Raw genomic sequence first — 72,089 nt, forward strand, 5'->3', positions numbered from 1 at the left:
TTTTTATTTCTTTGTTCGCATAATCTATGTTTCTCTCTCTCTTTCTATAGCTTTCTCTCTCTTATTGAACCAGTGGTGAGATATGGCTAATTTCTGGGGCCGTTCATGATCTCTGATAGGCCGCACAAATAACGGCCAGCTTCGCTGTGAAAACTCACAGGGTACCTTAAGCACACGAAGGCGAAAGCCATCTTCTTTTTCTTCTCTGTCGATGTCCTTGCTCGCCACCCTCCGAAAGCTTTCTGCACCTAAAGTGGTTTTCCACTGCCTCCAGGATCGGAGGAACCTCACCTGGTCTTGCACTGCCTCCGTGATCGTTCGCCCTTTCACTAAGCTACCATGTCATGTGATGACTTCAACATGTCTCATCCAATGTCTGACCAGACGAACTTTCGTCCAACTTTTGACTACATCATGTGCCGTTGCGTCACGTGAAGTCACGATGACGGCACACATGTTGGCGATATGTGACGTCATGACGTCATGATTCTTTATTGCGATAGGAACTGTATGGACCCCCTCGGCTGAATTTTGCCGTAGCCGTCCGTCGACGCCGTCAGGGCCCGTATATATATATATATATATATATATATATATATATATATATATATATATATATATATAGGCAGGCATCGTGGTGGAGTGGCCGTAGCGTTGCAAGTAGTCAAGTAGATCCTCCGTGAGAAGTCACAACGTTGTTTATTTCGACGTTTCAGCCAGAGTCTGGCCTTCATCAGGAATGAGGGTACAGTTTGTTGGTGCTCAGCTTTATACAATCTTAGAGGAGTGAGGGTACGCGGAATAATAATAATAATAAAGAAAAAAAAGAGAAAAAAAAGTGAGAACATGAGGTAGACCCCCCCCCCCCCTTTCTCCGGCCGCCCCCTTCAACCCCTCCGACGATCACTTTTAAGATGTCCGCGGCCTGCATATCCTTCCCTCCATTAACGTATTGTTCCCGACCAGGCAGCGCCTCGTGGCTCCGGCGGTGCGGTGTGGGGTAAAAAGGACCTTTTTTATGAAGTTAAAGGCTTAACTACTCAGTGCCCCGTGGACGTCTCGTCCCCGGTGCGGTGTGGGGACAAAAAGGAGCTTTTTTAAGAAGTTAAGCCTTTAACTACTCAGTGCCACGTTGACGTCTCGACCCCGTAAGGGGGGCCGCCGCGTATTGCCGGAAAGGCTAGCAAGCGGGCGCAATGTCAATTTTGGCCCGCTCCTGGATTCCGCAGTCGGGGGCTCCTGATTGTGCACAAGGGCGCTGTCAGACATGTCATGCTTGACAGAATTGATTGGTTAGTAAGGTGGAAACAGCAACAGATGACAGCTGTACTTAGAAATTAGTTACACTTGGAAGTATTTTCAGCTGTCCAGTGACCGTCGCAGCTGCAGTGCCGTGAACTCTTCAGTTATTATTGTCATTACTGCCGTTATTGTTTTCTAATGCTTTAATTGCTGCAAGTGTACCCGGATTCTCATTTATTCCTCTTTCGAGGGTGTTAAATCGGTGGATGAGGTATGACTCTCGTTGTTCACGTTCTCGGTTTGATTTAAATCCCGTTTCTAAGAGTGTTACTGATAGTTTGTCGAATGCATGGTCGGGAAGGTTGAGATGTTTTGATAGAGGTAGACTTGGGGCTGATTTCGCATGGGCTCTGTGATTATTGAAACGAATCCTAAATGGTGTTTCTGTTTGTCCGATGAGAAACTGGTCGCTATGACCAACACCATTCTCCGCCATAATAACACTTTATCGAACGATGAAATCACCCTGTTAACAGAATTCGAACAGAAGAAATACCAAGCCATCATGACCACTAAAATTCATAAACTCAAAAGAGACCATGTCCCCAACCCCGCGTTTCCTGAGATAATCCCATACCACTACAACACCACCACCCAGGAAACCACTAACGGTACAAACGAGCACCCATCTATGAACACACCCTGTGACACTGTGATTGTAAACCTATCGGATACGAATTTGTCACCTGACGAAGAAAAACTGCTATCCAAAGGACTAAGCTTCTGCCCAACCACGAAACGTTTTGACGAATTTCACTTGCTCCGAGACCTCGACAACTTCGCTAGAAGTTTGAGGTTGCGCGAATATTTCTTGGACAGGCCTTCTAACCACGAAAACATTCACCGTCGTAGAACAAATGATTGGACACCGAACAGTAACCGAGACAAGTGTCTGGACCTTTATATCACCGCAGTACAGAAAGATATAGTAAATGAATACCACAGACAGAAAGGAAAGCGAGAAAACTTGACAAAATCTGAAAAAATGAGTATGAGAAATCTGGCATCTAGGACAGACATAACAATAAAACCCGCTGACAAAGGAGGAGCAATTGTGGTCCTTAATACAACCGACTACTTACAAGAAGCATACCGCCAACTAGACGACTCAAAATTTTACGAACGCCTCCCAGGGGATCCGACAGACGAATACAAACGTATCGTATCAACAGAACTAAAGAAACTGTTGGACGCAGAAAGGATAACCAACACTGACCACAAACTAATGCGAGCGTCATACCCTCGTCCAGGTCGCTTCTACATCCTCCCAAAAATTCATAAGCCCGGTAACCCCGGTCGACCAATCATATCAGGCATAGGTACAATAACTGAACCCATATCAGGGTACGTGGACAAATTAATAAGCCACATTCCATGCACTCTCGCGTCGTACGTAAAGGACACCACACATTTTCTTCGAGACATTGCAGGTCTGTGTGTGCCGAAAAACTCGTACTTGGTTACTCTTGATGTGTCCTCATTGTATACAAATATTCCTCACGATGACGGCATATCTGCATTACAAAACATGTACACAGACCATAGACAACCTGGCACCCCAGATTTCTCTGCAATCGCAACTTTGACGAGGATGGTCCTAGAATTAAATTCATTTGAATTTAACCAAGAGTATTTTCGACAAATTAGCGGGACCGCTATGGGCACCAAAATGGCACCCAATTATGCCAACATATTTATGGGAAAGCTAGAATCCGAATTTCTTGCACAAAGTTCCTTGAAACCACTGTTATACAGAAGATACATAGACGACATCTTTCTTATTTGGACCCACAGCGAGGATGAACTTCTCAACTTTATCGACACTTACAACGCTGTACATCCAAACATACACTTCACACACACCTACTCGCAAGAAACCGTAAATTTTCTTGACGTTACCGTAACGATAGAACAAGACAAACTTTCTACAACCCTATACCGCAAACCAACGGATCGACAACAATACCTCTATTACCAGAGCTATCACCCGCGCCACTGTAAAAACAGTATTCCATACAGCCAGGCTCACCGGTTTAAGCGAATCTGCTCAAAAGACGCTGATTTTGACACGAACTCACAGAGGCTAAAACTTATGCTCGATAAACAAAAATACCCCTCACATGTAATTGAGGACGCCGTTCAAAAAGCCAGAAAACTGAAGCGTGATGACTTACTTATGAAGCGGCCACCGCAACAAGACCCGCAACGGACAAACCTCTGCTTAACTTACAGCACGAACTTTCCCAATGTAAACCAAATCCTTAAACGACATTACAACATTCTGGAACAAAGTGAACGTCTGAAACGCGCATTTCCATTCGCCCCTGGCGTCGTTTACCGACGACCACGCAACCTCAAAGACACACTTGTGCACTCTCAGATCAATACTTCACCCCCTAATAATTCATGCCGACCTTGTTTAAAGCCACGATGTCTTGTATGTAAAGCGATGCGAGAAACAGACAAGGCAACCAGCACACACTCCAAGTTTTCGATTAACATACGAGGAAACCTAACATGCGATTCATCTAATGTGGTATACCTACTCGAATGCAATGTGTGCAGTATGCAGTACATCGGACAAACAGAAACACCATTTAGGATTCGTTTCAATAATCACAGAGCCCATGCGAAATCAGCCCCAAGTCTACCTCTATCAAAACATCTCAACCTTCCCGACCATGCATTCGACAAACTATCAGTAACACTCTTAGAAACGGGATTTAAATCAAACCGAGAACGTGAACAACGAGAGTCATACCTCATCCACCGATTTAACACCCTCGAAAGAGGAATAAATGAGAATCCGGGTACACTTGCAGCAATTAAAGCATTAGAAAACAATAACGGCAGTAATGACAATAATAACTGAAGAGTTCACGGCACTGCAGCTGCGACGGTCACTGGACAGCTGAAAATACTTCCAAGTGTAACTAATTTCTAAGTACAGCTATCATCTGTTGCTGTTTCCACCTTACTAACCAATCAATTCTGTCAAGCATGACATGTCTGACAGCGCCCTTGTGCACAATCAGGAGCCCCCGACTGCGGAATCCAGGAGCGGGCCAAAATTGACATTGCGCCCGCTTGCTAGCCTTTCCGGCAATACGCGGCGGCCCCCCTTACGGGGTCGAGACGTCAACGTGGCACTGAGTAGTTAAAGGCTTAACTTCTTAAAAAAGCTCCTTTTTGTCCCCACACCGCACCGGGGACGAGACGTCCACGGGGCACTGAGTAGTTAAGCCTTTAACTTCATAAAAAAGGTCCTTTTTACCCCACACCGCACCGCCGGAGCCACGAGGCGCTGCCTGGTCGGGAACAATACGTTAATGGAGGGAAGGATATGCAGGCCGCGGACATCTTAAAAGTGATCGTCGGAGGGGTGGAAGGGGGCGGCCGGAGAAAGGGGGGGGGTCTACCTCATGTTCTCACTTTTTTTTCTCTTTTTTTTCTTTATTATTATTATTATTCCGCGTACCCTCACTCCTCTAAGATTGTGTAAAGCTGAGCACCAACAAACTGTACCCTCATTCCTGATGAAGGCCAGACTCTGGCTGAAACGTCGAAATAAACAACGTTGTGACTTCTCACGGAGGATCTACTTGACTACTATATATATATATATATATAGTATATATATATATATATATATATATATATATATATATATATATATATATATATATATATATATATATATAAGCCACAAAGAAAAACAATTCAGAAAAAACTTTTCCTAAGCGAGGAATCGAATGGGCGACCTCTCGCTTCGCAGCGCGCAGCGTTAGACGGCTAGGCCACGAGAAATACGTCTTCCAGCATCCTAACGGCGAGCTATTTGAATACACCAGTCACTTCAGCATGCTTTCTTGGTCGCCATCGATATGGCGCCAAGTGCGTGCGGGGCGCGCTTTAAAGGGACCCTGAAACGGTTTTGACGATTTTTTACGAACACATTGGACCGGTAGAGCAAGTCGTAAAGATCATTTACGATTTAGGCTATGTGCGTAAACTGTGTAATTTAATACAAGGCTTTAAAGCTGCGAATCACCACCGATCACAGCGGCTCAGCTGTGATCCCCGCCCACATCCAGTGCGTGTTGCACAGGAAGCGCGACGTCACGCAGGCGGCTGATCTGATTGTATGTACATGTCCAGTCCACGTCACTGAACCTCCTGTGGGCAACGAGCGTCGTCTGCCTATGTTACAACCTGCTCTGTGTTGACGTGAGCTGAGCGACAGTGTTTACCTCGAGGTTTCTTTTCTTGGACAAAATGAATTGCCCTAGCCGTGTTGTGTACCACATATCTAGCAATTGGTGACTTGTAGCTGTCACATCGTGCAATGTTTGTGAGGTATCTGGCGCGCGGAATCCCTTCAGCTCGTCGCTTCAATGAGCGTCGCGCTCTCGCTATCCGTTCAACGCCACGATCCACATGTCTGCGGCTGTAACTTCAGCCCTCAAGACACAACCCCATTGCCAGGGTTTACGCTTATCGGTGATCGTTCTCGAACTCCTATTGTTTGTCCGCATGCTTTTGCACGTTGTCGCCGTACAGAAGAATCAAATAAGATCGAGCAAATATTAACCACTCCACGAGCGGCGTGCTGCCGGGCACACTGGGCCTCCGAGATTGTGCGCAACCTGTCGGCGCACAATATCGGAGGCCATGACTGGGCGAAGCTCAAACCGTCGAGTGCACCTATGACAGCGCTGCGATCGTCGGCGATGCCAGCGCGTCTGTCAGTTAAGGGTGCAAGGCAGGGAGAGGGGGAGGGTATATATATATAATTGTCCTTAGTGGCCTTGGTAAACGGTGCGTCGCTTAATTTCTCGTGCGAATGATTGAGGGATGCTCGTGCCTAAACGCTGACAAAACTGCAAAAACCGTTTCAGGGTCCCTTTAAAGGTTGTCCCTCGGTCCTGACAACGCCGACGCTCTAAGTCCTACCTTCGCGCTCATCTCGAGGAATGAGGGGTGGGGGGGTGTCTTCTGCATTCCCCGCGATGTCCGCGCTGAAGTCACGGAGCGTGAAAGGTCACTTCGTCGCTACAGCGACCGCGTTTGCGAAAAGGAACGCGTTGTTCAAAATTGAAATAAGTAACAACTATGACAGTTAGTTCGCGCTCGTCCTGTGTGTACCTGTGCGTTCGTTTCGTGCGTCCTCCTTTATGTTTGAGCAGCGCTCTTCAAGTGTCGAGCTGTGATGCATGATAGTTCGCACTCGTCCTGTGTGCTTTCTTTTCGTGCGTCCTTTGGGCTTGAGGAACGCGCTGGCAATTTCGAGGTGCTTTTCATTCTTCGCGTTACATTCCAATTTGTTGCTATCGCATTCATTGCTTCGCCGTTGCGGCGAAACTTACTTTTTAAATGCGAAGCATTTCTTAGCGAAGCTCAGACACTTTGGCCGTTTCTATCTATCTATCTGTCTATCTGTCTATCTATCTATCTATCTATCTATCTATCTATCTATCTATCTATCTATCTATCTATCTATCTATCTATCTATCTATCTATCTATCTATCTATCTAGCCGCCTACATCTGGGCGCACTCCTTGTCGTCTCCATAACTTGTAATATACCAAAATTGGCATAGCAGGGGATCAGTGTATGACAAACACGATTCACTAGTCATGACATGAATAAAGCAAAACAGCTGTCTCGTACGTCATGAAACCCTTTCTCTCAGTCACGTGTGGCACATACCCTTATACCAGAGCTCATGTTATGCGGGTATGTGCCACAGGTGATACAGAGTCTCAACCAACACAGTAACTGCTAACACACACATTGACCCGCAAGGAAAGTGATAATAATATTAGTTGTTGAGATTTTATGTCCCAAAACCACGATATGATTATGAGAGACGCCGTAGCGAAGGGCTCCGGAAATTTCGACCATCGGGTATTCTTCAACGTGTACCGAGATTGCACAGTACACGGGCGTCTAGCATTTTCTTTCCATCGAAATGCGACCGCCGTGACCGGGATCGAACCCGCGACCTTCGTATCAGCAGTCGAGTACTAAACCACCGCGTCGGACGCACGGAAAGTGAGAACTAACAGACAGCAATGCCAAGGAAAGTGTAGGGGGTGTTATTTGTAGTAATTAGAATATAAATGTGAAGAAAGTAAAGTGGACGAAAAGATAACCTGCCGCCGGCAGCGACCGAACCTGCTACCTTCGAATAACGCGTCCGATGCTCTACCACTGAGCTACGGCGGCGGTCATCTCCCCGTCGACTTTATAGGGTATATATGTGGATTGAAACTTAGGAGTGTCAGTCAGCGCCAGTCGCAGCCATGGCGGTGAGCGTGGAACACTCTTTTTTTCTGCCTTTTTGGCATCACGTTATCTTTTCGTCCACTTTACTTTCTTCACATTTATATTCTAATTACTACAGATAACACCCCCTATACTTTCCTTGGCATTGCTCTCTGTTAGTTCTCATTAATATTGTGTCTAACAAAGAAAAAACGAGCCTTTAAAACTTCTCTTTCCTGCAAGGAAAGTGAGGAAGAGGAAGACAGAACACCCATGGAAGATCCTGAACTACCATCCACTCATCCACGTGGTCCGCAACGTAGACTACGTGGATTACGCATTAACCGGGGTGAATGCTTCCTACAATAAACCTGCCGAGAGAACCAGGCCTCTCATCATTACCGGTGACATTAATATTGACTTATCAAGACTCAACAACGCTTGGTCCTTATACTGCGTGAAAGACGGCTTGGATGTGGACAGGGCATCAGAGACCTCGCTGCCACGTTCACCACAGGAGGCATCAATGATCCTTTCATCGTAACAGGCATCCCGGATTTCGACCAGCTGCACTATACCTCACACTTAGACTCCTCATAGCCGCAATCACGAATGGATCCGATTAACAAGTCCGGTCCAGCTGCTGGTGCTCACTCTGATCACGGTGATGATGACCTTGTTCAAGAACTGTCAAGAACCCCTTCTACACACACACACGGGTTCGTCAAACGTGCGTGCGTTCTCCGTGATAACGGACAAGTATAAGCATAACAATTGTAACTGTGACTGTAACGTACGTGCAGTGCGCCTGCGCGTGCCACTCGGCTGTGTATATATCTAGGGAAACTTTCCTGAATGAAGCTTAGTTGCGAGTAACGCCTGTCCTGTGCATCTATTTTCCGTCTTTGTCCTGTTCGTATTCGCGTTATCCAGTATTGAAGAATATAAGCCCAACATATCAGCTTACCATGTCTGGTGTTGGTAAGACCCATGTTGCTGTTGGCATCGTTATGCAACTGTAAAGAACTGGTTATATAGTAGATATGCGACTCACCATATGAGTGTGCGATACCACTTCCACATTTCTCTAGCGTCATTCCGTAACGTTTCGCTCAATGTGAAAAATTCCTCTACAGTCACCGTCCGCGTTTGCTTCGCATAACGTCGATTCCCACGGTACGTGGGATCTGCCCAATTTTTTTTCATCACCCGTGTGGACGCTTGCGACGTGGCACGCCGGTCAATTTGCCCATTTGAGGAGACATCCAAGGCTTTCGCCTTAAAAAAAGAACGATCGATCGTCTACTCCACATAATGGGGACCGTGGGGTAGACACTATAAAAGCCTGTGACGAAGAAGATTTAACGTGAGCAGGTGATGAGGTTAATGTGGTAAATGTTAGTTCGGTTTTCTAGTTTTAACCCGGTTGCTTAGCGGCTACGTTGCCAAGCGAGAGGAAGTGTCTTTTGATTCCCAGCCATGGTAAACACCTGAGCAGACACCTGGATAAATATATTTAGATACGAAATAAAGAACTATTTGTTGTCCAAATTATTCGCGAGTAGCCCTCATTGCTGTGCCTTTAGACGATACCGTGGTTCTGGCACGGTATCTGGCACGTCAGAGCCCCTCCAGACGGCACCCCGCACGCTGCTCCAGACCACGTCCTCGCATGGATCTCAAGCTTCCGCCATTTCGGGTGGACTCGCCCGAGGTGTGGATCGCCCAAGTCGAGGCCCAGTTCTCCCTGACGCACATCACACAAGACCGGACACGCTACGATTACATCGTCGCACACCTGGACGCCCGCTACGCCAACGAGGTCCGGGATATTGGCAATCCACCAACGGCCAACCTTTACGAACACTTGAAGACTGAACTCATCCGCCGCCTGTCACTCTCGGAAGACCTGAACATACGACCACTTCAGTCCCCAGAGCTTGCTGAGCGCAAACCTTCGCAGCTCCTGCGCCACATGCGTGCGCTCGCGGGCAACATGCAAGTCCAGAATTGTTTCCTGCGAGCGCTTTGGCTCCAACCACTCTGGGAATTCTGCAGGCTCAGGTTAGGCTACCTCTCGACGAACTTGCGGAGATTGCTGATCGCGTCATCGAGGCCTCCTTTGCCGCAGTTGTCGTCCGCCATCCAGGCTGTCGCCGCACCACTGAACACCCTAGAGCTTGCACGCCGTATCGACGACATCGATCGACAGCTCACCTCCATTCAACAACGCCTGGGCGAGCGTCTTCCGATGCACCAGCGCCGCCACTAGCAAAGCCGCGACCGTAACACCACTTCGTCGCGGCAACCCGATATCAACGGCCCGTGTTACTACCACCGACGCTTCGGGGACACAGCCCGGCAATGTTGAACACCCTGTTCCGCTCGGCATGCGGAAAACGCCAACGGCAGCTCGTAGAGACGGCCGCAAGCTGCCAACCCGGAGGCCGTCGCATCTTCGTCACCGACCAAATCGTGAAGCAGCGGTTCCTTGTCGAAAGGGGTTCCGACATTTGCTGCTACCCGCGATCCCATCTTCAAGGTCCTCGTCCGCCTACGTCTTTCGAGCTCAGCGCAGCAAACCACTTCACAATAAAGACGTACGACTCGCTCCGCCTGCACACAGATACCCGTCAATCCGGATGACGTCCCGAAAACGGCAGTCATCACTCCCTTTGGCTTGTTCGAGTTTCCCTTTATAAGCTTCGGCCTGAGGAACGTTGGACAAACTTTTCAGCGCTTCATCGACGAAGTTGTCCGCGGTCTCGACTTCTGGTTTGTTTACCTTGATGACATACTGGTAATTTCCCGCGATGCCAAAGAGCACCACAGGCACCTTCGTCTGCTGTTCCAACGCCTCGATGACTACGGTCTACTCGTCAATACTCAAAAAGTACGCTAGGCGCTTGGTCATCCGCTTCTTCGGCCACGAAGTTTGATCTGTGGGAACTCGGCCCTTGCCCCAACGCATCTCGGATCTGCAAGATTACCCTCAACCCACCACCGCTAAAGATATTTGCTGTTTCATCGGCATCCTGAACTTTTACAGGTGTTTCTTGCCACACGCAGGCGACTACTAGGCTCCCCTCCATGATTCTTTGGCTGGCCTACGAGGAATCCAACCCGTCACGTGGACAGCGACGTTTGCGAAAACTTTCGAAGAACGCAAAGCCGCCTTCTGCACCACCACCCTTCTCACCCATCCCGTGCCAGACGCTCCCTTGGGACTCTTCACGGACGCATCTAGCGTCGCCATCGGCGCCGCCCTGATGCAACGCATGGACAACACCTGGCATCCCTTGGCGTTCTTCTCCAAGAAACTCGCATCTCGGAAAACGACCCCTTCAGTGAAACCACGACCACCGTTGTTTCGTCAGTGGCAGCTTGGTCCATCAACGCGCGTCGGCGACCACGTTGTTAGCGGGGAAGACAACGTGGTCGCCGACGAAAGACACGTGTAGCAGCCATCAGCTCTGCACAGATAACAGCGGACGCCCTCGCCGAGGCGCAGACTATCGACGCCGAACTGCAGGAACTTCTCAAGGGCAGGTACTCACTACACCTACAACAAGTCCCCATTCCAGGGTCGACAACCAGAATCTGATGCGACATGTCGACAGGACGAAGCACGCCCTATGTGTCCCTGTCCCATCGCCGTGGTCTTTACAACCATCTTCACAACTTCAGCCATCCCGGCATACGCGCCTCTACACGCCTCGTGGCTCACTGCTACGTCTGGCCCTCCATGCAGCGGGATTGTCGCACCTGTGCTCGCTCCTGCATTCAATGTCAACGCGCTAAACTCACCAGGCACGTCACGTCACCACTCGGAACATTCCCTCAGCCCTCCGGTCGGTTTCAGCACGTCCACATCGACATCATAGGACCCTTTAGCCCGGCTGGACCCTATCGCTAATGCCTCACCGCCATCGATCGGTACACTCGATGGCCCGAGCCATGACCCCTCGAGGGAATCACCGCTGAAGACGTCTCCTCGGCCTTCTTCACCGGCTGGATTGCTCGTTTCGGCGCCCGCCGCCGCGTAACCACCGACCAAGGATGGCAGTTCGGGTCGCACCTTTTCAGGCTCCTCGGGCTGACCATCGGTTTTGAACGCTTGAGGACCACCAGTTACAAACCCTGCGCCAACGTAATGGTCGAGCGTTTCCACCGACAGTTCAAAGCAGCCATTATGTGCCACCCGGACTCAACCTGGCTCGAGGCTATCCCAGCCGTCATCCTCGGTCTTCGAGCCACCTTCAAGCCGGACATCCACGCTACACCAGCAGAGCTCGTCAACGGGAAGCCACTCCGTCTCCCAGGTGAATTTCTCGCTGCACTGCCATCCAGCACTACGACGTCACATCCCATTGACTTCGTCGCCCGGCTCCGACGCACCATCGCCGCCTTACGCCCGTCACCTGCAGCGCACCACTGCAAGCCTACACATTTCGTGTTCAAGGATCTAGCATCGTGCATGCACGCCTTCCGGCGCGACGACACCGTCCGCAGGCCTTTCCAGCCACCCTACGGCGGACCCTACCTAGTCGTTCATCGCGACAACAAAAACTTCACCCTGCGCCTGAACGGGAACGATGTCAGCGTCTCGATTGACCGGCTCACGCCCGCATACATCGCTTCGGACGCACCGGGCAGTGCCACTCCATCCACAGGCATCTATGCACAGCCGCCGACGTCGCAGCCCGCTCCGGCCATGACACGCTCTGGACGTCTGGTACGCCTCCCAGATTTCTACAGACCCTGGGGGCTCTACACTCCGGGGGGGGGGGGGGGTGATGTGGCGACACACTGCGCACAAACCGGCGCAGGCTCCGCCTAGTCACTAGCTAGCGCGGCGTGACACGGCCGCATGCTACACCACGCCTGAGTTGAGGGACAGCGCCACCGCAGCGTCACCGGAGGCTTACGTCACCGACGGTGGCTGTAAAACCAAGCTGCCAAGCTCCGAAGTTATCATTCCTTCGTTAACCGACTGAACGCACCGTCGGTATGCTCGCCCCGCTGCTGCTACGCTAATACACAGTCGTTATGTTTTATGTCGGGATGCGTCCTTCCATCGACACGGCATCCCACAAAGCTGTGGGACTGTACCCCGAGTCTTCACCGAGTCTTTCGCCCGGAACCACCTGAATTCGTAACAGCCATACGACCAAACAAAGGCGTCGGCTCGTGACTCCTGCCATAGCCCACGTCGGCAGCAGTGGCCAGAGTATGAATGAATGAATGAATGAATGAATGAATGTTTATTCCAGTGAAATACAGGAAATGCGTCTCGAGCGAGAAGCTACAAGGGTTTCTTGAGAAGTGCACGAGGCCCAATAGAGCAAAAAAGACATAACAAAAATTGGCCGCGTATCTGCGTGCTTCGCTGCAAATGTCGAGTAAAGACGATAGAAGAGGCGCTGTGTGAGATATGGACACCATCTGGCAATACGTCGGGAAACATGAGTGCTGTGTTGCGTGCTGGTAGTCCCGGCGCAGCAGCAGGCGAAGACCGGCGGTGACCAACGCGACCGGCGGGGACGCCAGCCAGCCCGAAAACGCGGTTTGGCGCGAAGCGCTGAAGCAGAGAAACGTCCGCACTCAACGAGTACTCTCCACACACTCTTTTATTTACACGTCGCCTGGGTAAAACAGGAACGCCAGAGCGGCGCCCACAACCGGCAGCCTGAAGGCCGCCCACAACGCTGCTTTTTCATTTTTTAAATATTTTTTTTCACCTTCTTGGCCTTCTAAAAACTAAAGTTTTTCAACACCAACCCATGGCATTCGTACAGTGCAACAGAACCGAAACCGAAACACAACAATGAGCTCGTGCGAAGGGCACGGAGGAAGGCAAATTTCAGCGCAGTCGCATTTTCATCTTTGTTGAAACAGCGCTCACTAGACGACGATGAAGTAAAAGAAGGCACAGGACAGGCGCTGCCTGTCCTGTGCCTTCTTTTACTTCGTCGTCGTCTAGTGAGCGCTGTTTCAACAAAGATGAACGCATACCAACTCGCTCAAGCTTCCATTCTTATGCATTTTCAGCGCAGCTTAAGAAACTAGGGTCCTTAAAATTACGTATGTATGCATTTTCTATTAAAGGAACACGCCACCTAATACTTACCTAGTGATGTTGCACCTCAGATATGCATGATATTTACTTTTTGATCGACAACGTTCACAAATATGAACAGCCGTACCAGTTCAAGACGGCTGGCCCTTGGGCAAGTGGTTCAACTATGGCCGAGTGGCTGAATCGAGGGACATGCCGACAAACAGAAAGACAGACAAAAAGACAGACAGACCAAAATTTCTGCGTTTAAGTTCCCCAAGAAAGACTATCGTCTTTAAAATATTTCGGCAGATCCCACACCATGTGGCAATCGGTTTCATGCGAAGTAGTCAGCGAGTAGTTCTATGCTGCATTTTTTTTGGCTTTGACCCAAGCGTCGCGCTGTGTGTCGACGTGCTATCCTAAGTGTAGTGGTGGTGTACACATCGTGGGCTTACCAGGCACGTCGACAACACTGGCGTTTGAAGGGTAACTTATGGCCTTACGTAACGTCAGCACTCAAGTTACAGCACATACAGGTGCCCCAAAACTACAACGGAGCACGCGAGCTGTGGCCAAACGGGGCGAAACTGCATGCCAGCATGCTCTACCAGAAGATGCGCTCCAGATAGCGAGAGTGCGTCGTCATATCAGGCTTACGCATCCCGATATTCTGATACTCGCGTTATCGCCGGTTCGAGCGAGCCACGCTATTACCATCACTGATCGCCAGGAGCAAAAGTGGTGGCATTCTTGGCGATGCAGAAAGCGCATGCCTCCTGGGATTCCATCACGACGCGGGAAAAGAAATGTATAAAGCATTGAAGCTCCCCCGACGAGCAGTGATGGTAGCAGCGCGGCTTCGCCTCAGCCGACGATAATGCGAGCATCAGAATATCGGGAAGGGTCAGCCGGTCATGCCGACGCACTCTCGCTATCTGCAGCTCGTCTTCTGATAGAGCGCGCTGGCATGCACTTTCTCCTAAAGGCCCTGGATATTTTTGGGAAAGTACCGTCTTTCTTTTAACCGAGCCGCCACGCCGAGCACCCTCCTCTCCCGGCTTCCACCTTCCCGCTTCACGGGCCGTCATCCGGAAACGCGCGCGAACCTCTTTCTTTTTAGGGGCGAAGCTCCTTATGCCGTGAGTCTGTCCATCCTCCGTTTTAGATTTGTTTGTTTGTAGTAGCCACCTCTAGTTCGTGAGAAGCGCGCGTTCTGGTATGCAGTAGGAGAAGAAGACGACGTTGACGAGTGAGACTCTCGTGCGTATTCGCCTGTGTGGCATTCTTTCTTCGTTACTGCGCGCGTTCTGGTATGCAGTAGAAGAAGACGACGTTGATGATTGACACTCTCGTGCGTGTTCGCCTGTGTGGCGTTCTTTCTTCTTTACTAAGTCTCGTGTTTTCAACGACACCCGAAGACAACATTTCAGAAGTAACGCGCCATGAGGCTCCCTCTTGGCACGCTTTCTCTTTAGCTCGGAGTCGCTAGATGGAAGACAAGGCTGCTGAACGGAGGGCACGGAAGGCGGCGGCAGCGCGCGCTCGCAGACAGAATCCTGAGGTGAGAGCCCGCCTGGCCGAGCTGCACGTCGACGCCGCGAAGATTTCCCCGTTCGAGCCCGCGAAGCCGAAGCTGCTCGAAAAGCTGCACGGCTACGGCGAGAAGACTCGGCCGTTCGAGCCCACGAGGCCGAAGCTGCTCGACGAGCTGCACGGCTGCGGCGCGAAGACCCCGCCGTTCGAGCCCGCGAAGCCGAAGCTGCACGGCTGCGGCGCGAATCGGATCTTCAAAATGTGAAGGACCGTGAAGCGGCGAGAAAGCGCGCGTACCGGCAGGCAGAGCCCGAGGCTGTGCGAGCACCTGAAGTGGCTGCAAAACGCATCAGGCGGGCTCTGCCCGAAGGCGCCGACGCGCGCTTCCAGCGGGACTTCCTTGATAACAGTTTCCGCCATAGTTGCGGTGTGTGCGACAGATTGCGGTTCTCAAACAATCTAGTGACAATATCTTCCATCAAGAAGGACCACGCTGGCGCCAATGAAATCGCCGTGCTGCGGCGCGAGTTCGCTTCGCCCCACTTATCATCATTCACCACGTGGATATGCTGGGATTTTTTTCTTATGTTTTCATGTTTCGCCGAACCCGGCTATCGCCACTATCGTATCAAGAATTCCATGTCACACTTACAACGAACGTTGCGCGCGTTCTCAGCGTGACATAGCATTAGACACTTTTAGTTGGGCGTACGTAACGAGCCCACGTACGCGGCACGATACGTTGCCTACGCTGCATGCGAAGCGCTCAACGACACTTTTAGTTCCCCGTATTGCCGTACCGAGATACGTTTGGTTCAACCGGACGTATGTTATTAGAAATAAAACAGCTTTTGGGTGCTTTTTAGCGCCCTCGCGTAGTAGCGGCCGTCATAATGGCCACTAGCATCGAAGCCAAGGCGAATCTTTTTTTTGGATCCATGGTCTACGTCGGTTTGTTCAGTTACGCGAGCTTTTGCATGTGCGTGCGCTGTTACCGTGTGTTTGGTCACGTTGTGTGCGTTTAGACAGACTGTGTTGACCATTGCTACTGTGCCCTTTTACTGTGGCCTTACCGTGCTGAGTTCTGCTGCGTGTGCGTGCGCTATTCGTGTGGTGTGGTGTTTTGCGCAGTTGCCGTGAAAGCAGCGCTTTTGCTCAGCTCGGCGCGCGCGCCTAAGGATGCCTCCGACGGGCGTGTTATCAAGTGCGCGCTTGTTGTCGGTCCTGAGTTGGGCGGAAATTGAGGACCTCATGTTGTCGCATAAAGAGCGGCGGCTGCTAAGGCATCAGTTTACGGTGGAGGAGCTTCGAGACGAAATGAGGCGAAGCAGGGAGGCTGAATTGGTCAGGTACCGTTCCCAATGTGGGCTCCTTGACATCGACGACATGGACTCTACAACGTTCAAACTCATGTTCCGGTTCCAGAAACATGACTTCAACGATCTCTGTAGTGCTCTGCTGGTGCCGCGGGAGATCACCACAGCACAAAACGTGAGGTTGTGTGGCCGAGAGGCTCTGTGCGTGTTGCTGCGGAGGCTGGCGTATCCCAACAGGTGGTGTGACTTAGAGGGGATTTTCGGGCGTCACTCATCAGTCATGTCAAGTGCTACTTCGCGTCTCATGGACCACATCCTGAGCACCTTCGGACATCTGCTGACAGACGTGAACAACCACGAATGGATATCGCCTGCCTCACTGAAGGAATTCGCCGGCGTAAGTCAGCGCTAATATACTACACATCTTCCTGACTGAACTATAATTAGTTTTTGTTTCTATTAAGCAAGACTGCTGCTAGTCTTTTTTTGTTTTCTGAAGGCAGGCGTTGCGTGATGCCGTGTTCTTGACTGGGCAGGGAGAGTCACTGAACACAAATGTGGCTCGAACTCCCGATAATTTAGTGGGTATAGGAAGGTAAAACAGGTATTCTGGTGAAACCATGTTGTCCCCTTCACCATTTAACGCAACTTCTGGTCATGGACGGCAAATAACGTACGTATTGATAATTAGGAGGCGTGCCAGATGTTATTGCTTTACGTGGCCTTCCAGTTATCACCATTAGGCTACAGCAAAATTTAATATTCAATTCGTTGTAGCGCTTAAACTGCTACAAATCTTCCAGTTTTGTTGCATTTGTAACTTAGAATAGGTGGCCAAGTGTGGGGTGAATTTTTGTTTTAAGAGCGATAATCACTGGAGGTTATTGGTATACAATATAAAGCACATCATTTTAGGCACATGATAGCATTATAAAGAAAGTTGTTATTCTTGATAAATAATTTTTATTGAAAGTGGGTCCTACGTCAACATTCCTAGCTCATGTTCGACTCATTACATTTCTTGTGCTTTTTTTAGGGGCATGGAAAATCATGCTTCGGCCCACGCAATGAACTAAAAGAAATAAAAATGATGAATACTACAAACATAGTCAATAAATAGCCAGAACAGTATGAACTAGCATTAGGGGCTCCTTCGTATAGCAGACAGCCATATTAAATGTTGCAGCGCGATTTTGCTTATTGAGGTGCAATACACACCTGCTAATGCGACAAAGCATGCAAAGTTTTAATGAGAAACATTTATATTAGCAAAAGACTTGTGACTGTTCGCGTGCAAAAAATACCACAAATGTAAGTTCTGAAAAAATAAATAAAAAAGTCTTCAAACAGGTGCAGTCCTTTCACCAGACCATCAGGAGCCCTAAAATTATTAATATTTTTCGCCAGTTTTATCGCGAACCTTACTACTGTGTGCTTTTGCTCAAGCGGCAACTGTGAATTTTTTTAGCATGCTTAGCAACATCACTCTATTGATGGGGTGCTTTTGCGCTGTAGTGCTGATTATTTGTGAGGTAAGCTTTGCATTCTAAAGACCTAGCTTGATCTGATTTTGTTTAAAATATCAAATCTGCTTCAGATGTCATCATTCAAATGACAGACTATGCCAACAAAAGAAAATTTGGTGGCTTACAGGCTCACATACATGTCCTTGAATGTGAACAATACATGTACCACGTTACAGGTTCACCTGGAGAGGACTTAATTACTTTATGATTAAAGATGACGTGTTGACAATGCTTTTAGAGCATTCTTACATCTTCACAGCTCACATGGTCTATAAATAACCAACAAAACACTATATATAAAGCTAATGTTATGATGCAGACAAGACTGGCGCTTTCAGTTTCGGTTTCATAGGTGATAGGTGGTCTAACATTTTTGCTTGTATGTTTTGAAAAAAAAGGAACTGCCTAGCCACAAGCTTTCGAATAACTTATCCAATAACAAGGCCATAAACCAAAAATGACACTTTGAAAACATTTGCTTTTTTTCACTTGCCGTCATACCTAAACACGCCATGCACAGTTATCCCGGTCTTGCTAATTCGTTCTACTGTAGTGTTAGTGCTATCATAAATAATTCATGCCCCCCCCCCCCACACTGCTTTGCATTAGAGGGAAGGCTTTATCTCCAAGTGTTATCCTGTGCTGTTTTCCAATGTGCAAAGATCATTTCATAGACATCTTAATCTCGCATGCATATGAATATGATTTCAAAAATGCATGCCTCATCATTCTTTGCTGCAGGCTGTTGAATACAAGGGTTCTCCCCTGCCCAATTGCTGGGCCTTCATCGACGGCACTGCCCGTCCAATTTGCCGTCCAAAAAGAAACCAGAAGCTTTAATATTCCGGCCACAAGAGAATGCACATGGTGAAATACCAATCGCTTATGTGCCCCAATGGCATTGTGTGCCAGCTTGATGGGCACTACCCAGGGAGCTGGCATGATGCAAGTGAGTTTTTCCGTTCACCCACAACACACACTTCACTGTCGAAGCAACTGTTATTGTACGATAAGACGAAGTGCAGAGGTATTCTACCACCTCTTTGTTACGGTGCGAACCCGTACCAATGGCAGGTTTGTCATTCATCAAATAGAAATTCTCATGTATGTGCATGATGATACAATATGCATTGCCACACAGTTATTTCTGTGACGCAGGGGCAATGTCTGGAGTCATATGTGCAACTGCATAGCACCTTAGCCGCATGTCGCTCCTATGCACTGTTCATTAACATGCAGTGACCATTGGGCAACAATTTGTCAGCCTTACCACTAGAGTATTGTCCTTGACCTGTGTTTCAAAACACGACGTCATTAGCCTGTGTATCTCATTTGTTTAGTTGCTAATTCTTCTCTTGTCATGTCGAGAGTACCCAAGGAAACGTAAACAATTATTTGTGTTTGTCTGCTCAGTGTGGCATTTGAGAAAGAATGTTTTTTAGAAAGTCAGGATATTTATGAACTCGGTCTACTTGCAGCACAGAATGCTTTGTTACATTTTATTATTAAATGTAGCACTTTGATCCGCATTATTTCTTCGAGATAGTGGGCAGCAATTACCAAGAAACAATGTTCACGCATGAAAGTGATGCATTCCAGTTTCTAGCTCATACACGTGGCAAAAGCAAGAAAATACCATGGCATACCAACACACACAAAGCTACATGACTTTATCAAAGCCATAATCATTGAATTTGCTGTAATTATGCAAGTGCAGTGTGCACTGGATATTGACACAGGGCACAAAGTTTCATGTTAAAGACGTTTATGTAAAACCAGGCGATGAAGTAATTTTATTTACATTCACATATCGATGACAAAGAAAGGCAGCAGCATCTAGGAACACTGACAGGATGTCCACTGTTTAGGGAAAGAGCATATGCAATTTTTGTTAGAAACAGTTACATGTACTGAACATTTTTTACATGCAGACGTCCCAAAAATTAACACTTGAAAATCGCAAGAAGTACATGTGTTTTCTTATTCTTATTTCCCTCTTTATGCAGGAATATTCCGGGAAACCGTGGTGTATACAAAGTTGGAGAGGCTCACTGCAAATGAGGACTTCGTGGTGTACGGGGACCCTGCGTACCCACTTCGCCCACTTCTAATGAAGCCATATGGTGGCTCACATCTGTCGCCTGCTCAGCAGGCGTTCAACTGCGGCATGAGTGCTGTCCGTGAGGCCGTATAGTGGGGATTCGGTAAAGTCCTTGCAGAATTTGCATTCTTAGACTTTAAAAAAAACCAGAAGCTTCTGTGGCAGCAAGTGGCTGCAATGTATAAAGTTGCCACCATACTGTCAAACTATCACACAACTATTTATGGCAGTCAAGTGTCCAGCTATTTCAGCCTCCAACCACCTAAACTGCAAGAATATTTGAAGCCAATGTGTCCATGATTACCTGTCATGTGTTTTTTGCATGCCTTACAGTAAGTGAAATTTACTAAAAAGCAAAACGATTTTTCATGGACTATAGTTAAGTACGATTTCACCCTCCTGAAAACAACTGTTACAGCAACACGACGCTTCGTAAGCGAGAAAACGCATGAAAAGAAAATGCTGGTGGCGACGCCACCTTGATATTCCTGCACCAAACACTGTGACTGAAGAAATTTCGAAGGTGTCTCCTGGGTCCTTCGTAGCTTCCAATTGGTAAAAATGGAGTACATTGTAATCTGTGGGTGCCATATTCTCAACACAAGCTTTAAAAAAATTTCATCGATCCAACGCCACAAAAATACCAAAAATATATTATGGAATTTCTTACGACATGCGTTGAGGTTCTGGCGCAAAATTTAAAAATGAAACCTCAATTTTGATGTTTTTCGCTGACAATGAACTTATGATAGTGAAACATGTGGCATTTAAGTTCTTAGAGTGCAAGTTGTCAATCTAGTCAATCAAGTCATTGTTCCTCTTTTGTGTCCCTTTAATAACACAGCTCCATGTACTTGTCTGGATATCACGAAAACTCCAGGTAAATCGCCACATATTAAAGGGATTGCCAAGACACGTTACATTCACTCACTCCTGTACGTGTTATTGTTTCCCTGTCCTACCTTAGCGTACTATTCCAAGTGCTGTCGGATCACTTCTTCATGCTCGCGTCTTCAGTTCACATTCGGCAGCAAGTGCCCTCATCGTTGGTCATATGTGCTTTTGTTCTGATGCGTATTTTTTTATCCATTTGTTGACTGAAACGACAGATTGTGTAGTGTTGTAATGTGATGTCCCCACTCCTGCCATGGCTCCCAACAGGCAGCCGGTAGCATCAGATAAAAAAAAGTTGGCAGGAATCGCTCAAATAACAACACACAGTGTCCCACTGGTACCGCAAGCCATGTCCTAGGTTTAACTTAATTTCTTGATTACTCTAATGCTGCTGTGTAGAATAGCAACAATCCAGGCATTCTCATCAAACATTTACCTTTCACTCTACATTTTCATTAGCTAGTGGTGACCCTTTAAAGTAATTTCACTTAGGAGTGGTGAAAGTCATGTATTAGGGCCCCACAGGGCAAATGCCGTGACCCAAAATCTCATTAGCATTCATTGAAGGGACCCTGGAACCATGTAACTTCGTGTTCTGCCTGCTGAGTGCTCTCATGCTTAAGAATCTCATTTTCTTTCATGACCTGTCGTATGTTAAAAGATTTCACATTGCTATGTTGTTCATTGCATAGGTATAGCCAGTAAGAACTATCATGCAATGTCTTGCACAGAGTGACAGGGCAGCTCGCTCAAGTGCTGTTGTTTTCTTGATTACATGGAAAGTGTAATCACTTTACTTTGCCTACATTACACCAAGTTGTGATTGTGTATTGCACGTTTGTATAAGCTAACGCAGTTTTTTGCGACGCTTGGATGTGTATCGAATGTAAACATTCGACATATGTCTGTTTGGTTGGGTATGTAAACTGGGTAACAATTTAAACTCCAACCAAAAAGCGCGTGAAGATGCGTAAACCGGACGTTTCGAAAGCAACTAGGTTCCTTCCTCAGGGAGGACTGGGGCTACGTTGCAGCGGCGTCTTATTCATTATCATTCTATTGTTGCCAATAATGATTGAAAATGTGTATTTTAGGTGCATGACTAGTCGAAGTTTCTGCATTGGGGTTGGTGTGCTTGAAACAAAGCGTGCTGTCATGTTGAGAATTTCACTTTCCTGGCCTACAGACATCCCCGCAATAAATTGATCCACTCTGAAACAAGGTAGTGTTTTTACGGAGATGGATCACGCAATGTGGCACTACAGCGTTATATTGTTTGTGTTATGGTGAAGCTTCAGTAAGTTGTGACTGTGTGAGAAGGCAGTGCAATATATCGTCACTATGTGATGAAGACAGGACTTTTCCACTTCTTTAATGAGGCATGACCTGTAATCCAACTGTGGAGTCTCCGAGAAAAGTTAGTCAACTTACATTTTTACAGTAACTTCTGTCTGGAAGTGTTATCTTGCCTCTAAAGCATCACTCTTCAAAGATAGCCTGACACACTTGTGATAAAGCACTAGTGCCAATTTTAGCAAGTACAATTCATTTAAGTGGAGTTTCATTTCTTGAAACTGCCTTAGGCGAAATAAATTTTCTGCGGGTGGCCTTGCCTATTGTGATTGAGTGCATGAACTGTGGTTGTTTGTTATAACATATGCAATGTGTCGTTTACAGTGTACTTCTTATTGTTGTTTTATATGCTATTTGCTCCTGTTTTCTCACTTGTGATTGATGTACCCCTGATTAGAACATAGAAATGGTTCACAGTACGTATAAATAATTTTTACCACATTCCATCTGTTTGATTGCAGCTTACAAAGTTACGATCTGCCACAATGCACAGCACACTACAAGTAAATACGTATCAAGTGCAACATTAAAATCATAATAAGATCTAAGAGACACCCGTGCCAAGAAAAGTATAGGGGATGTTTATAGAAGTGATTGTAGTGTAAGTGTTAAAAAAATGGACAAAAAGATAACTTTTCCATGGGCAGGGAACGAACCTGTGACCTTCGAATAACGCATTCGATGCTCCACCAACTGAGCTACCATGGCGCCTATCCCAGTGTCCACATTTTGGGGTATATATGAGCATTTAAGGGTGGGAATGTCAGTCAGTGCTGCCAGTAGCGATGACGGCAAGTGTGGAACTCTTTTTCTGCCTGTTTAGTGTCACGCACTACGTCATGGCAAACGTTTCTTTTTGCGCACTTTTCTTTCTTCACATTTACAGTACAATTACTTCTAATAACATCCCCTACACTTTTCTTGGCATGATTGCTTGTTAGATCTCATTATGAATTTCATTTGACACACGATGCATATTTACTCAACTTGCACTACGCTATGTATTGTTACATATCATAATGTGTCGAACAAAGAAAAACGAGCCCTTGATAAACACTTCTTTTCTGAACTCCCATGAACAGTTGTTTATATGATGCCAAAATAGTACACTGAAATGATAGTATTCAATATGGAAGCCAAGACTTCCTCTGCATACATGGCGACGCCACATACATCGGCGAAACAGACAGGAAGCGGTCAACGAGGTTCAAAGAGCACAAAGGGGACGTCGCCAAAGCCACCCATGCCACGCATTCCAAGAGCGAAATCGTCGAACACTGCTGGACGACGGGGCATGCCTTCGACTTCAGTAATGCGACGACGCTGGCTCGGGAACAAAGGTGGGGCAAGAGAAAGCTTCTCGAGTCGTGGTTCATCCGCCGTGACAGGTCGGCGTGCAACAGCAACCGTGGCCCCCTACCGGATGTGTACAGAGACATACGAGACTAGAAAGAGACTGGGTTACCTTCGCTCATTCGGTGCCAGTTCATACTGAAGATGCCACCCGCATAGGTGGCGAAACGTCTGTGTAGTTTTTGTTATATTTTGTTGTGTTAAGTCGGAGTATCTATATTAATCATGAACTCTCCCGGCTTTTGGAACATTTTTGCATACATGGCAGGGCTGGGCAGAGATACCCGAAAAAGTATTCCGGAATACAGATATCGAAATACACGGTTTGGAAGTCTAAAGTACAGATACTGAGATACATTTGTAATTGACGTAACAGCATATATCAGAGATACTTTTGCAAAAAGACGAAAAAACCCGCATTTCCCCGAAGGGGAGTATGAGGAAGTGCGAAGCACGGGGTGATGCTATGAGGGGGCGCGCGACTAAACTGCAGAGCCGAGCGAAGGAGACGGCAGCGAGAGCACGCGCCAGCCGACCCACGGAGGTCTGGCCGTTTTTAAGTGCAAAGCACTTTTACTGATGATGATGATCTGTCTTCCGAACTCGTTCCAAAGAACCCGCAACGCGTTCAACTTGTTGGCGGCGTTGCGCACGCCCGAGATGGGGCTCAGGTTCTTGTCGAACCACAGTTGATCGCACACCACGCAGCTATATCCAAAGCTGCGGTCCAGGAAGTCTCGCTTGAAGCGCGCGTCCGGCCGATCGAATTCGAGGGCCCGCGCTCGCTCAGGCATCGCGCGTCCCCGCGCCAGATCGGCTTCGGGGTGCTCGGCTCGCTTCGCACGCTTTCGTTCGGCGTCTCGCCGCCGGCCTTCATCACCACAGGCAATGCGCGGGGCGCGCGCAGCCACGGAGCGGAGGGCGGAGCGCGCGCAGTCACGTGTGGCGTGACGTCGCTGCGCCGTTGCTACAGACGCTCCTCTCCGCTCCTCGCGCCGTTGCTATGGGACGGCGGATTCAGGGCCGCTTATAAAGTGCATTCGCACTTAAAAAAGTATTCCGGAACACAGACACAGCAATACAGATTGAAATACTTTTCTCTATGTCGGGTATTGTCATACTCCGTGCAGACATTCGTTGTGAGCAGCATAATATTTAAAATGTGCAGCGCATTGAAACATGCAATTAAATTTATTCATTATTTCAGCACAGACTTTTCAGACTCTGAGCGCCGTTGAGGCAGTACAAAGGAGGCTTACACGGCACATAATTGGTAATAACGACATATTTACACATATCAGTTGCAATAAAAAACTATGCTTTATGAGAGCAAGAGTCACGCGCATTTCACACCGAAATCGGGATACTTGGCGGCAACAGCATTAGCTATGCTAGAAGTAGCATAGTTCAAGCGAAGCGCTGGAACCATAAACAAACGAATTGAGAAAAGGTATGCTTTTATTCACAGCGTTCACCATGTGTTTGTGACTAAAAAAAAATAAAAAAAAATAATAAGGCTCCTGAATTCCTTGCTGCCGCTGTAATGATGGCGCTTCATTCAACGACCTTCTACTTAGTAGACTAGCAGTTCAGGCTAGTGGTTTTCCAGTTTTGCTAAAGTGGCCTAGCATGAAGCAGAAGGAACACATAAACAGTGAAGAGGAGCACTTACTTTCAGTTGAAGGTTTAGTGTTTTCTTGAAACATAGAAAAAGCAGAAAGAAGAGCGAACAAAACAAGGAATGCGAAAAAAAAACACAAAAGAGACCTCCTTCCAGTTGCCGTGTAGCCACGCTGGCGTATTCCAGAAATGCTTTGGAGAAAGAAGCTGGAAGACGCCGCCTGCTGTGGTGTTGTTGGCTGAGTATTGAGTGGTTTTAGCTTTTGTGTCCCTAGTCGAGTATCTGCTTTTGATTTTATCTCAATCTTCGGTGCCGATGTCGACCAATTCTCCTGGTCAGGCGCGATCCGCCTGGTCAGCGTCACTGCCGTCTAATGACTTACCGCTAGACTTGTTTTTCCGCAGTGGTGTCAGCAGCATTCCTGTTGCACTGGTGCCCACAAATGGAGGTTTCATCAGGCTCACTAACCCCCAGGCTGTCCAGAAGGAGCTTAAAGCCACGTCAAACCATTTTCAGACCATCACCGACGTGCGCCAATTCGGGCGTGGAGGCATAGTGTGTAGGTCACCAGACCAGACCTGTGTGCAGGATCTGCTTAAGTGCAGCTCGTTTGCTTCAACCCCGGTGAGTGCTTTTATTCCGCCTCACCTTGCGTGTACTAAGGGCCTCGTACGGGGTGTCGACTCCAAGTTAAGTCCAGCCGAGACACTAGACAGGCTTTCTGGAGCAGGTGTCATTTCCGTTTACAGATGTAATCGCATTATTAACAACGAGAGGATCCCAACTGAATCTGTCATTGCGACATTTGTGGGCACAACATGCCCGTCCGAAATAAAGTTATGGCCTCTCATCTTTCGCGTAGAGCCCCTCGCTTCTCGTCCAATTCAGTGTAAAAACTGCTGGAGGTTCGGCCACAGTGCGGGAGGATGCAAATCAAACCTTCGTTGCCGTGCCTGCGGAGAGAGCCATTCTTCAAGCGACTGCTCCGCAACATCAGAAAAGTGTTGTCTCTGCGGAGGGAGTCACTCTGCAGACTACTCCGACTGCTCTGCTCGTGCTCAGGAAGTACAGATACTAGAAATTATTGACCGCCGCCGCTGTTCGCGAAGGGAAGCTGTTGATATGGTTAATGACAGGGCCTTCGGATATTCTGGTGTTGCAGCACGACACACTTCAAATCTAGATTCTAATCTATCGCAGGCAATTGAATCTGCTGTGGAGAAGGCAATGACTAAGGCTATGGATAAACTAATATCCAACCTATCCGAATGTTTCATGCAAATGATTTCAAATCAGATGACGCCAGGAATCCAGGTTACTACAGCGCCTGAGTCAACTGTCACCATTGACACCGCTGAACTACATAGGCTAGTGCTGGACAAAATTTCTGCATCTGCAGATAAGGCTAAGCAGTCTGTAGCACGAGTGCAATCAGACCGTTCTACGCCTCAGCCAAGCACAAGTGATGCCACAGACATGGAACTTGATGCTCGAGCTCATAAACGTGCAAGATCCCCTATTTCTGCTGCTCTCAAGTCAAAAACTAAAAAGACTGAATCGTTGCTTACGAATAAAGACAACGGCAAGGAAGCGGCAAGCGCCTCTGCGGTGCGCTCACCACCATTGGTCAGTTAAGGGTACTTCACTGGAACTGCCGATCTATATTCTCAGCCTCAACCGACTTAAATTACCTTTGTAATCAACTTAACCCTGATATTGCAATTCTCCAAGAAACCTGGCTTACACCGAATAAAAATTTCTATCTCGCTGGTTTTCGTTCTTTTCGATTAGATCGCCAAACACGTGGCGGTAGTTTAATGATTCTGGTATCAAGTAAAATATGTCATAGGGCGCAAATTTCTTTCAGAATGTTGGACTCTGATTGTGAAATTATAGCATTAGATTTGTGTCTTCCAGGCTACCACCCTTTTTCGATCGTAAATTGTTATTTCCCCACCGGTGTACAAAGTACGAGCCACCTCGACAGCGTTTTGACAGCCTGTAGAAAGGAAATTGTACTAACAGGAGAATTCAATTCACATCATTTGTCTTGGGGGCTTAAAACAGATTTGTGTGGGAGGCGACTGTGGGAGTGGACCATTGACAAAAATCTTTCGTGTATGAATAAAGGGCAGGTAACATTTGTTCGAGGTCAGACTCGCTCAGTGTTAGATTTAACGTTCTGCACAAAAGCGATCAATATTTTATCATGGTCCGTGGTTGACTCGGCAACTAACAGCGATCACCTTCCTGTAGTTTTTGATATTACTTGCCCAATAATAACTTTAGATCAGCCAGCACGCATATATGTCAATCACAAGAAATTTCAAAGCTGTCTGCGTTCTGCTCTTTTAAAACTTCAGAATGCCAGTGGTCAGGAAATTGCGTCTAAGATCGGCTCAATACTAGACGGATCTCGGAAAAACTCCGAGTTCGTTATCCCATCGAGTAAACGATCCTCTTCTCGTTGGTGGACTGATGAATGTACGCGCGATTATAGAAGACGAAAAGCTGCCTGGAAAAAGCTCCTACATAATCAATGCCCAACAAATTGGAAAGACTATCAGTTTCTCGCTGGCGTATTTAAGCGCACTGTTAACCGCGCAAAAGAAGAATATGACATTAGACATTATGATTACCTTTCCAAGTCAAAAAATAAGCGTGCTTTGTTTGCGTACCTTCGAACAAGAAAAGTACTGCCAACGCCTTTAACATTGGAATCTTGCATCTTGACGCCGCAAGAAATGAGCACTTCACTGGAAGAGATAGCCAAAGGTTTAGAACGTCGCTTTACCACTAATCTATCGGCTATTCGCAACATGTCGGTATCTTCGCATGATTTTCTGGCAATTTCTTTATATGAATTGACTCAGACTGTATTATGTCTACCGAACACTGCTCCTGGACCAGATGGAATTACGAATTCAATGCTAAAAGTTTTACTTCAGGAATCGCCTAACGTTCTTTTAGAACTTGTGAATTATTCCTTAAAGAATGCATGGATACCCTTGGAGTGGAAAATTGCTAAAATTATATTGCTGCTTAAGAAACAAGATGGAGGGTATATTTTGGATAACATAAGGCCAATCGCCTTGACGTCAAATCTAGTGAAATTAATTGAGAGAATTATACATACTCGAATCAATGATTTTATTGACGAGAGATCTATTCTAAGTCCCTGTCAAATCGGGTTCAGGGCTGGGTGTTCAATTTGGAATGCCCATGTTGATTTAGAAAGTCGTATACACTTAGCACGACTGCGTAATAAATATGCGGCTTTAGTTACTTTAGACATCGCTAAAGGATATGATACTGTAGAACATGGTATTTTATTGGATCGATTGGAATATCTAAATTTTCCGGCATATATAGTAGCGTGGATTCGGAAATTCCTTGTGGACAGAAAATTTTATTGTTTTAAAAGCGGTTTTTCATCGACTACCCATACACAAACGAGAGGAGTACCGCAAGGCTCAGTGCTTTCCCCGGTGCTATTTAATATACTAATGAGCACCATTCCACGACACGAGGAAATAACAACTTATGTGTATGCTGACGACATCGCGTTCTTTGCAACGGCAGATAATATCCAGACATTATATGAACGGATGCAGACTTACCTTAATACCCTGGAGATCTGGCTCGATCACAATCACTTTTTGCTTAATCCGAGTAAATGTCCCTTCTTGTTTTTCCACTGCAATGCCCTGTGCACATCTCACTGAGTTACCATTATGAGGACATACCACAGGTGGAGTCTATTAAGTACCTTGGGGTAATTTATGATCAATCCCTTAACTGGCGACCCCACATCGAATATACAGCTGGAAAAGGTGCGCGTGCTGTTGGCATGTTGCGTAGGCTAAGCAACTACCGCACAGGTTTGAGAAGAGACACACTATTAATGATCTATCGCATGTACGTTCGCCCTATCTTGGAATTTGGCTGCGTACTATTCTCTGGTGCCCCAGCCTATAAGATACGGCCTTTAATTCTTTTGGAAAGGGAAGCGCTGCGCTTATGCCTGGGCCTTCCTAAAACTGTTTCTAACAACGTTCTGTATCTAGAATCGAGGGTTCCTTCTCTTTCGTGCCGGTTTCGCCTTCTGACTGTTCAGACATTCTTAAGAATTTACGAGTCACCACTACGACAATCAGAAACAGCTTTTATTTCCAATCCAGAATTATTTTTTGGGGCTAGATGGCCGCGATTTCACACACCCCAAATTATATTTGCACAACGTTTACTGGACCCTTTGAACGTACATATCTGCGTTATAACCCCGCCTCGTGATAATTCGTACCCTGTGGATATCCAATTTGATGATATTTTTCCTAATAATGCAAAACTACTCCCCCATCATACTTTAGACGGTTTATTACAAGAACATCTGCAGAGCATTAGCACTAACATTATTATTGCTACAGATGCATCACAGTGCGACGAAAAGTCAGGTGTTGGTATATTTAGCCCGAATTTGGACTGGTCTTATTCCCTTCGACTACCCAACTTCATACCCGTTTTTGTGGCTGAATTTCTGGCAGTAGTGCTCGCATTGCGCAAGTTAAACTCGACAATTACATCTGCCGTTATAATCACAGATTCCCTATCCCTTTGTGCTGCACTTTCTGCTGGGGTTGACTCCCACGTAATAAAGGCGTTTCGTGCACTGGTACCCGTGCATTTGAGAAACGTTCGCTTAGTTTGGGTTCCTGGACATAAAGGGTTGCTCCTAAATGAAATTGCCGATTCCTTAGCGAAGTCGTCGATTAATGGACCGATTTTACCTTCTTTTCCAACATCCGCTTATGTGACGGCTGCGCGATTTCGCAGGCGTAGCATTATGGAAGTTTCTGCAGACACAGCACTCACAAGTTCCACAGAATATCGGCACTTATTATATCCCTGGCGGAGGTCATTTTGTCAAACCCGTAAACTGGAAGAGTCAATTACGAGGCTACGATGTCGTGTACCGAGGCTAAATTTCTACCGACACAGGTCTGCTCAGGCACCTTCTCCACTGTGCGCTTTCTGTGGTGAGCTAGAAACAATTGATCATTTCTTTCTGACCTGCAGGCGATATACTACAGCACGAAAAACCCATTTGGAAAGACCTTTACGTGCTATAGGATTGAATTTATCTGTGCCGGTGCTTTTGTCTTTTGGAGCCTCTATTTCTGGGTTCTCCAATGCGAAGGTTTGCGTGGCTGTGAGGGATTACCTCAGTGAAATCAATCGGTTAACTAGCTAATCTATATTACTATTCTTCTGTGTCAACACATGTATATATTTAAAAAAAAATTCGGGCATTGATTTATTTTATTTCGTTATTGTTATTTCTTTATTTATTTTTCATATTTGATCAAGTGTCAAAATTTCCTATCAAATTTATAATTTTTCTATTCTGTAACCTCCCCTCTAAAGAATTATAACATTTATAAAACCACTCAAGTCTTGGCCAATCCCCCACAGTGGGTGTGAGCCAAAGTTGCAGGTGAACAAGAACAAGAAGCACACGGCACCACACACCGAATTCTTTGGGTGGTTTGTGGCTTCTGCGACAAGCTCCAGTTTCTCAAATGGGCACTGCGAAAAAGAAAAGAGGGAAAAAAAAGAGCAAAAAAAATTCTGCTCGTTGAATTGGCATGGCGGAAGACATTTTAAAAACGACGCTGTTGGTCGGCACCCATTGTGCAGTATACAATGCTCCTCACAATCGAAATATCACTGCTGGAATTCAAAATGGCAGTATAACATTGTTGGCAAGCTCAAGCAGGGGATCATTCAAACACATTCCAGCTCTGCCTCAAGGTGCACAATGGGATGCGGGTAGCAAAGCGACTAGCTTGCTTTCAAGAAGGTAGGAGTCAGTTTCGCTTTCAGCAGAAAATGTAGAAATGGTGGGTGCATATCTCGCCGCAGACTGCCAAAGTCACAGCAGAATTTTTTTTTTTCCATTGTAAACACGTCTCAGCTCATTCCCCCCCCCAAAAATTAACGAGATACTCGTATCCACTTCCATTGTAAACACACACGTCTCAGCTCATTTCCCCCCAAAAAATTAACGAGATACTCGTGTCCTGGATAGTATCGCGATACGGCCGATACATCGTAAAGGTATTTCACTACTGAGATACAAATACATTTTTCAAAAGTATCTCGACACAGCAATACACATACTCAAAAGTATCTCTGAAATACTATCGCAATACTCTTTTATCGCGATGCTGCCCAGCCCTGATACATGGTGACTTTGCATGAATATTCAATTTTGAAGTGCACAATAAATTATTACTTATAACACAAACAATAAATACAATATTTGGAATTTCGGACCTGTGCTTACAGGTATGCACCATGACTTCCTTATGCCACTTCTAACATCTACTGTACATTATTCCTTGGCAGTAGGCCATGCAGAATGCTTAAGAACGCTTCCTGCTGCGCAGCAAGAAGACGACGTTCTTCAGCCCGTTCTCGCCTTTCTTCTTGTTTTTCTTCGGCCCGCATGCGCCTTTCTTCTTTTCTCTCTTCTGCCCGTGCTCTGCGGTCCTCTTCCCTTTCACGGGCCATCATAATTGCTAGCTCTTTCTCCCAAGCTAGCCATTTTTCTTCTAAAGCAACTTTGCTTTCCTCCAAAGCAAGCCTGCGTGATTGCATCAGCATTTCTTTTTCTTTCATGATCAGCTCGTGCTTCATTCTTTTCAGCAAAAATGCATGGTCAGCCAGTTCTTGCTGTCTTTTTCCTGCATGGTGGTAGTCATCAAAAAATAAATCAGGCAAGTTTTTCAGGGCACTTCTCATAATTTTTGCTCCATCGTGTTGCCCTTTCAAAGTTATATCTACATTATGTCCTTTGCCTTACGATGTGCATTTCTAATGCCGAGGTGATTCCTAGCTTTACTATCACATGTTATGTTTTGGCAGTGTTGTGTTGAAATTAATTAGAACGAATCAATCACTTGCAAGTGCTGGTGACACCCTGAGCGTTCTAATGACACACTTTTGTGAAACACAACCTCCTTAAGTACACCGATGCAACTCCATGTCAGACAAAACATGCTGTCGAACCCCTTTGGGCTCCACCGAACCTGCTTTCTCATTCATTTTACTTTGGCTGTCGTTACTTTTTGCTGCATTTCAAACACAAACCACATATCAGTACGTGTGGAAGTGGGCCTAGAATATCAGCCATGCTTGTTCATACTTCATAATTTGAATAAGAGAGAGCTCAGCTAGTCACCACGTATTTATGCTAACAAGACAGGGTGTGCCAACACAGGTACAAGAGAAAAGACACCAGAAACGTCGTTAGATGTTTTGACTTCTCTATTGTTTCTGTGTTTGCATACCTTGTCCTAGCATTAATATCTGTGCACATTACACTCTCCACCACCTTTTTCTTGAGTGCATGTCACACGCATAGCCAGGAATATTTTTCGGGGGAAGCCCACTTATTGAAGGCTCTGAAGAACACCTACTTTCATTATTTATTTTTGGTAAAACACCCCCCCCCCCCCATCCAGATTTCGAGGGTGGGGCTACGGAACTCCATCAGGCTACAGGCCTAGTACATATCTTAACTTATTGATTGTGTTGTCTCACTGCAACAAACTGCTGTGGGGTGATTCGGCTGTGTTGTGGCTACATTACTTTAAGGTCAACTCGAAACAATGCTGAGTGGAGTCCACGCAACACTGATTGAAGTAAGGGTTTGCCACTTTGGGTCAGCCCCTGTAACTGGCATTTGTGCAGGAGTGATTGTCCTGCCAGTACGCCTACTCTCATTATGGGTCGCACACAACTTTCGTCACACCAAAATTGCAATATCGCTTATTATACCGAAAATAAAAATATCTACCACGCCTGGGGTAGCTTGGTGGGCCTTGTGAATGCGTCGCTTCGGCGCTCCTATAGTATACACCCTGCTGTTGCGGAGGCAGCCGCTGCAGTCTCGGTATCCGCGCCCCTTGGCGGTTCGGCACTCCAACGACCCGCTGTTGCAGGAGTCGCAGCTATATCTGCTGAGCGGGCATGCGTAGCCGCAGCCGACTGGGGCTCTGTGGATGCCGGCCGAGATATGCCTAATGCACATTCACTTATGACGTCGTCCCATTCTCTTTCGGCGTCATCAGGGGTGACCATGCGAGTCAGCAGCTGCTCCGGCGTAGCGTAGGCAGTGGGGCCTGCAAACAGAGCACCCATGAGCGCATTTCATTGTGGTTTGCTTCCCATAATTTAAGGTATGTCACCACGTTTAAAAATGCACTAAAAAGTGTTTGGGATTTCATTGTTTCAAGCTCCCTGTCCATTCAACAACATTTACGAAAATTGATTATATGGTTATCTTGAGCGAAAGTTACGGTCACTGTTTCAACCCCGAGGACGCATCTCAAACCAAAACTGTAGGCCCCTGGTTTCACAGCACCTACCATCTCATCATAAATAGTATTACGTATTCTGAATATGAAGAATAAGTAGTCTAAGTATCTGTTAAAGCTTTTGTAAACTGGCGTTTTTATTTCTGATCTACTGGGCTGCGGCACTTTAAGTCGCGCGTTCTCACTCGGCTGCCCGATTTTTTGTATGCTACTTCGAGCTATTGTACTCGGGAGCTGGGGACAGGGGCACTGTGCACTTCAAATTTTTCATGCAGGTGTTGACCTATATTAGGAAAAACAACGACGCCACTTACGGCAACCAAAAAAAAAACAGCAATCGCGAAGCGCACCCTTACTAGCAACATCAATTTCTTCCTCAACGGTGTCACACTCGTCGATGAAGGCTGTGCTGCGCTCCGCGTATCTAGCTGCGTGCACATCTCTGGCAGCCGCTGCCGATTTTCGCGCTTCCACGCCTGGCTCAGCATGGCAGGCCTTCCTCGACTTCCTCGCTGTGCGCACTTTGTACGAAGTGCCTTCAATGAGGCTTAGGATGTCTTGGAGCAGCTGGTTCCGCTCCGTGTATTCTTCTTCTGTACCAGACCTACGAACATCAATTAATAGCCAGGTCGCACAACGACTAACGCACCCTATTTTGTACCGTGCTCGGAAACAACCATCCAGACTTACTTTTTTTGGTTTCGCTGATCATTCTCCGAGTACCGTGCCAGCAACAGGTTCAGGCGCTCGCGCACACAGCGCGCTGTAAAAGGTTTTTTCAGGGCTTCCCTGAGGCGCCAAGCTATCTCTTCCCACTGCTCCGGGTGCCTAAACGGATCGCTAGTTTGTATTTCCGCTAGCAGCGCAATATCGTCGCTCAAAGTAAAATAAACTCGATTTGGGCCGGCTTTGTTGCTCTCTGCGTTCGACGCCATCGCTGCCGTTTTGCTATCTGGTTCCTATATCAATCGAGATATCGCGAGAGCGTCACGCCGCGTACGCTTCGCCTGGTCACGCTTACGCACGCCGCGTTTTTTATCGGGCGTACGCGCGCATCTCTGCAATCGATGCGTTACGTACTGCACATGCGCAGTTCTCTCCCGTGGCAGTGCTGCGTACGGGGGCTCGATACGTACGCCCAACTAAAAGTGTCTATTCTTGATAGGAAAGTGGCGCGAGCCGGGTTATAGGGCCAGCGCCCGCACGGTGGCCGTTTGGAAGAGGATATAGATAAGGTTTGGACACTTGGGAGAGGAGGGTTGAACACTGTGGAGAGGATATGGAGGAGAGTGTCGCTACTTCCTCTGTATTAGGACACTTTCGCCCCGTTTGGCCACAGCTGGCGTGCTCCGTTTTACTTTTGGGACACCTGTACTACGTCAGTATTATCGAAACTAAGTGCACTTTACGGTGCGACGATGTGAATATCACACGTAACTTTCTTTAGCGTAATCCACCGGGGTCGAGCAACGCTTTAATATAGCTTGCTGAATCATAGGAATAAAATGTAATGTTTAATAGACTGCTATAAAAGCAGAGCCAACACTGGAACCACAGACGTTAGCCTGACATGACGCCTCTATCATAGGGGTACATATATAGTGTTTATTGCTTTATTATAAAGTTAAATAGCCAGTACCACAACCACAGTTGACGTTGCCCCGACAGAACGCCTGCATAGAGTGTTTTTCCAGAGGAGATCCTACACCTGGCGTGGCTCTGTGGTAGAATGCCTGACTGCCACGGGGAATGCTTGGGTGCGATTCCTGCTGGGATCCTACTTTTTTTTATTCTTTGCATTCGTCGTTTCAACGCTGCCGATGTCGGTTTTAGCGCTCTCACGTTTAAATTACCAATATCTGTTCTCGCCTTCCGTGAGTAGATATAAACTGTCAAGCACCTTGCGACGCATACCCGATTACTGTGGCCCGTGGTAAACGGGTATGTGCCACATATGCCTGAAGGAAAGGGTTTCCCTACATATGCGACATTTTCACGTTATTCATGTCATGGCCAGGCCCCGAATCATATTAATCAAATCATCTTACTCTGCCATGCCAATTTCGGTCTACACTAAGTTAAATGGATGCTGAAGTGGTTTTACAATTCGGTAAAACTTTGTTGTTAACAAGGACCAACATTATTGTCGACGATGGCGTAATTTTTTTCGCTGTTGTGGCAGCAGGAGCTTTAAAATACGCGAAAGAAAAGTTCGTCTTGCTCCCCCCAAGCAAGCGCGCCAAAAGTGTGGGCGTGGAAATGAACTAACCGGAATTACGTCATAGTCGGTAGTTTTGGCCATGCTGGTAGAATAACAGGTGGCCCGACGCGCCGCTCCGCCAATGCGCCGCGCGTGTCACGGAGGTTCTCGAGTTGCCACCGCTTTTCCGCAAGGCGTCAGCAGGTGTACTCTGGGCCAAAAACTCCGCTCCCACGCTTTTGAAAGCATGTGGCCAGCGTGCGTCGCGAGCATTTGAACTGCAATTTACATCTTTAACTTTTGAGAAAGAGATCCGCGGTGTATTTATTACACCAGAGAGGCCTTGAGCAACACTGAAGAGTTGCCGTCGCTTAGAACGGACGCGCCACTAAGGAAAGCATAGAACGCAACCAGCGTTGCAGCGGCGTCTCTTCCTTTCTCCTTGCTCATCTTCGATAAGTGCGGAGGCGTCCGTGGGTGCAAGCGTCCGAACAGCAAGAGCATCCCTATCCACCTCGTGCATCGGTATGGTGGCGCCACCACTCGGCTAAGGCGGTTGTACCCTCTCCCAACCCCCCATAGGATCCCATGCATTTTGAATGAAGTTTGCGATTTCGTTGCGCAAAAACAAACTAGCGCCATCTCTCGACAATACGCCACACCGACGACGCAACACTTCCTCTTGCTTCCACCGATACGCGATGCTCCTAGGTGACCCCTCTCTCCACTTTCTTTTATTTCTTTCGGTGGCCGTGAGAGTGCGCGCTGTGCACTGTGCAGTAGCGCACACGACAAGACCGGCTGGGCTCGTCGCTTTCCTCGCGTCTTCCTTGAATGTTGCAACGTTAATATTGTGTTAAGGCGGTGCCCACACGTCGGACGATGAGCCCTGATTTCGTTCAGCTGCCATCTCATCAACGGCAATGTTTCAGACGCGTCAGTTGTGTACTTTTGTCCGTCGGTTGCGGGACAAGATGGCCTCCTGCAAGGCCGCGTTTTCCAAGTCAGCTGTGTGTGTAGTTCTCGGCGTCGTAGCAGTTTGATGACGCGAGGACGTCAACTGGTGCTACATCGTGGGAACCGCTGAAGTGACTGCAAGCTTGACGACATTGTGCCAGAATATTCTAGCGTACTGTACGCGCACGATTGTGCTAAACTTAAAATACCACGTTTGGCCTCGCGCGTCAACCTGATACGACTGTGTGCAACAAGTGTGTTGTTATCGTTGTTGCGTCGGTTAATATTGAATTGCAATTGGAATACCGTTCTTCCAAAGGTAAGTGAAGCTGTACGTAGTTGCCCTTCTATATGCTCGCTACTCCACGAACATTACTTCTAGAATCGCATTTTATGCTGAGCTGCACGTACCAAAGGAGAATCTAGCATACGAGATACATTGCACGCGTGCGCATTTCCTATATAAACCTGAGTAATGCCACGCGTGCGCATTTCCTATGTAAGTCTGAGTAATACCATGCTCAATTTAAAGCGCATGTGTTAGAAGATTGTGGCTTCAATGGTGAAAGTGATTAGATATTCCGAAATATGTGATTGCAGCGCAGTTAGAACTTTCTCATATGTTAACACAGTCTGTGAACAAAAAAAAAACGCGGTGTGAATGTTTGTTGGTCATTTGCTAAAGTACTTTCACGCATTATTATGCAGCTGTGTGACGGCTGTCAACACGTTCAGCAAGTTAGATTTTGGTTTTCTTGGCCTAGTTGAGTGCTACGAGTGTTGGGCGAAGATAAAATCGCGTGTCTTTTGTGCGTTTCTTAAGCAGGCATACAGCCGTAATAGTCATTGTTGTTGTACTGTTTGGGGTGTTCAATAAAACAAGAATGCTGTTTTGTACTGCAACAGTTTTTATTTCATCTGTGTTAACTGATCACGCAAACAACTTGGACACATGCACGTAAGAAACGTACGCAGTGCATCGCGCGCACGCATAAAAAACGGGCCTGTCATTTTAAAATAAATAATATAGAACAATCGACGTAACAGGCGGCATGGTTTTCTAGTGGAGCAGCGTCGGCAATACAAATATCAAACCAGAATGAAACATGAATAGAAAAACGGAGAGTAACAGGCGCTTTGCCCACGGCTTCTATGAGCCGCGCGTATCCACCTATTGCCACCGTTCGCCGTTGGTGGCGCCACCAGTACCACTGAAAGCAGCAGCGCACGAGGCGGATAGGGGTATTCAGACGGGGGAGAAATGCTCGGGGGGTAAAGGCGGAGCCTAGTGACGTCAGCTCGCGAGGAGAAGTCTCCACAAATGCCCCCCACTCACACGGACGAGGCAAACGGAGGGGGAGACCAGTGTTACTAGACTACTCTGGTGGCTTGCACCACCCGTTTGACGAGCTGCTGACGACGAGCTGCAGACGACCATCCAGCTGAAGACTGGACACCCACTGCCGCTCTCTGCAGGAGCAAGTGCAACAATGTGTCCAAACAAGAGCCCGAATAACAGAGAGCTGAGCTAGTTGGTAAGTATTCATTTTAAAAAGACAGGGCGTGCAAACACGGACACAAGAAAGAAGTCAGGACACCACAAACGCCGACTAACAACTGAAGGGACGCACAACGGCTGAAAAGAAAGAAGGCACGAAAACTTATCTGCGCATGCCCATGCAACAGGCGAACCCATCAATCCGGCACGCGTGGCGGTCTACGTGGAAGATAACTGTTAAGGCATTTGATTTCATCTTTATGCAAGTTAATCGACGCTTGGCTCACGCATGCGCTACCACTATTCTCGATATGCCATGCTTCAATCATCAGGCGCGTTTCTACATTTCTATGACGGTACAACACTGCGCATTCATCGAATTTTGGCGTGCACTTACAATCTCGACAATATAAAGAAAGATTAGAAGGTGAGCTTCCTGTTAGCGATCTCTTATGTTCCAACAATCTCTGGTTAATGCATCGGCCCGTTTGTCCTACGTAGAAGCGACCGCAGCTTAAAGGGACCTTATACACCACACTCCTACAGCAATCAGTGAATTTGTTGGTGTGTTTTACGAAACAAATATCGGTCCGCTTCTTGTCTTTTACTCGCTCATTCTTCCTCTGCACAGCGGCACAAATCTTACCTAGCTTATTGGCCGCAGCGAAAACAACATTACCGCCGTATCTACTTCCTACTTTCTTTAGCCTGTGAGATACGCAATGAATGTACGGTATACCTACGACACGTTTCTTCCTATCGCTTTCTGCAACCATGCTTGGAATTAACACAATATACTTCTTTAAACGTTCAGCAACCGTGGCCACTGCATCACGAGGATACCCTACATCTAAAAGACGCGTAACCTGTGCGTTAAAGCTATCACTCATTTTGTACTCACACGACTTGGTGAGGGCTGATTTAAGGCAAGACATGGCGATGCCGTTTTTTACAACCTTCGAGTGCTTCGACGAAAAATTTAACAGCGGCTTCTAAGATCTAGGAGAATACTGCCAGCACACGTGGTTCTTCTGGAACGTTAAGGAAATGTCTAGAAATTGTATTCTATTATTCTGAGGCACCTCTTTAGTAAAGCTCAGCCCACCTCCATTTAATTCAAATTTTTCGCTCACGGAAGTTACCACCTTTTCAAAGTCCTCACCACTACAAAAGATCAAGTAATCGTCCACATAACGAAAAACCTTACCCCGCAGGGGCGTCTGTGGAAGCAGGCGTTTGGTGTGTAGCGACACCACGGACCCGAGCTAACGGGGGGGTTTCGACCCCCTCCCACGCCTAGCCGTGCGTGGCTTTGCCGTGTCCGGGGAAAAGGGGATCCTGGGGGTTGAGCCGACGCCGGGTGATTGGACCTTTAAGGCCCCCCGGCAGAGGCAACACACCCCTTTGGCCCCGGCTTCACGTAGACGGCACCCCTGGGCTGACCCACCCAGGGGATATCGGCAGTCGCCTTTTCCTGTCTCTCTCTCCCCTCACATCTTCGTCTTTTCTCCCACTTTTCATCTTTCCTGTCTTCTCCTCACTTCTATTTACTTCCGTTTTCCTGGCGGCGAGGGTTAACCTTGTGTGTGTGCCCTCTCTTGGGCACATTATATTTGGTTATAGTGGCTTTGTACAGCTGACGTTGGCATGCCTTATATACATCTAAGTGCTGTCGCGTCCCCATGTTGGGCTCCATGGTGGGCGGCTGGCATAGCTGCCGAATTGATACATAATTTATGGCTTCCGCTTCCTTCCCCCGACTGCATGATCGTCCTCCTCTCACAAAGAGAGGGCGCACCGAAGACACCTTTTTTCAGAAACCAAAAGAAATTTTCCCACGATTCCACATAATCCACTGCGAAAACCTTGAAAAGAACGCAAGAACAATTTCTCCTTTTGTCGTCTCAAGATGCCTGACCGATACACTTGGCCAAGGTTATAAGGTGACAAGAATGGCTAATGGTGACCTTCTCCTTGAAATTCAAAACAAGACACAGTTCGAAAATCTCTCCAAACTCGTCTCTTTTGGAACGACACCTCTTTCTGTCACACCGCACCGTTCCCTTAACAGCTCCCGAGGGGTAGTGTCCGACCAAGATCTACTCGACCTGACAGAAACTGAGCTCCTCGAAGGCTGGAGTGAACAGCACGTGATAAATGTACAGAGGATCAAAATCAGGCGCGATGATAAAGAAATCCTCACAAAGCATCTAATCCTCATTTTTGGCACAAGCACACTACCAGAACACATCGAAACAGGATACCTGAAACTAAAGGTCAGACCGTACATACCGAACCCGCGGCGTTGCTTCAAGTACCAGCGCTTCGGTCACGGCTCCCAGAGCTGCCGTGGCCGTCAAACCTGTGCCAAGTGCAGCTCAAACGAACACCCTAGTGACAACTGTGCTGAAACTCCCCACTGCGCAAACTGCGATGGCGGACACGCAGCGTACTCTCGCACGTGTCCTACATGGAAAAAGGAAAAAGAAATAATTACACTCAAGGTAACAGAAAACATCTCTTTTAGGGAGGCGCGCCAACGCCTCTCTATCGCACAGGGTCATTTGTACGCGGACGTGGCACGCAAGGGGGCAGTGCCACAAAGGTTCGCGGCGACCGCACGTACCACGCACAGTGGACGGGCGGTAGCGTCATCCGCCCCCTCAGCGGAAGCAGCCCGTGCTGCTCCGCAACCAAACGGCAAGCAGGCCTCCGGATCTGCAGGCCCAGGGCCTTCTGCTCAGGCAGAGAGCCCCAAAATTCCAACACCCGTGCGCGTAACACGCGAACGGGCATCCAGCGTCTCTACCGAGGCGATGGACACAATGGCAAGCCCAACGGCGTCTCAGGCGCCGAAGGAACGGCGCAGCTCGTTGGAGCGCGCCAAAAAAGAAAAAGCCCGCATCACAGGGCCTGGAAAGGGTTCTGTGACTTAAGGCAATAGTTTTTCAGTACACACAGCACTAATTTACACCCGAAATGGATACACAAATTATACAATGGAACGTCAGAGGTCTTCTTAGAAACCTCGACGATATCCAAGAGCTGCTACATGAACACTCACCAAAAGTGCTGTGTGTACAAGAAACACACTTAAAATCCAAAAACACGAATTTTCTACGCCAATATGTCATATTCCGAAAGGACCGGGATGATGCTGTCGCGTCATCTGGTGGCGTAGCCGTCATAGTGAACCAAGGAATTGCATGCACCCACTTACCAATCCAAACGTCCCTTGAGGCAGTGGCTGTTCGAGCCGTTCTCTTCAACAAACTGATCACAATCTGCTCACTGTACATACCCCCGCACTACCAGCTCCAAAAACATGAATTCGAGTCCTTAATAGATCAACTTCCAGAACCATTCCTGGTACTTGGAGATTTAAATGCACACAACAGTCTATGGGGTGACTGTCGCTGCGATGCGCGGGGTCGTCTGATTGAACAGTTCCTTCTCTCTTCTGGCGCATGTCTCTTGAATAAAAAACTACCAACATATTATTGCCTTGCAAACAGAACATTCTCGTCCATAGATCTCAGCATATCGTCTCCATCACTTCTGCCCCTAGTTAAATGGAAAGTTATCAATAATCCTTACGGAAGTGACCACTTTCCAATACTCCTGAACACACCAATTACAAGTGAATGTCCCCCTCAGCTTCCAAAATGGCAGATCGCGAAGGCCAATTGGGAACAGTTTCGGAAACTTACACTGTTAAGTTGGACGGACATGTCTGCCTTAAGCATAGAGGCAGCTGTAGAATACTTTACATCATTTCTGATTGATGCCGCAACCAAATGTATTCCACAATCAAGTGGACACTCTGGAAAACGACGAGTTCCATGGTGGAACAATGATTGCAGAAATGCGCGTAAGAAACAAAACAAAGCATGGAATTTGCTTCGCGACTCCCCGACAGCGGAGAACCTTACAAATTTTAAGATTATCAAGTCTCAAGGCAGGAGAACGCGCCGACAGGCTAGAAGAGAGAGTTGGCAAAAATTTCTATCAGGCATCAATTCATACACACAAGAAGGCAAACTCTGGAACATGATTAGTAGGGTAGAAGGACGACAAACACATTCACTGCCTCTAGTAAACACACAAGGCGACAGCTTAGAAGACCAAGCAAACTTTCTAGGCGCACATTTCGAACAAGTGTCCAGCTCGTCGCACTATTCCGAGGCTTTCCAACGCTACAAGACAACAATAGAAAAACAGAAATTAGAGCGCAAGTCCACAAAACACGATGCGTACAACAGAGCTTTCTCCTTAGCTGAGCTGCAGGCATCGCTAACCTGCTGCAGTAGTTCCGCCCCAGGCTCCGACCGTGTGGTATATGACATGCTGAAAAATCTACCTGCCGAAACGCAAAAAACCTTACTTTCCTTGTACAATGCCATCTGGTTTTCCGGCGAGATCCCCTCGTCTTGGAAAGAGGCGATCGTCGTTCCCATTCTTAAACAGGGCAAGGATCCATCCTCCGTTGCGAGTTACAGGCCCATCGCACTTACAAGCTGCCTGTGTAAACTTTTCGAAAAGATGATAAACCGCCGACTTATGCATTTCCTGGAAACAACAATCTACTTGACCCGTACCAGTGCGGATTTCGCGAGGGTAGATCCACCACCGACCACCTGTTACGTATCGAGGCACAAATCCGTGACGCATACGCCCACAAGCAGTTCTTTCTTTCTGTGTTCCTCGATATGGAAAAGGCTTACGACACAACATGGCGCTTCGGAATACTAAGAGACCTGTCCCACCTTGGTGTACGTGGTAGAATGCTAGATATAATAGAGAGCTACTTGTCGGATCGTACGTTCCGTGTCCGAGTAGGAAATGTTCTATCAAGACCATTCCTTCAAGAAACCGGAGTGCCACAGGGTGGTGTACTTAGCTGTACACTCTTTATAATCAAAATGAATTCCTTGCGTCTTTACATCCCACGGAATATGTTTTATAGGGTTGCGTAATGATGCGAACAGCAACATGGGTGTTACCAACACCAGACGCGGTAAGCTGATATGTAGGGCTTATATTCTTCAATACTGGATAGCGCGAATCCGAACAGGACAAAGACGGAAAATAGATGCACAGGACAGGCGTTACTCGCAACTAAGCTTCATTCAGGAAAGTTTCCCTAGATATATACACAGTCGAGTGGCACGCGCAGGCGCACTGCACGTACGTTACAGTCACAGTTACAATTGTTATGCCTATACTTGTCCGTTATCACGGAGAACGCACGCACGTTTGACGAACCCGTGTGTGTGTGTAGAAGGGGTTCTTGACAGTTCTTGAACAAGGTCATCATCACCGTGATCAGAGTGAGCACCAGCACCTGGACCGGACTTGTTAATCGGATCCATTCGTGATTGCGGCTATGAGGAGTCTAAGTGTAGTGAAGTGCGAGGTATAGTGCAGCTGGTGGTAATCCGGGATGCCTCTTACGATGATGAGCTGCCCAGCGATACACGCCGAAGAAGAACGACGTTTGGCGCACCCCTGACCATCGTCCACTCTGCTACCAATGTGGAGAAGCCGGCCACACCTACCGCCGCTGCTATTATCGACAGATGGGACTGCGCGGGTTCGCCATCGACGCGCCGCATCCACAGCAGGGTGAACGACCATGTGACATCGCCGACTATCTGGCAGGAGCGCAGTGGACCCCCCGAGGACCTTCCCGATCGCCGTCGCCAGGCCGCTACGCCTCTCCCCAACGCCGACGATACACTGCCCCAACCCAAGGCCGGTCGCTTAGCTCGCATCCGGAAAACTAAGGGCAGCAACCGATGGAGGTGCGGTTGCTGTACGACGAAATACCGAAGATCCTCCGCCGCTGACGATGACGCCACGACGAAACCTTCAGGACACGACGCGAACTCGACAGCGCCCTGTCGACGAAACCTTGCGGACCGAAGTAGGCCTGACGACGCAACGTGGAAGCTACAGAACAAACCGACGTAGCCGTGACCCGACGCCACGACCTAACTGCTACGCAAGACGATGAAATAGCGACCTCGACGTTCTTATCGACGGCCACAGTGTCACAGCCCTCGTCGACACCGGAGCCGACAATTCTGTCATCAGTGGACCGTTCGTCATGAAGCTGAAGAAAGTTAGGACAGTATTAGAGAAGTGAGTTGGGCTAGTTGGTGCGTATTAACTGTGGACATATCTACTAGCGCGAAAAACACAAAGGACGAGGTAAAGACGGTGTCCTGTCTGCCGTCTTTACCTCGTCCTTTGTGTTTTTCGCGCTAGTAGATATGTCCACAGTTAAAGTTAGGACAGCCTGGGAAGGCCCCGAAATCCGGACAGCTGGAGGTCTCCTCGTAACGCCGGAGGGAATCTGCAGAGCGAGACTCACCATTAACAACCGGATTTGTTCTGCGAACTTCATAGCGCTGCAGCGTTGATCGAGAGATGTCATTCTTGGTATGGACTTCTTAGGCCTTCATGGTTCAGTCATCGACGTAAGGTCCAAGTCGATAACACTGTCCACGAAAAGGCACTACCACCGCACACTCCGCCAAGAAAGCACGCCTTGAATGTGCTGGAAGACTAGGTCACCATTCCCTCTCGCTCCAGCGTCATCATTTCCATCGGCACTCAGAAATCAGCAGACCTGGAAGGCGTCATTGAAGGCGACCAGCACCACTTGATTATCCGCAGGATTTGCGTCGCAAGAGGAGTAGCCGAGCTGCGGGCAGGGAAAGCAACAGTTATGCTCAAGAATTTCAGCAACGAGTACAAGAACGTGAGCAAAGGCACGACGGTCGCCTACATCGAAGAAATCGTAGAAGCCAGCAATGCTTTTGGCCTCACCGATTCTCCCGAGCCTACTCCGACGAAAAAAGTTCCGCAACCATCTTTTGACGTCAATCCCAGCCTTCAGAAGCACAAACAAGAACAAGTCAAAACCCTTTTCTTGCAATACAAGGACTGCTTTTCGTCGTCGTCAATTCGGCAGACCCCCATGTCAAAACATCGCATCATAACAGAGGAAAGTGCTGAAGCACTCCGTGAGAGCCCGTACAGAGTTTCGACGCGAGAACGCGAGGCCTGAAGAAACAGGTCGACGAAATGCTACGCCACGACATCATCCAGCCGTCGAAGAGTCCGTGGGCATCGCCCGTGGTGCTAGTGATGAAGGCTGGAACTCTACGTTTTTGCGTCGATTATCGTCGCCTGAACAAAGTCACGAAGAAGGACGTGTATCCCCTTCCCCGGCTAGACGACACCCTAGATCTATTACACAACGCAAAGTGCTTTTCGTCGATGGACCTCAAGACCGGTTACTGGGAAATAGAAGTCGACGAGACAGACCGAGAAAAGACTGCCTTTACAACACTAGACGGCCTGTTCGAGTTCAAGGTCATGCCCTTTGGTCTTTGCTCGGCACCTCCGACTTTTCAACGGGTTATGGATTCAGTACTAGCCGGCTTGAAGTGGCAGACGTGCCTCGTGTACTTGGACGACGTCGTTGTGTTTTCCTCAAACTTCGATGAACACCTTCGGCGCCTTGAAGTTGTACTTCAAGCAATCAAGATCTTCGGACTCACCTTGAAGCCTGAAAAGTGCCGCTTCGCGTACGAGGAGCTCTTGTTCTTGGGTCACGTGACCAGCAAGGATAGTGTTCGCCCGGACCGGCGGAAAACAGCTGCCATCGCTGCCTTGCCGCTGCCCACCGACAAGAAGGCCGTACGCTGTTTTCGCGGCTTGTGCGCCTATCACAGACGTTTCGTCGAGGAATTTTCGCGGATCACCGAGCCACTGACGCAACTCACCAAGGCCGACGTCGAATTCAGGTGGGAAACTTCGCAAGTTCAAGCATTTCAAGAATTGAAACGACGCCTGCAGACGCATCCGATACTTGTGCATTTCGACGAATACGCCAATACGGAAATTCACACCGACGCAAGCAGCCTAGGACACGGCGCCGTCCTTGTGCAGAAGACCGACGGATTGGAGAGGGTCATCAGTTATGCTAGCCGGTCGCTGTCAAAGGCAGAAATCACCTATTCCACAACAGAAAAGGAGTGCCTGGCCATTATCTGGGCTACGTCCAAGTTTCGCCCCTACCTGTACGGCCGGCCCTTCAAAGTTGTGAGCGACCACCACGCCTTGTGTTGGCTAGCTAACTTGAAGGACCCTTCAGGTCGCCTCGCACGGTGGAGCCTACGACTTCAAGAATTCGACATAACCGTCGTTTACAAGTCCAGAAGAAAACACTCCGACGCTGGCTGCCTGTCTTGCGCCCCCGTCGACCGGAAATAAGTGCACGCTAGAGAGCTTTTTTGAAACTTGGGCACCTTTTAGTGCTGTTGCCGCCGGAATGTTTATTAAGGCGAGTATGTAATTACTGTAAGCTGACGGTCTGTGCATGTGTCCTGCGGTAGAGGTAGACGTAGACTCCGTTATGTTGTTACGCCGGAAACGACAGTCAGGTCTAAAGCCTTACTTAATTTTCTCGTAAACTCTGTATTCCAAATACACAAATAATCGTTTCAAGTATTTATATATACATGTCAGCAGCAGCAACGGTATAATGTATCTCAACACATACAATTTAGTGTTGCGAAGCTACCCAAGCGCGATTAAGGTTGTTTATTTTGCCAAGTTTACAAACAATTCACTACACATGTTCATTATAAATGGCATCATACACATTGTACACGAGATAAAGGGCCCACAGGGCAGTATGGTGCAAATATCCTAGTAATATGAAACAAAAGCTTCTTTATCATTAATATTGCTGAGATTTCTTGGTCACAGTTTATGGCCGCATTTTTGAGTCGGCACTCGAGTTTCGCCTTGAGTTCTTATCAAAACGATGAATGCGTTGTGTTGTAGAATGTCATAAAACTTTGCATATGCGCAGTATCTGTGCGTGTTTCCTTCTTTTTTGTATCTGCAGTTTCTTTTTCTTATCTGCAGCTTTTCTTTTTTTTTGCATGCCCAATTGCATGCACATGTTATTGAGTGTTGTGAATACTGTTTCGCATTTTGTGCGGCAGATCCACTGCGTCGTTTGTCGCTTATATTAAGAATAATATGTGGGGTCTACGTGCCAAAACGACGATATGATTATGAGGCATGCCGTTGTGGAGGGCTCCATAAATTTTGACTATCTGGTGTTCTTTAACCTGCACTGACATCTCACAGTACACGGGCCTCTAGCTTTTCGCTTCCACCGAAATGCAACCGCCCCGGCCGGGATCGAATCCACGACTTTCGGGTTAGCAGCCGAGCACCGTAACCACTATAACACCGAGGCGGGCGTTTTTTTAAAGACGAAAGCCTTAAATGCCTTATGAAAGGCGAAATTTGATCGTCGGCGTCCCGTGACTACGGCGTCAGCGTACCGCGGCGTCGGGGGCGAGAGATTAAAAAAATCGTCATGTGATGACGTCATACGTTTTGGCGTGACATCACATGATGCCGTTATCACATGACATCGTACCTTGGTCAAAAGTGGACAGATCACGGAGACAGTGAGAGACCAGGTGAGGTGCCTCCGATCTTGGAGGCAATGCAAAACCACGCTAGGTGCGCAAAAAACTAAGATGGCTTTCGCCTGCGAGTCGTCTTAAGTGGGTGCATAACAGACTCTGTGAGTTTTTATTGTCTTAACAGGTTTTCCATGAGGTACTCATTGTACAAGTTAACTTTGTTTCGTGTATTTTTTACTGGCATAGCGTGTCTACTGTACACAATGCTGCCCCGTCTTCTTGTTTTCATGCGTCTTCTTTGTATAGACACTTCGCAAGTATTGTTTGTATGCGCAATCCTGTATGAGCCTTCATGGCTTACATTATTTCTCAATAAATTATTTATTTATGCTTGCTCAAAGAATTTAAATACTGTATTTGTGTGCGTGTCTATACGCCTGCCGTTCCCCTATAATAACCAGGGTACGTGTCATTTATTTTTGCGCATTAATGCTGCGCTGACAAAGAAATTACACAAATAAAGAGCTCCATGGCAGAATTTACTGAGGACTGCTACTAGTCGCTTCACGGTGATCGTGGATGATTTTAAAAAAAGAAACAAGAACTGCGTGTTGATCTAGGAGAGGACGAAAGGGTAACGTTGAAACACAGAAACGGCGAAGAATAAAAGAGATCCAACAGCACACATACATACATGGGCATCAGACAGCACGGAATGCGTACTTGAGCCACGAAAATGAATACAGGAAAAAAGAACCCACCGTGGTTTTCTAGTGGTTATGGTGCTTGACTGCTGACCCGAAGATTTTCACCCGAGGCGGCGCAATTTCTATGGAGGCGAAATGACAGAGACGCATCTACTTAGATTTAGGTGCACGTTAAATGACCATCTACTGCTCACAACGTGTGGTTTGATCCTGGCAGAAACGAAGACAGTGAAATATGGCGACAGATTTCAGCATCCTTTTCCCGTTGTGAGTAGGATTTATATTTTAAATCGTGTTTAAAAGTAACAATAAACCGGCATGTCGCGCAGCCTAGCGGAAGAGCCTTGAAGCTGGATTATGGAGTCGATCGCTTTTTGCTCTACGTAGTCACGTAGTCTGATGCTGTCATGCACGCCATAATTATTCCTGAAAATTAGAGTATGTATAATACTATCTATCGCCGCTCTATTTTGTGCTGCTCACGAGGTAAAATGAGTTGCACGGTGAGAAGCAGCGCTGCCTTCGCGGTAACCAGTGGAACATGTCGAGCCGCGGTGCATGCGCGCGGAGTGCACACATGCGCAGCAAACCGCCGCGCACGAACACGAACAGCTCTCGCGCTCACTGTTTGCAGCATGGGTTTTTACTTGTGTTTACGACTTCATATTCGCCGCAGATCGAAAAATTCTGATTACAAATGTTTCACGGCATTTTCAACGTTACCGTTCCGTGATTCGACACTCTCAACGGTAAGCTTTCCGTTGCGCTTAAGAAAATGGACACCATAAAAATTGGTTCTCGGTCCCTTCAAAGAACAACAGATGGTCGAAATTTCCGGAGCCCTCCACTACAGCGTCTCTCATAACCTTATCGTGGTTTTAGGACGTAAATTCCCAGAAATAATTGTTATTACAAAAAAGAAGGATGTCATCTGCTGACAAGCACGCATAATATATATTCCATGATACATTTCACATCACCAAAAATAGCGAAACCAAAAATCAAAGGCAGATACAGGACCAACCAAGTGCAGTAAGAATGTTTCCGAAGTGAGATGCAGTATTCATGCACACGTGAACCAAAATACTTTAAGCGTACAGCTGATATCAGTGTGCCCATTTCTGACGCAAGGGTGACGCCGGCACAAGTTTCGCTGCCATGTCTATTCGAAATAGGGAACCCAGGCTTGAGTTTGAGCGCGACGCTCGCGCGCCGAGCTATGCGTTGCTGGGCATCGAAGCTGCTGGCGAAGGCGGTTTGTCGCCGAACTTGGCAGCGGCGGCGGCTGGGACACCTGCGCGCATGCACTCCTCATTCGGCCCGAGCACTGCTAGTCAGCAATAGTTATATTGTGACGCACCACAGACGCAATCCGAGAGCTCTGCGCGTGCGCGGAAGTGGGGGCGGCAATGTTGTGGCAAAAGGAGACGCGCCGTGGATATCCCCACTGGCAATAAGAGCAGTGGCGCCGCTCGACGTTGCTTTGGAAGCCTATGCCAGCTGCAAACTTACGCTGGAAACGGATGATGCGTTCGTCGGACGCCACTTTTCACTTTTGATTTTTGCTGTCCAAAGAAGCTTTCTTTTCGGGTCTCTTGGAAAATGATACAGCTTCCAGCGTTCCTGCAATGATTGCTGCACTGCGGCACGCAGCACCCGGCCATAGTGACGGTAGCGAGCGTATAAAACTGGAGGGAAACGAGCACCGACCTAACATTACCACGCGCTCCACGCACAAGTGACTGGGCGGGGGATTCAAAATGGCGGCTACGCTGCTGCCAAGACCGAGGAGGCGGCACCTGCCCTTTCCAAAGCTGACTCCACTCTAAGCGGGGGCGCGCGCATCAAGGCAGCGTGCTCCTGACAACCGCCCCCTCTGCTACCAATGCGGCGAAGCCAGCCACACCTACGGCCGCTGCCAGTACCGACAGATGGGGCTGCGTGGTTTCGCCATCAACGCACCGCGCGACATCACTGACTACCTCGCAGGAGCAGAGTGGACCACCCTTCGATCTTCGTGTTTTTTCGTCGCCAGGCCAGTACATCTCACCGCAACGGCCGCACTATACTGGCCCTACCCGAGGTCGTTCCGCCAGCCCATATCCGGGAAACTAAAAGCAGCAACTGATTGAGGTGCGATTGCTGTTCGTCGCAGTACCGAAGATCCTCCGCCGCCGACGACGCCGCAACGAAATCTTAAGACCAAGCCGCAAACCAAACGGAGCCCTGACGACGAAACTTCGCTGTGTGAAGACCCGACGACGCGACGTAGAAACAGCGGAACAAACCAGCCTAGCCGTGAACCGACGCCGCGACTTAACCGCAACGCAAGACGACGGACTAGCGACCTCGACGTACGGTGTGACGGCAACAACGTCACCGCAGTCGTCGAGACTGGAGCCGACTATTCCGCCTTCATTTGGCCATTCGCCGCGAAGTTGAAAGTTAACACCCCTTGGAAGGACCCCGAAATCTGGACCGCTGGAGGCCATCAAATAACGCCAGCTGGAGTCTGCACAGCATGAGCACCATCAAAAGCATGAGCACAGCATGAGCATCATCAAAAAAATGCGGCAGATCCCACGCACTGTGGGAATCGATGTAATGCGAAGCAGCCAGCAAAGAGCTGCATACATCGCTTTGTTTATTTTAGAGCCAAATGAAATCATTCATGCCATGGCATCTAGTTTACCATATATCGCATGTTTGCCATGCACGCATGCATGCACAATCTGGTTTATACCATGATTATGAAACGAATATTCTGGTATATACAATGCATGACTTGTCAATTATGTTTACGCACTCGTGTCATGCCTTACACTTTTTGGCATATATCCAGTTAACAAAATGGCCGGAAGCGCACCATGACAGGGTCAGGTATATCATACCGTACATGACATGCATAAACCATCATTCGCATGTTAGGACCTGTTATTTAACTTCGTCATACAGTCACATCGCGCAATACTAATTTTCGGTGTGTATCTGCTATATATCAAATGAGTGAAACGGCCGCGAATGCACCATGAGCGTGGCATGTAAATCATGACATACATGACATGCATCTCATGGTTTTCATGTTACCACCTGATATTCATGTTCTTCACATAGTCCCATCCCGCAATACCAATTTTGGTGTATATCAATCTAGCGAAACGGCCACGAGTGCGCCATGAGTATAGCATGTAAATCATGTCGTACATGACTTGCATGTCATGAATTTCATGTTACTACTCTCATTTACGTTCGTCATACAGTCGCGTCGCGCAATATCAATTTTGGTTTATATCAAGCTAGCCAAACGGCCGCGAATGCACCATGAGCGTGGCATGTAAATCACGACTGGATGTCATGGTTTTCATGTTACAAACTGTTATTTATGTTCTTCATACAGTCACTTCGCGCAATACCAATTTCGGTGTATATCAATCTAGCGAAATGGCCGCGAGTGCTCCATGAGCGTGGCATGTAAATCATGTCGTACATGGCATGCATGTCATGATTTTCATGTTACCACGTGTCAGTTATGTTCGTCATACAGAAATGTCTCGTCATACCAGTTTTCGTATATATCCATTCATTTAAACGGCCGCTAGCGCCCCGAGACCATGTCATGTAAATCATGCTGCATATGACATGCGTGTCATGATTTGCACGTTAGGACTTGTCAATGTGTTCGTCATGAACTCTTGTCACGTCATAGCAATTTTGGTATATATGAAATTAACGGAACGGCCGCAAGAGCGCCGTGGCCGTGGTATGTAAATCATGCTCTTCATGACATGCGTGTCACGATTTTCGTGTTCTGACCTGTGATTTATGTTCGTAATACGGTCATGTAATGCCGTACCAATTTTGGTATACATCCGACTAACGAAACGGCCTGGAGAGCACAAAGTCGTAGGCGGCTAGATAGATAGATAGATACGCTCAAAGTCGCAGAAGTTCGCTAAGAAATGCTTCGCATTTAAAACCGGGCTTATCGTGCGTGTTTTTTAATCTTACAACATTGCTCCAGGGTTGTGACACTTGGGATGGACTTCCTACGTCACCACGGTGCAGTTATCGACCTCAGATCTGAGTCAATAACACTTACCTTAGAAAAAGAGCTGCCGCCCTACACGACCCCAGGGAACCACGCATTGAATATGCTTCACCAGCAGGTCACTGTTCCGCCTCTCTAGAGGCCGGATTTAGAGGCCGCATTTTTAGGCACTAAAAAAGGACGTTTTAGGTGCCAAAAACAGGCAGGCAAAACACTGTTTTAGGCCTCCAAAGTAGTAAATATAGGCACAATAAGTCCTTACATACATTCCAATACTTTCAAACAAAGATGTGCCCGACCTGTATCTACGACAGGAAAGCCAGGAATGTTGTTTATGATGGCACAAAGGCGCCAACGCTTCAACATAGCCACGCAATAGTCCCTTTTCCCACACGGTTCGGAGAACACGGGTCTCTCCTTTTATTGTCTAGCATGGCTCGAGCACCCACGCCCTGTCTACGGATTTTCTCATTGTCTAGCATGGTGAGTCAAGTGCCCACCGCCGAATCAACACACTCCTGGGTCTCTTTCTTCACGGCGTGGCTGAGAAGAGCAGCACAGGAGCAGATACCCAGACCGCTAAAAGACCAAAAGGGAGGGATGCCTCGTATTGGCCGGGGCTAATCGCGTAGGGTCAATTTCTCCCCTGTTGGTGAACGATTTAAAGGGCCCCTCACCAGGTTTGAGCATTTCGAGCTGGCAAGTGTAATGCATGCACTCGCCGCTCACGATCACGTCTGCCAAGGTTTGCAATGCTATGCGCCGCGGAAAGATGTGAACTTTCAAACTGAACGCCGTTGTCCTTCTCGTAGACGCGCGCGCCAAAATGGAGAGGCTGACGTACAACAATGAGTGGTCCTGCGTAGTTATCTGTGCTCTTACGCCACTCACCTACGTAGACATTGATGCTCTGAGTCTATGACGTCGTTAACAATAGCGCATGACGCTGCGACAAGAAACGACATGTGTAATTTGTGTAATCTGTTGCTTGAATGAATGACCGAAAGCTGAGAGAAATAATCAAACACAGAAACGGAATTTGTGCGCGTTTTAAGAGCGAAGCGGCTCGTAACGTGTGTGGCCCACGAGAAAACTATCGCCATCATCAACGGGCCACACGAATTGGGTAAATCCCACTACTCACCACTGGTCTACCAAAAACAAAGAAGAAAACTATCGTCGTCAAACGGGTATGTGCCACTGTGTGGGCTCTCAGAAAGCAATGATCATCATAAACGGGTATGTGCCACAGAAATTTTGTAAATCCCACTACTCAGCACTGGTCAACTAAAGATGAACACGGCAACATTTAGCCCAACAAATGTATGAGAAGCAATGGCAGCGAGCCAAAGATCCCGAGTACGTACAACGAGATAATACTACACTGAAACAAATTTCCTTAGAATTTACGAACAAATTGTACATAAAATTTGAGGATGCCCGCCCTTGTATTCAAACACAGCAAAAACTTACCTAAATGCCAACAGACATGTCTCAGTTTTTTCAGATACGGAAAGAGTCGCCTTGTTTAATGTGCCACTTGAAAAGTCGTAAAAGTTGGCTTCCAGTTCTAATTATTGTTCTAATTAAGTTCTAATTAACGTTGTGACTTCCTTTTAAGTTGTTTTCCAGCCAAAGGACCCTCGTCGTTACCCGGCTACTTTTTTAGGCAAGGTGCTGTGGCGGAAAGCATGGGGAGCATGCACAAGAATATATATATATATATATATATATATATATATATATATATATATATATATATATATTCACCCTGTGCATGGTTTCTCTTTGTTAATGGCATTTTTAGATGCGAAGCATCTTATGGCGGAGCTCAAACGGTGTACGGCGCGGCACCCTAACTGCGCATGCGCAAACCCTCTCCACACACCTCCTCCCCACTCCCATTTCCCTATCTCCCCTTTTCCTCTCTCCACTTCCTCTCTCTCCTCTCCCTCTCCACGCCCACTCACCCTCTGAAACGCGGGCTCGACATGCCGAAACGCTGCTTCGCATCGCCTCATGGCCCCCTTTAGCGGGAGATGGTGTGCCCCTCTCCTGCGCAGCGCCGCGATGAGGGCATGCGCGTCCCCTCTCCCTCTCTATCCTCTCCTACGCTCCCCCCCTCGCGCGCCTGACGACCGCGTTCCCCGCTCGCCGTGGGAGAATTAACGGCCAGGCTAGAGGGAAGACACGACACGCGTAGCGTTCCTATTCGGGTTCCACGACGCGAGGTCGGTAGCATGCCCAACGAACGCCAACGGGACGCGATCGTGCAAGTGCACCGGCTTCACATCGCCTCATGGTCCCGTTTAGCGGGAGATGGTGTAATTTTTAAAGTACAGAGCGCTTTAGAGGCCCGGGCTGTCGTCATCGTATGCTGTCGTCGTCTCATGTCACTTGGCGTCATGTATAGGCGAAACCATGTATAACAGAGCCATTTATATATAGCATAGCCATGTGTAGCAAGGGGGTGAGAAAGGGAAGTGAGGTTGAGGAGGAGTGATATGAGGGGCAGGAGGAAGGGAGTATGCTGTCATCTCACGTCGTCGCTTGGCGTGATGCAGGCAAAACCATGTATAGCATAGCCTTGTATAGCAAGCGGGAGAGAAAGGGAAGTGAGGGTGAGGATGAACGAAAGGAGGAGTGGTGAGAGTAAAGCTTAGCATAGTCATGTATGGCGTCACGCAGGGAAAACCACGTATAGCCTAGCTATGCATAGTATGGTATCGTATACTAAGAGTATGGGAAAGGGAGGTGAGGAGGTTGGGAATAAGGAGGGGACAAGGTAAAGCATAACATAGCCAGCATAGTATAGCATGGGCGAGAAAGGGAAGTGAGGGTGAGGAGGATAGAAAGGTGGGAAGAGTAAAGCATAGCATAGCCGTGTGTAGTTGATTGAGGAACAGGATTATTGAAGAACCAGGCAGACATATGGGTCAAAGTGGACTAGAGGCTTCAGGGAACCTAATAGTATGCACTTCTACGCATGAAGATTTTAAAGCACTGTTTACATTGATACCGTACTTTTTCGCATATAACCCGCCCCTGCATATAACCCGCAGCCCAACAACAAACCACGGGAAAATTAAAAGTAAAAAAAATCCGGCAGGTCCCACGCACTGTGGGAATCGATGTAATGCGAAGCAGCCAGCAAAGAGCTGTATATATCGCCTTGTTTGTCTTTGAGTCAAATGAAATCATTCATGCCATGGCATCTAGTTCACCATATACCGCATGTTTCCCGTGCACGCATGCATGGACAATCTGGTATATACCTTAGAATAACAGAGAGCTGAGCTAGTTGGTAAGTATTCATTCTAAAAAGACAGGGCGTGCAAACACGGACACAAGAAAGAAGTCAGGACACCACAAACGCGTTTTGGCGTTTGCGGTGTCCTGACTTCTTTCTTGTGTCCGTGTTTGCACGCCCTGTCTTTTTAGAATGGTATATACCGTGCCAATGAAACGTGTATCCTGCTATATACAATGCATGACTTGTCATTTATGTTCATCACGCACTCCTGTCATGCCATACAAATTTTGGTATATATCCAGCCAACAAAAGAGCCGGAAGCGCGCCATGACAGTGTGATGTAAATCCCACCGTACGTGACATGCATAACATGATTCGCATGTTAACCACTGTCATTTATGTTCCTCATACAGTCACATCGCGCAGTACCAATTTTGGTGTATATCAAACGAGCGAAATGGCAGCGAGTGCACCACGAGGATGGCATGTAAATGATGCCATACATGACATGCACATCATGGTTTTCATGTTACCACCTGTCACTTATGTTCGTCATACAGTCGCACCAGGCAATACCAATTTTGGTGTATGACAAGCTAGCGAAACGGCCGCGAATGCACCATGAGCGTGACATATAAATCATGACATACATGGCATGCATATCATAGTTTTCATGTTACCACCTGTTATTCATGTCCCTTATACAGTCACATCGCACAACACCAAGTTTGGTGTATATCAATTAGCGAAGCGGCCGCGAGTGCGCCATGAGCGTGGCATGTAAACTATGTCGTACATGGCATGCATGTCAAGATTTTCATGTTACCACGTGTCAGTTATGTTTGTCATACAGAAATGTCTCGTCATACCAGTTTTCGTATATATCTATTCATTTAAACGGCCGCGAGCGCCCCGAGACCATGTCATGTAAATCATGCTGCACATGACATGCGGGTCATCATTTGCACGTTAGGACCCGTCATTATGTTTGCCATGAACTATTGTCATGCCATGCCAATTTTGGTATATATGAAACTAACGGTACGGCCGCAAGAGCCTCTGCTGTTCCTGCTGTTCATGACATACATGTCATGATTTTCATGTTATGACCTGTCATTTATGTTCGTAATAAGGTCATGTTATGCCACACCAATTTTGGTATACATCCGGTTAACGAAACGGCCAGGAGAGCACAATGTCGTAGGCGGCTAGATAGATAGATAGATAGATAGATAGATAGATAGATAGATAGATAGATAGATAGATAGATAGATAGATAGATAGATAGATAGATAGATAGATAGATAGATAGATAGATAGATAGATAGATAGATAGATACGCTCAAAATCGCAGAAGTTCGCTAAGAAATGCTTCACATTTAAAAAAAAGTGCGGGAGCGAATGACACTTCGCGATGAGTCTGTACTGGTGTGCTTTTTGTTCTTTTCCATCGCTATTTGTGATCCTTCCGATAACGGACGTTTCGTGTGCATGTTCGAGTGTGTTCTTGGTGTGTTTCAAAACCGCTAGACTAGGCTCGCGTCATGAAGGAAGCAGAGTAACGTTGCGATGGCAGAGCGGCGACGATCGTCACAGCCTGCGAGATGCAGCGCATCCTGAAGCGTCGCACAGGGCAGGCCGACAATGTCAACAAGGTACCGAAAGAGTAGGGTAAAGAAGGGGGGAATAGTGAGAACTGAAAACGCGCGAAGTGATTCTTATAAAAAGGGAGGAAGAGAAAAGTACAGGAGAGAGGTAGAGGGAGGTAGGAGGGAGAAAGAGAGAGGTAGGAGGGAGAAGGGAAAAAAAAGAAAAAAAGAGGAGGATGGTCGGACTCTGCTCGCGTGTCCCTCGGCAGCAGAAACCCGCCGCGGCGCGGGCCGCTCCCAAGGAGAGTAGTCAAGCAGGTCGGCAGGGGAGAGAAGGATGCAGGCAGCATCACGTGATGGGCGCACGGGCGCGGGAGGTGTCAGCGCCGCAGGAATGTAAACACTCTCAGGAAACAGCTAAATACGGGCCTCAAAGGCGCGTAAACAGATCGGCGTCGCCGAAAAAATCCATCAGAGCGTAGCGCGCCTGCTGGAGTTTAGAGTGTTGCGCTCTGGGGAACAGAAGTTCGTCCAGGCACAAGTGTGGCAATCCCAGTCTGCTGTAGGCACCGAACAGACGACGGCGATGGTCATCGTATCCGGGGCACTGCAGCAGGATGTGGCCGATGGTCTCGTCCGCTGGGCACAGCACACACATTGGGTTTCCGCTGCCCGAAAGCCGGAAGAGGCGTTCAGCGGTGCGGCTACATTTGATGCGTAGACGGACGAGGAACGCTCGCGCACGTCTGTTGAGGCCAGTCCTCGGAAGTAGACGCGGAGGGTGCGGAGGGTTCCCCGATGCCACCCGCGCATCCGGGTGCAGAGAGCGCACGTGACGCGCAATGATGAGGCCAGCCACATCGCTGACGCGCACGAAGGAGGTGACAGGCGTGCGGGGATCGTGGCCCTCCTTGGCGAGCATAGGCGTGCGCACAGGGGGGGTGCCCCCCCTAATAACCTAAGAGGAGGGGGGGGGCGCGAAATCTGCCGCATACATTGACCCCCATAGTCACCTAAGAGGGGGAAGGGGCGCAAAATCTGTTTCGTCCATTGACTTACAGGGGGGGGGGGGGCGCTGCGATGAACCTTCGCCCCCCCCTGATGGAGAACCCTGCGCACGCCTATGTTGAGGAGGGCGTCGGCCGCCTCGTTGCCCTGTACGCCAGCGTGGGATGGCACCCACTGGAAGGTGAGATCGCAGCCGCTCTTCTGGATCACCGTGAACTTGCAAAAGAGGCGTTGAGCGATCAGGGCACCCGCTCCCCTCGCGCAAGTGCAAGAAGTGCGGCGCGCGAGTCACACAGGACGTTTTGTGTGCATGTGCGAGTGCGTCCTTGGCGCGTTTCGAAGCCGCTAGACTGGGCTCGTGTCATGAAGGAAGCAGAGTAACGTAGCGAGGGCAGAGCGGCGACGATCGTGACAGCCTGCGAGATGCAGCGCGTCCTGAAGCGTCGCACAGGGCACGCGGACAAGGTCAACAATGTACCGAAAGAGTACGATAAAGAAGAGGGAAGAGCGAGAACTGACAACGCAAGCAGAAGAGTTCACTCCGTAACTCAGTTCAAATCACCCGCCTCGCTCGAGCCAATCACGTCAAACCAAAGACGTGCGTGCGGGACCACACACACACAAAAAAAAATTCCGAGAAAAAATTCTGCCACCACAAGATTACTCCGTGTTTGTACACTTATAATGTTTGTTGATATTACGTGGGGTCATCATTGCTGTCAGTTGATAATTAGAGATATAACGCAACTAAATTCAAATCACCCGCCGCGTGAGAGCCAATCACTTCAAACCAAAACCACGCGTGCGGAACTACGTTCAGCACGATAAAAAAAAAATGTACCGGCGTGGGGAATCGAAGGTGGTGCCGTGATAAGTTCGTTCCGCGCTTGTATATTTGCCAAGGTATATGTAAACTGCTAGCGTAACTTCCGTAGAAGCCCACGTGTCAAGCCGGTGGCTAGTTGTTGCAAACAGTCGCCATCTATGTGAGGAGGGGACAAACAGAATTAAAAAAAAAGAAAAAGATGACGTCACAAACGGAAGCGGAAATGACGTCACGTTTTAACGCGATGGGCGCGAAATTATGAAACTTTTTGACAGGGCACCGCTTCTTACTTTTTTTTTATAGCTGCACGTTCTTTTTCTTATCACTACGACGGCTCCATAATGGAAGCCTGCAAGATAACGGGAAGAAGAAAAAGACAGATTTGATAAATAAGGTGTATTTTATTAGCGAAATATTGCAGTTGAACAGGATATTACCCGAAAATATATAACACCGAAATCACAAGTAGCATAACAATTCAACGTGCACACAAACCTTGCGCACGTGTGGCTCTTGCATCCGTAGACAGCGCAGCGTTTCTTCGCGTAGCGTGGCGGACTCAGCGTCCCGAAGGGCGACAGCACGCCGGCCGTGCGCTGGCAAAACACAGTCACTGAAATGGTTCCCGATGGCTGCGATGGGCTATATTACCTTCTGCCAAGTACCACGACTAGAAAACAACGCTTATGCGAGGAAATCACCTACGGACGACAGGCACAAACCTACTGCGCAAAAACGAGCGGCGCCATTTGCATCTGAAAATGCGCAAAACCGTTGGCCCATGTTACTAGACTGCCTGCATGTGCCCGCTGTTTCTGAAAATAAACGAAAAAAAATTGGACACTCAACCACATACTCAAGACTAAAGTTTGATTAAAGTAATCTACTAATTTAATTCGTCACAAATAAAGTTAAAACTAATGAAAATAAACGTTTAATTAAATTTTTGTTTTCATTATTTGTCCCCCCCCTCACCTAGTAGCGCTTTAATCGTCACGCGGGTGTTGATGTTTGTCGCAATAGGTTTCCGACCACTTTTCGTTCCGACTTTCGCGACCTATTTAGATTGACCTTGTATTTATTTTTATTTTATTTATTTATTTATTTATTTATTGGTACTGCAATCCCCTGGAGGGATTTTAGCAGGTGGGTACAAAAGACGTAAATATCGGCATATAACACCAGGCAAACAGATAGAACAGCTTATCATATTTCACATAGTAGGCAGCCATATAACACAAAGGAAACAGATAACTATCACTTGCATTTTACAACGTAAACAAACCTAACAAAATATTACCGATGGCACATCACTCTCATTTGAAGAAAAGAAAAACAAAACTATCACACAAGTAAAATTATTTTCTCTGTTTTTCCAGACTAGCGGCAAAGGATGTGAAAGATTGTGTTGTGACTTGAAGATTATTTAAACTATTCCAATCCTGCACAGTTCTGGGGAAAAAAGAATATTTAAAGCAGTTATTGCGGGTACGGAAGGGAGTTATTGTACGATCATGGCGTTGTCTAGTGGCGTAACCTGAAGAAAATGAAATAATTTTTCCAATATCTATCTTGTAATGCCCATTAATTATTTGATACAAATATTTTAATCGGGATATGCGGTTTCTTTCTGAAAGTGGAGGTAAGTTAGCTCTGACTAACAGTTCATTTACCGAGGTTCGTCCGTAACTGTTATATATGAAGCGAACGGCTCTTCTTTGTATTTTTTCGACTTTATGAATGTTGATTTGAGTAAATGGATCCCAGATCATCGCAGCATAATCAAGTATGGGGAGGACTATCGATTTGTAAGCAAGAACCCGGACAGATGGAGGGGAGAGTTTCAAAGCCCTTCTTAAAAAGAACAGTTTCTGATTAGCCTTGGAAGTTACTTTGTCAATGTGTTTTGTCCAGTTAAGATCGTTTGTTATCCATAACCCTAGATACTTGTAGGATTGAACCTCTGAAAGAATGGCATTGTTTGCAAAGTATTGAAAATTTAATTTGTTTTTCTTATGAGAAATGGACATGTACACTGTTTTTTCAAAATTGATTGACATTTGCCAAGCCTCGCACCACGAAACAACCTTGTTAAACGACTCGTTTAACAAAACTTGGTCCTTTGAGGATTCTATTTCAGAATAAATAACGCAATCGTCCGCGTAGAGCCTAATATTTACAGGGATACCATTTACTATGTCGTTAATATATAAAATAAATAGAAGGGGACCCAAAACTGACCCTTGGGGGACGCCAGAGTCAACGGAAACCCTGTGAGAGGAATGATTGTTAAAAACTACAAATTGTTCTCTGTTTTTTAAGTAGTCCGATATCCATTTAATAAGTTGATCATTCCCGAGAATTTTTTCTAATTTGTATACTAATTTATTGTGCGAAACCTTGTCAAAAGCTTTGGCAAAATCCATAAAAATTGCATCTGTTTGTTTTCCATTATTAATTGAAGTAGCGAAGTCGTGTATTGTTGATACCAATTGTGTCGTTGTTGAAAATCCCTTCCTGAATCCATGCTGATGTTGGTTTAAGATATTATGTTCGTCCAGAAAATATGAAATACTATTGTGGATAATGTGTTCCAGAAGCTTACAAACGGTTGAAGTTAACGATACGGGGCGATAATTTTTGACACTCTGCTTGTTGCCTGATTTATGGATAGGCTTGACTCTAGCTGTTTTCCAATCGTCTAGAACCTGGCCCTCACGCAGCGATTTTGTAAAAAGAACATGGAGGTATTTCGACATCCATTCAGCGTATCTCTTTAAGAACGCATTAGGGATATTGTCCGGTCCAGAGGACTTTCTGATATTAAGGTTCACAAGCATGTTCAATATGCCCTGTTCACTAACAACAATATCGGGCATTCGCGGCGAAACAGTTTCAAAGATCGGTAATACAGAGTTGTCACAAGAAAAAACCGATTTGAAGTGATCGTTGAAAGCATTTGCAATTCGAGCATTGTTGTGCGTGAGAATACCACCAACATTAAAGACGTCACACTCTTTCGACGCGGGCGAAATGCTCCTCCAAAATTTCTCGGGACACGAGGTCAAGTAATTCGGCAAGGATTCCCCAAAATAACGCTGCTTATCTGTTTGAATTTGATTTTTCAGTTTTACTGAAAGCTTGGCAATTTGTTCTGAATACGCTACGTTTAGACTTCGTTTTGTCTTTAGACGCTTTATTTGCCTTCTTAACCTCAGTGTTATCCGAGAAATCCACGGATTTTTTCGCTTCGATTTTTTAATTACCAGAGGCACAAATGATTCAATGCATTCATTGACAATGTCCTTAAAACAGTTCCATAAATTATGTATATCAGTTTCATTATTCGCAAAGTTATCAAAGTTGAATGAAAGGAGATCTATAATAGCAGTATCATCTGCACGATCGAAATTAGGGAAAGATAAACAGGGTAATGTCTTATCTAAGGCTGTGTCACTTAGAGTAAATAGCACTGCATGATGATCGGAAATTCCAGGATGTATCTCAGTCGTTGCTTTAGGTGTAATTGCCTGGTTAACGAAGAAAAGGTCTAGGGTTGACTGAGCGGACCCTTGAATTCTTGTGTAGCCTTCAACTAGTTGAAGGAGGTCAAAACTGTAGCAAATATCAAGCATAGCTTCACCCGAAGGGTCGCACTGCTTCAGGGCAAATTTTTTCCAATCTACATTAGGTAAATTATAATCACCTGTCATTATAACCCGGTCATCATGCTTAATATTCAGTTTCAAATAATTTTTCAATTCATTCAGTACGTCAACAGGAGCGTTTGGGGGCCTATAAACACCTCCTATAATGTAACGGACATCGTTGTGATAAGCCTTACAAAAAATACTTTCTACTCCTGGCATATCTGCCATTCTACATATTTTAAGGTTTTCTTTGAAAAGTACACAAACGCCGCCGCCTTTACTAGCCCGGTCATTTCTGTATGCGCTGTAGCCAGACGGAACAAATTCACTATCAAAAACCGAGTCGCTTAGCCACGTTTCCGTCAGGACAGCAATAGCAGGATCATGAGAAAGTATTAATGCCTCTAATTCAGTGGCCTTATTAAGAACGCTCCTACAATTTACATTTAGTATTTTTAGTGCGCCGTAGTACTTATTTCTGTGTCAATTCGATTTTTTCTTCAGCCGATAGCGTGACCCCTTTCCTTCGTCCCATGCAAACAAGACGTCGTCGACCTTAAGCTTATCATAAACTAGTTTTGTCTTACAGCCACGCAGCCTTTCTTCCTCTGAACTTTTCCACAATTGCTTCCGTATTTCTCGAATTCGTTTGGAAAAGTCTTCAGACAGGGACAATGTGCTTCCCTTTAATTTAAATGCACTCGACAAAACGTTAGTTTTTTCCCGGTAGTCAAGAAATTTTATGATCACAGGGCGTGGCCCGTCCTTTGTTTTTTTGCCAAACCTGTGACATCTTTCAATGCCCGTTACCGTTATTTCTAATTTCTGCTGAAAAATATCTTCCACTACTTTTGCTTTCAGGTCCTCATATTTTTCGTCAGGGGGCTCCTCTAACCCGTAAATGATTAAGTTATTTCTGCGGCTTCTATTCTCAAGGTCATCTACTTTGTCAATAAGCGTTGATACCTGCTTTTCAAGTTTTGATGTTGACACCTTCATATTCTTAACGTCGGTAGACAAACTGCTAAGTTCATTCAATTTCTGTTCCAGGCTGTCTATACGATCAGCTAAACCTGAAATTCTTTTTTCAATCTTTACTTGCGATTCCTGAACGCGTTCAACGACACAAGTAAGCTTCTTTTGTCCTTCCAACAGTTCCTTCAACATATCTTCTTTAGGAGGCCCTGGGTTTGATTCAATATCCCCACATGCCAAAAGATCCCTTGATAACAGAACAACACTGTTAAGAAAGCAATGCACACACAGTGGGCAGGGCAGCAGCACTAAAAATCTGTCATCGCTACGTATACAGTAAGCAAGATGGTGATGACTAACCTGAAGCACAAAGCAAAAAGGATTGTTCAGCATGTTGCCCGTTGTGCTGCAGCCATGCCCACTGGCGAACGGCGGAACCGGAGCAGCTTTTATAGCCCTTGAATACGGCACGTGATGTGATGTCACAGCCGTAGATAGCCACGCTGGCACGATGAAGCGAAGTTCAGCCGTGTCACACGTGCTGTTCTTGACATCCGCCGTCAATTGTAGAGCAGGTCCAGGTCCGTGTTGTGCGCATGTCCTTTGGAGATAGTCCGGTGCCAGATGGATGCCCAGAAAAACCTGAAGCACAAAGCAAAAAGGATTGTTCAGCATGTTGCCCGTTGTGCTGCAGCCATGCCCACTGGCGAACGGCGGAACCGGAGCAGCTTTTATAGCCCTTGAATACGGCACGTGATGTGATGTCACAGCCGTAGATAGCCACGCTGGCACGATGAAGCGAAGTTCAGCCGTGTCACACGTGCTGTTCTTGACATCCGCCGTCAATTGTAGAGCAGGTCCAGGTCCGTGTTGTGCGCATGTCCTTTGGAGATAGTCCGGTGCCAGATGGATGCCCAGAAAAACCTGAAGCACAAAGCAAAAAGGATTGTTCAGCATGTTGCCCGTTGTGCTGCAGCCATGCCCATTTGCGGTGTTCATTGTTATTATGTGTGCCAATCATCGTTGTCAGTCGTCGACTGGAAGTATATCGCGTGTGCGATGGAATGTGCGGCCAAAGGTGTGTCAAGATGCTGTGTTCGTGTTCTGTGGTGTGTCGCCGTAGCCTCAACGGGCTCGTGTCTTTGTCTGCGCGCTCAGCGCTGCGTGATCGGCGTGCTTTCCACGTTTCGAGATTATGCACGTTTATTGCGTGATTCAATCGAGTGCATCTACTTAGACAGCCCACGGCCCAGTGCCTTGTCTGACGACGACGGCGACTGTAAAGCACAAGCGTGCGCCTCAGCGGATGCGTAGGTGAGTTTAAGTCGCCAAATTACGTAACTATGTGATCTTATTGTGTGACGACATTTATGCAGGTAAGGCAGTCCGGGTGGCGTGTTCACACAGCAGTGATGATGTGCGAGAAAAGTTTTCTGATAGGCAAGTATGAATTGTGCTACAGGTAGTATCTGCTTTTCTGTGATGTTTTGTTATACACTTCTAGTAGTTGCTCTATTTGTGTTATTTAAGCCTGGTGTTGTGCGATGTCAGTGCACGTTAAAGAAAACCAGATTCCCAAAATTTCCGGAGCCCCTCCGCTACGGCGTGTCTCACAATCATATCGTGGTTTTGGCACGTAAAACCCCTAATGTTAATATCGCGAGATCATCGCTTGAAGCGATTGTTCAATCGCCTGCCGCCATAAAGATTCGCCTGCTTTTAAACGCACTGATCGCCTCGTACATTTTCTGTGAATAAAATGCAACGGTAATATTGAACTAACGTGCAAATCAACTATAATGCGGTAGATGGGGACGCAGATAGACACAAAACGCTTGTCAAGCTGCTCAGAAGCGTATGTATAGCTGGTTGCGTCACCATCTACTGTGCTGCGCTCGATTAGTCCATGACAAATAGCATAATTCTTCTATAGCGAGGATTTCAGCCTGGCTGCGCAGGGTTGGGGCGCGTAGCACTTATTTCAGGGTTCTCAAACTCGCTTCAGCTGCAGCGCCGCAGTCGCGAAATTTTTTAGTGTCCCGCAAGGGCAGGGACAGTGAAAAACTGAGGGGGGGGGGGGGGCGTGAAAAGAATTGTCAACTAACGTTGCCATTTCAAAGACGGCCTTTCCCATATACCATATTGTTGACGATGGAACGCGTTTATTTACAGAATGGCCCACGAACCCAACTTCCGAGCGGCACGCCTACCGGCCGAACATCAGTGACCCGCCCGTGCCTGTGCGCAGCTTGATCTGCCTACCACGTGTCAGCCTCAGTCATCATCTCACCGGCCTCGCCTTTCATCTCTACCACCTGGAAAGCGGGCCTGGCCGACGGAGGTGAGGTCGGTCGCTGGACGTACCGCTTTTCACAAAAGTATACCCTGCACCTGCACCACAATTGTGACGATGGAACGCGTTTATTTGTCATTTCAACTATATTTGTCATTTTTAAAGGGGATTTGATGTCAGGTTTTGAGAAACATATCGACACTGATACATAGACGGTTTTACATAAGACACATGGGCGCGGCCACAAATGCTGCTAAATCAGTTTTTTTTTTATATAGCGACGTGAATTAACAAGGTCACGCAACGTCGAATGCACCAACCAAATCGTTTTCATGCGCACGCGTTGTACTGTAGCACTGTTTGTTTAGTTGTTCAAGATACAAAACAGCAAAGTTAACAGCCCAATACGTCGGCACCAAAAACTAGTAGTAAAATAGTCTATAGCACCAAAAACTAGTAGTAAAAGTAGTAAAACTAAACTAGCACCAAAAACTAGTAGTAAAATGGTCTATAAAAGGACCGAAATCGATACGCCTATAGTGAAGTATCGAGTTTTTATTTCACGGTTATGTTTAAGTGTATGGTAACCACATGGGGTGCCTTACGAAAAAAAGTCACAGTTTCGCCGCAAGGGCGAAGCATTGAATGCGATAGCAAGAAATTAATGCTATACGAAGTGAGGCTCGCCAATGGATACTCTCAGTTTGAACAGCACTCCTGTTGCAAAGGCGGCCGAAGCAGCGAAGGAAACTAGCGTGCTTCAAGTGTCGAGCTGTGATACTTGATAGTTCGCGCTCATCTTCTGTTTGTTCGTTTAGCGGCGTCCCTGAGCTCGAGTTACATTCGTACGTGCCGTAACATGAGCGCGGACATTACGGTGAAAGCTTGAAACATTACTCTTCCCCTCACCACGCGAAAACCGCGCGAGCAGACAGCGGAAGGGCAAGGTTCTCCCACGCGCAAATATAAGAAGAAGCGAGCGAGCTCGCCGACGACTTTTAAATGCGCCCGTCGGGCTCCTAACGCCATCTCGCTGGTAATGAAGAAACGCTTGTTATCGCCTGCCGTCTCTGAGTCCGTCCAGCGGTAAAGGGTGTGTATATAATGCTCGCCGTTAGCTACGTGGAGGGTCTGCGTTTCGTGGCGTAGTGGATAGCGCCACTCGCTGCGGAGCAAGAGGTGCCTGGTTCGATTCCGCGCCTCGGAAGCATTTTTCTGAATTATTTTTCTTTGGGGCTTTTATATATATATACATACTTATACATATACGGTGCATGACGGCGACGGCGACGGCAAAATCCAGCCGAGACTGTCCATATAATTGCTATCGCAATAAAATGCTTAGATCTGTCCCGCCCGAGTTCCTCACGAACGTATTTATTAAATAAATGAAAGAAAATATGGGACAAGGACAGCCATATGCAGGCTGGGCCGCTGGCTAGAGATATACGGGCCATATGTTTGAGGACATTGATTTTGTTCTGCAGAAAACTTACAAGAAGGCAATGCATTTGACTGAATCACATTATGTGTTGGTAGTAACAGTAGGTGTGCATATAACTGCAGGCTTAATTGGAAGTAGTACAGCATGTGTATATAAATTATAATTGGCAGACGTGTGTGTCAGTCCAACTAAGCTTATTAAGGTAGCGTATGCTCTGCTTGTTGCTGTGCTTGCCTGGGAGGCAACGTGTCAATTAGTAGTCCTGCCATTACATATATTTGTTTGATGAACCAAACATGTTCTCTCTAATACCAGTTCTTTTAATAGTGGAGTAGCACCATTGCAAAAGCTTCTTATCACAAATGGCTTGGGACGTGATGGTGTATCAAGAACATTACTTGATCTTGTGGTACCGTAGTTTTCGCTTTCCTTTGTACTTTGCTAAAAAAGCATGAAGCCAGAAGTGGGGTATTATTTGCAGTATTCACAACCAAGATGTATCAATCAGGGAAAGTGATGACAGTGCTCCTTTAGGTTATGCAGTTATTAATTGAAGAATATCATTTCTGATATGTTTACATGTTTTCTGATCACAGAATTCTGGACAGTGTGGTTATACTGATTTTGTGGCGTGCCAAGCACTACGAAATTGAACAGACGAAACAAGGGGAATGGATCAGGGGCTAGTTTTTCTGGTTAGACACAACCTACTAAAGCGAACAGACAATGAAGCCAAGGAAGGCACAGGGGAGATTACTTTAGTTTTTAACTGTAGTGTGGTAATTTTTACATAAATTGAAAGGAAATAAAATCAACAAAAAAAAAACACTTGCTCCTGCCAGGGACTGAATCTGTAACATTTTGGAGCTGCAACAGCGGTCATTGTCCCATCCATCCCATTGAGCACCTCAGTGTGTAATCCCAACAGTACATGCTAGTGCTATTTTGGCCATCCTGGCGTCTTGTAGAACTCTTTACGAGCTGGCAGCTGGCCAAGGAACCCTTGCATGCTACCTGAAGCCATCAAGTCTACCGGGACGAGACCCTAGCTATGGAAGGACGAAAGAAACGTAGTGAATTAAGGGCTCATTGAATTGAACAGACACTTGTAAGGCACAGGACGAGCCCTGCATATGAATTGACTTTAGTGCAACAAGTTTTTTTTTTGAAGAGCTCAATACTGGGCTTGTTGGCAAAACATACCCAAGATTTAAAACCGTGCAAGAGCAGCAGAGGAAACAGAAAAGCCAACACAGTGTTCAATCTTTGCTGTCCCCTCTGTTGTTCTTACACTTCTACTAAGTCTTCAGCTATCTTCAAATCCTCACATTCATGATGTCGTACAATAAGCGTGGCTCGTTAGCATACATTGTGTACCTAGAGCATACACTGATCTATTTATTATTGTGATGAGAGTGCTGATGGAGTTTTCTGTGCAAGTTGCTTATTCAGCAAACTGTATTCTTCATACTTTTTAGTACGCGAGTGTAGGAAAGCTTGACATGTAATGCATAATTAAAATTGTCTGTAAAAATCCATTACTCCACTAATATTTGCTTTTAATGCATCCTAAGCTCATCATTCATGGACACTTTTGGTGTATCAACAGATACCCTTGTTAAGCCATCATGTTTTATGTGTACTACTTGTGTACTGTAAGGCCTCTATTGTGTGCAGGTTATGGAATGTTTTGTGGCATCTGTGATGCATGTACCCAGCCAGCGCCTCCTCTATTTTTCTGTGCCTGGGCGAAGGAGCGGAGCGCAATGGGAACCGACCGTCGGCGTTAGTGCGGCTTGTAGCCGTCGCGCGCCGCCAGCGTAGTAGACAAGCCATCGCGTCGTCGCTCGCGGAAACGAATGCCGTCGCTGCATTCGAAGCTGCTGTATGGTTCAGTTTTCGGCTGTATTCGCGTTGTTTAAAGTACAATAAAAACTTGTAAACTGGAATCATGAAGCACTTGTCGTTCTGGGCAACCAGCCAATTTCGAAGGCATGTTTCTTTCGCGGCTATCTGATCGAGACGCTCGCGCGTCGTCTGCTAGCCCGATACCAGAGAGCGCATGTCAGTGATGCGCGGAAAATTGTTTTGTCACCGTTACGTTCGCTTGACTGAGATTCGGTTTTTGACTATCTGAAAGTCGATTTTCGAAAGCAGCATTTGCCAAGAGTTAATACTGAAAGCTTGGGCGCTTAAAGTTCCCCGATGCGTGCTACTGTCTACTGGTGTAGCACACTACACGCAAGCCTGGAGTTCATGCGCTAAATAGCATGAAATGTCACTAGACTGCTTCCAGGGATATACGTGATTGCCCGTTCCCTTCGTAAAGCTTTTGAGAATTACGTTTGTTGCCACCGGGAGAAAGCAACAGATGGTGCCAGAAAAAGAACTATGCCAAGTGATTCCACCATTTCAGAGCTTAAACCAGTTAAAATGTGGTGGTACGAAAAACAAACATAAACAGCTACATATGCCGCGCGCTTCCTGCAAGACTGACCGATGTGTGTCAACAGACGCTGTCGTTCAAGTATAAAGTCGTAGTGCCGACTCTCAACATGAGCCAATGTGAAAGGCGTGAAAAATGGTGCGGCCTGTTGTCAGTTGCTTGAGCTCGTCTTTGTATTTATCGACGGATTGTTGTAGCCTCAGTATCTGGCTCCTCAGCTCTCTTTCTTTTCTCTTCCATTTGCCCTTTTCGGTAGTGAGCAAAGTATAGAGGCCGAATGGTTGTCGACCTGGACGCTTTTGTCGCATGAGGCAGCCTGCTCAGCCTCGTGCACTCATTTATTGTGACACGGTACATAATGATTGTCGGTTGTTTCGCCGGTAGCGCATGTGGTGTCCATCGGCTCCGATTCTTCAGCTTCGGGACCTAATGTAAGCGCTGCATGCTCATGGCGGCGATCGCGAGGCAGCGTTGCTACTGGTACTATATGCATTCGTTGACTGTTCGGACGCAACACGGTCACGTTTAGGGATACTTGCCATGCTTGGTTCAGTTGTTACCTTGGGCTGCAAACGTGAATGGTAGTCTGCAAAGAGTGACGCTACTGCATCTTTCTCAAGCCGCCACTCCTTATATGAAATCTTCGTGCCGTAAACCACGGCTGCATATTCTAGTATAGTTTGAAGGTGTATTAGGAGACCAATTATCCCACCTAATTACTTCAAGCCACCTCTCCTGAACACAAGCGACAGCTGGAATTTCATGGAACGACAGCCGCACAGTGTATCAAGGCAAAAGCCTTATGGATGCCTCATCAAACGTGAAAATTGACCGTTGGCGGCGTCAACGCGAGTGATGCAAAAAATAATTACGTGATGACATCATATGGCGTCACAGATCATAAAATTTTGTGACATCATCCTGACGTCACACAATGTGACATCGTCATATTACACCTTCGCTTGGTCAAAATGGGCAGATCACGGATGCAGTGCATGTCTCCGCTGATGTGCAGAAAGCTTGCACTGCCTCCGATCCTTGAGGCTGTAAGAAAACCACGTTAGGCACAGAAATATCTCGGAGGGAGGCAGGCAATGTTCAATACATTGACTGGAAGAAAAAGATGGCTTTCGCCTTTCAGTCGTCTTAGATGAATGCATAAGGGACCCTGTGAGATTTTTTTTCTTTCTCTATAAAGGGAAATAAAAAGACAATCATAATTTCTTTCAGTTCCATTTGCAGAGTGGAACACAACAGTATGACATACTAAGGCAATGGGGCGGTTGCAATAGCCTGAAATAGAAAATAAAACGCGAATACTATCAAACTCGAGTGCAAGTATCGAACCGGCAGCGCAGCCTGACAGACTGCCTGCTGAATACGTACAGCGGGGATGGAAAGACACGCGAACATGCGGCATCTGTATTCTTTGCTGTTTCACATCTATTTTCAAGTGGTTATAGCCTGAATGATTCATGAAAAGACGTCATCCATGACGCAATGAAAGACCACCTAGCATCTTTTTATTGCCACCACAGTTAGAGCGTGCTGAAAACAGCGCGCCGCTATGTTCGCGTTTCTTTCCATCCCCCTGTACCTGTGTAAGCCTGCAAAAAGCACAATTGCAATTAAACTAGGATGCAAACACGAATTCGTGAGCTTCGTGATACGCGCGACCATTCAGCGCCAGCTTCCCGTAGTCTACTCGCACAGCGCCACCACGCGGCAGCGGCGAGCGGACGCGGAGCGCGCGCGCGACGGCCCGAGGAGAGCGTTCACCCAGGCACTGAAAAATAGTGGAGGCGCTGACCCAGCATAGACGACTGACTGTTCAAGGAACTGAAGCAGTGGACAGCTTGCTGTGAAAGATGGGAGCATTGTTCCTCTGGTCTGGACAAGCCCATATTAAGTGGTAGGTATTGGTTTCCTTCTCTACAAATGGGCAGTTCGAGAAGAGTAGCTTGGGCTTGTTGGTACGTAATGCGAGTAAAATAGCGCACACTTAGACAGAGTAAGCAGCATGAC

The 72,089-nt window shown here is 47.1% G+C and overlaps 1 protein-coding gene, 1 long non-coding RNA gene and 1 pseudogene across 2 annotated transcripts in view; 2 read left to right on the forward strand and 1 right to left on the reverse strand.

The window, feature by feature from the left end:
* The first annotated feature begins 16,481 nt into the window (after positions 1–16,481).
* Positions 16,482–33,089, forward strand: LOC119379637 (uncharacterized; annotated as a pseudogene).
* A 150-nt stretch (positions 33,090–33,239) lies between these two features.
* LOC119379638 (uncharacterized) lies at positions 33,240–54,573 on the reverse strand. The gene is made up of 3 exons (XM_037648941.1): positions 54,551–54,573; positions 34,066–34,313; positions 33,240–33,514 (listed from the first exon to the last, which is right to left on the reverse strand). Exons 1-3 carry the CDS (start codon positions 54,571–54,573, stop codon positions 33,240–33,242), a joined length of 546 nt encoding a protein of 181 aa, XP_037504869.1.
* A 17,295-nt stretch (positions 54,574–71,868) lies between these two features.
* The window catches only part of LOC119384797 (uncharacterized), an 11,430-nt gene continuing 11,209 nt past the window's right edge, over positions 71,869–72,089 (forward strand). The window contains exon 1 of the long non-coding RNA XR_005181921.2: positions 71,869–71,976. This is a non-coding gene — a long non-coding RNA (uncharacterized LOC119384797). The remainder of the gene's footprint in view (positions 71,977–72,089) is intronic.

Source organism: Rhipicephalus sanguineus, chromosome 1, assembly GCF_013339695.2.
Source record: "Rhipicephalus sanguineus isolate Rsan-2018 chromosome 1, BIME_Rsan_1.4, whole genome shotgun sequence".
In the NCBI taxonomy this organism is placed as follows: domain Eukaryota; kingdom Metazoa; phylum Arthropoda; class Arachnida; order Ixodida; family Ixodidae; genus Rhipicephalus; species Rhipicephalus sanguineus.

Coding starts and splice junctions, on each gene's coding strand:
- LOC119379638 (XM_037648941.1), bottom strand. CDS start 54,573: ATGTCGAGCCCGCGTTTCAGAGG. Junction 34,314..54,550: donor TCGAGCCCGCGTTTCAGAGG/GTGAGTGGGCGT, acceptor TGATGTTCGTAG/GTCTGGTACAGAAGAAGAAT. Junction 33,515..34,065: donor GGAAGAAATTGATGTTGCTA/GTAAGGGTGCGC, acceptor CTCTGTTTGCAG/GCCCCACTGCCTACGCTACG.